Here is a 69,585-nt window from a genome sequence, read left to right as displayed (position 1 = left end):
TGAACTTCACTATGTCGGACATGGAGAAGACTCTGCCACAACTGCTAGGCATGTTGAGGCAAGCTGAGCAGAACATGAAAACAAAAGGGAAGTCCAACCATGTTCTTATGATTGGCAATGGAAACAAAGGGAAGGGCAACAAAGGGAAGGGAGTCAAAGGGAAGGGCAAGGAAGTTGCCAAACCCAAACCTACCCCTAAAGCCTTGAAGCCCACTGGGGGAGTTGCAAAGGAGGGTAGGTGCTTCCACTGTAACAAGACTGGACATTGGAAGAGGAACTGCCCAAAATACCTGGAAGATAAAAAGAATGGAGTAGAGAGCTCCAATTCAGCAGGTATCTTTGTTATTGAAATTAATTTATCTACTTCTTCTACATGGGTATTAGATACCGGATGTGGTTCTCACATTTGTACTAATGTGCAGGGGCTGCAAAGGAGTAGAGGATTGGCTAAAGGTGAAGTCGACCTACGAGTGGGAAATGGAGCAAGAGTTGCCGCATTAGTTGTAGGAGTTTTTAATTTGACTTTACCTTCTGGTTTAATAATACAGTTAGAGAACTGTTTTTATGTACCTGCCATTAGCATGAATATTATTTCTGTTTCTTGTTTGGATAAACTTGGCTTTTCATTTATAATAAAGAACAATTTTTGCTCCATTTATTTAAATGATATCTTTTATGCCACAGCACAAATGAGTAATGGATTATATATTCTTGATCTTGAAATGCCAATATATAACATTGATACAAAAAGGATTAAACCTAATGAGTTAAATCCTACATACCTTTGGCACTGTCGTTTAGGCCATATAAATGAGAAACGCATTTCCAAGCTCCACAAAGATGGGCTCTTGGATTCATTTGATTATGAATCTTTTGAAACATGCAGATCTTGCTTATTGGGAAAAATGACAAAAACCTCATTCACTGGTAAAGGTGAAAGGGCAAGTGATCTCTTGGCTCTCATACATACTGATGTATGTGGACCATTGAACACAGATGCTAGAGGAGGTTTTCAATACTTCATCACATTTACTGATGACTACAGTAGATATGGATATGTGTATCTAATGAAGCATAAATCCGAATCCTTTGAAAAGTTCAAAGAATTTAAAAATGAAGTACAAAACCAACTAGGAAAGAAAATCAAAATCCTTCGATCAGATCGAGGAGGTGAGTATTTAAGCCTAGAGTTTGATGACCATCTAAAAGAGTGTGGGATCTTATCCCAACTCACTCCTCCTGGAACACCACAATGGAATGGTGTGTCTGAGAGAAGAAACCGAACCTTGTTGGACATGGTGCGGTCTATGATGAGTCACGCTGATCTTCCAAACTCCTTTTGGGGACACGCCCTATTAACAGCAGCTTATACACTTAACCGTGTTCCTTCTAAAACGGTTGAAAAGACACCATATGAGATGTGGAGTGGCAAGAAACCACATATGTCTTACTTAAAGATTTGGGGTTGCGAAGTTTATGTAAAACGTCAAATTTCTACTAAACTTGAACCTAAATCTGACAAGTGCTTCTTTGTGGGATATCCAAAAGAGACAAAAGGATATCACTTCTACAATCCTTCTGAGGGCAAAGTGTTTGTCGCTCGAACAGGAGTATTCCTAGAAAAGGACTTTGTTTCCAAAGGAATCAGTGGGAGGAAAGTAGATCTTGAAGAAATTCACGATCCACAAAGTAATGACACACCAATGGAGGAACAAGAGCGGGATGCACAAGATGTTGTGACAGAGAATCCTGCTCATATAACACAAGAACCACGTAGGTCCAACAGGATACGTCAAGAACCTGAAAGATATGGATATCTCATATCGGAACAAGGTGATGTATTACTCATGGATCAAGATGAGCCTGTGACTTACCAAGAGGCCATTACTGGCCCTGAATATGAGAAGTGGCTTGAAGCCATGAAATCTGAAATGGATTCCATGTACACAAATCAAGTTTGGAACTTGGTGGAAGCTCCTGATGGGATTAAACCCATAGGATGCAAGTGGGTCTTCAAGAAGAAGACTGACATGGATGGAAAGGTACAGACCTACAAAGCGCGATTGGTTGCTAAAGGTTTCAAACAAATTCATGGGGTAGACTATGATGAAACATTTTCACCAGTTGCGATGATCAAATCCATTCGGATCTTACTTGCCATCGCTGCATACTATGATTATGAAATCTGGCAGATGGATGTAAAAACTGCCTTCCTTAATGGGAGTCTCCTTGAGGATGTGTATATGACACAACCTGAAGGCTTTTGCATTCCAGGAGAAGCCAAAAAGATATGCAAATTACAGCGATCAATCTACGGATTGAAGCAAGCTTCCAGAAGTTGGAATCTTCGTTTTGATGAAACTGTAAAACAGTACGGATTCATTCAAAATGAAGATGAGCCTTGTGTTTACAAGAAGGTTAGTGGGAGCATAGTCGCATTCCTAGTAATATATGTAGATGACATATTACTAATAGGAAACGACATCCCTACCTTGCAACAAATTAAAACTTGGTTAGGGAATTGCTTTTCTATGAAAGATCTGGGTGAAGCAGCCTATATATTAGGAATAAGAATCTATAGAGATAGATCACAAAAACTGCTTGGCCTAAGCCAGAGTACATACATAGATAAAGTGTTAAGACGCTTTAATATGCATGATTCCAAGAAAGGATTCATTCCTATGCAACAAGGCCTATGTCTTTCAAAGACACAGTCTCCTTCATCTAAGGAAGAAAGGGACCGCATGAGTAAGATCCCTTATGCATCGGCTATAGGATCTATCATGTATGCCATGATATGTACTCGACCAGATGTTTCATATGCCTTAAGCGCAACAAGCCGTTATCAGTCTGATCCTGGTGAGGCTCATTGGGTGGCTGTCAAGAACATCCTTAAATACTTAAGGAGGACTAAAGACTCATTCCTAATATATGGAGGCCAAGAAGAGCTAAATGTAATTGGTTACACTGATGCTAGCTTCCAAACAGATAGGGATGACTTTAGGTCGCAATCAGGCTATGTGTTTTGCATAAATGGTGGCGCTGTGAGCTGGAAGAGTTCAAAGCAAGATACAGTTGCTGATTCTACAACCGAAGCTGAGTACATCGCTGCATCAAATGCAGCAAAGGAAGCTGTTTGGATAAAGAAGTTCATTACTGAACTTGGCATATTCCCTAGCATTGTGAATCCCATTGAATTATTTTGTGACAACAATGGTGCAATCGCACAAGCTAAGGAACCTAGATCTCACCAAAAGTCCAAACACATACTCAGGCGCTATCATCTTATTCGAGAAATAATTGATAGAGGAGATGTGAAAATATGCAGAGTACCAACACTTGACAATGCTGCTGATCCACTTACAAAGCCTCTTGCTCAGCCGAAGCATGAGGGCCACACTAGGGGCATAGGTATTAGGAGTATGCCTGATTGGCTCTAGTGCTAGTGGGAGATTGTTGGTGTAAGCCCTAGAGGCCAATTATTTATAATTGCATGATACTTGTATTGGATAATTTACTTATTAAATAAAGGCTTTTCTTTATTATGTTTATGTGTTAAATAATAATAGAGTCCCTAGAATAGTAAGTTCATTGTATGGAACGTTAAGTATGACTTAATCGTGAGATTCCATTAAATATAAGAACACTATTCTTAAACATATCCATAGTCAAGCTTTATTGTGAAATGGGATAACGTTAAAGCATAAAGACTATTATGTTGGTAGACTGATGATCATATCTCACTGATCATGGATAATGAGTTATCAAGTCTTCACATAGATATAAATGTTAAGGGTAACTTTATATCGGATTGACCCACCATGAGAATACTACATAGAGTGTTATGAAATGTCATAAGTTTTCTCATAGTGATAAAAGGTGTATTCCACCCTTCGACCTGAAACCACTATGTACCCTAGATGCAGGAGTGTAATACCTTGTTGCCATTCAAACGTTATCCGTAACTGGATAATTATAAAGTTGGTTGATGGGTATCTCACGAATCATGCTGAGGGACATGAGTGACCTAGATGGAATTTGTCCCTCCTACATAACGGGAGATATGTCTATGGGCCCAATATTGAACTAGACAAGGATGACATACTATGCCTTGTGTTCAATATAGACATGAGGGCAAAAGGGTAATTGTGCACAAGATATTTATCACGAAAAGGTTAGTCAGATCACGTGACATTCCTGTGACTTGGGTAACAGTGATGTGTTGCTAGATACCGCTCACTGTTTATAATATTACGATTAATATTATTGCCAACGTCATAAGAACCTACAGGGTCACACACATAAGGACAGTTAAGAAGGGAAAAAATAAGTAAGACTTATTGCGGGGGTGCAGTTAGTGACAAACGGTTATTGGGCTTGAGAAGCCCAATTTCGTGTAAACTAAAGACCTCATAAGAAACTCTATAAATAGAGCCTTATGAGGTTCAGAAGTTATTTTTTTAGAAACCCTAACTGAATTTAGAGAAATTCTGAATTTCTCTAAACCCTAAACCGCACAAAATTCCCTCAGCCTTCATCCAAGAACAGCTAGCACTGTGAGATCGAAGGTTCCTGTTCGTGTGGACTAAGTGGAGGTGCTGCAAGTGCGGTGCTTGTGATCAAGAAAGGCGGCCACAAATTTGTTCTTCAATGGTAATATTCTAGACCTGATCATGCTCATTCACAAGAATCCATTGATGGGAAATTTTAATTTTAAAATTCCGCTGCGTTTATAAAATTGTTTATGAAACGATTTCCCAATACTAATTACCATGCTTGGGCGCGATCTATGCGTCGTGCACTTGGTGCGAAGAATAAATTCGATTTTGTTGATGGCACGATTCCGATACCAGATCAATTCGATCCAAGTTTTAAGGCCTGGTCTCGCTGCAACATGATCATTGATTCATGGATCATGAATTCGGTGGAAGAATCCATCGCTCAGAGCATTGTGTATCTTGACAATGCTATTGATGTTTGGAATGAATTGAAGGAGCGTTTTTCGCGTGGTGATTTCATTCGCATCTCTGAGTTACAAGTGGAAATCAACGGCCTCAAGCAAGATTCTAGATCAGTCTCAGAATTCTTTACCGCTCTCAAAGTGCTTTGGGAAGAGCTTGAAGCCTATCTTCCGGTTCCGGTATGTAACTGTCCTCGCAAATGCGTTTGCGTCACTGGTGTAGGTAATGCAAGATCTCAACACGATCTTCTTCGTGCTATTCGATTTCTTACTGGATTGAATGATACTTTTGATTTAGTTCGTTCACAAATTTCACTCATGGATCCTTTGCCTGCAATTAACAAGATCTTTTCTATGGTTATCCAATATGAAAGACAATTTGCTCCTGTTAATATTGGATCTGATTTAGATGATTCCAAAGTGTTAGTTAATGCCTCAGATACTAGACGAAGTCAAGGTCGTGGTAAAGGTTCATATGGCAATGGATATGGCTCCAAGAAGCGTGTGTGTACCTATTGTGGTAAGGATAATCACATTGTGGATAACTACTACAAGAAGCATGGTTTTCCACCTAGCTATGGAAGAAACAATTCTACTAATAATGTGAATACTGAAGATTCTGCTCCAGTTAATAATGAGGACATAGGAAACACAAAGGATAATGAGTCATTTGGTCTTACTAAGGCACAACATGAGAAGCTAGTGAATCTGCTTCAAACTACTGCTATTCCTTCTACTTCAGCACAAGTGAATGGTGCTTCCACCTCTGGTACAGCTGGTAATATCCAATACTCTACAGTTATTTCTTGCCTGACTTACTCTTTAAGTAGTGTAACACATAATGCTTGGATTATTGACTCTGGAGCTAGTGACATATCTGTTCTAGTATAGCCTTATTTGATACTTATCATGCTATTACTCCCATTCAAGTCAAGATGCCTAATGGCACCACTGCATATGCTAAGATAGCTGGTTCAGTGAAGTTGTCAGCAGATTTTTCTGTTCATGATGTGTTGCTTGTGCCTGAATTCTCTTTAAATCTTTTATCTGTGCCTCGTATTACTCTTAATCTCCATTGTTTTGTATTGTTTGATGGAATGTATTGTTGGATACAGGAAAAGAGGTCCTTGAAGATGATTGGTTCGGGTGAACTCATCAATGGATTGTACTACCTCTCCACTAAGACCAAGCCTGAGCCAAATGCAGCCAACATTCCATCAATTCACTTACCAATGCCCCAGTCAAAGACTACTGCAGTCAACATGTCATCCATTCACTCACATCTACCAAATACTCACATTCCTAAACAAGCTTTGTGGCATTTCAGATTAGGCCACCTTTCCAATTCTAGATTACTTCTTATGCAAACTATTTTTCCCTTTGTATCTTTAGATAAAAATTCTGTATGTGACATATGTCACTTTGCTAGACAAAGAAAACCAAGTTATCAATCAAGTTTGAATAAAGCTGCTTATTGTGGTGAATTGTTACATTTTGATATTCGGGGCCCTATTTCTATTCATTCTATTCATGGTCATCGTTTCTTTCTTACTGTTGTGGATAATTTTAGTCGTTTTACTTGGATTGTCCCTTTCAAAACTAAATCTGAAGTTAGTACTCTTGTGATCAATTTTATTCATTATATTGAAAAACAATTCAATGTGTTTGTCAAAACCATAAGAAGTGACAATGGTCCTGAGTTTTTAATTCCTCAATTTTATGCATCTAAAGGTATCTTACACCAAACTAGTTGTGTCTATACCCCTCAGCAAAATGGGAGGGTGGAGAGAAAACATCAACATTTATTGAATGTTGGTAGATCCCTTCTATTTCAATCCAAATTACCAAAAATTTTCTGGTCTTATGCTATTATTCATGCTACATTTATCATCAATAGAGTCTGTACTCCTTTACTTCAAAATAAATTACCATATCATCTTTTATATAACAAATCACCTAACCTTGATCAACTCAAAGTTTTTGGCTCTTTATGCTATGCTTCAACAATTCCTGTGCATAGAACAAAGTTAGACCCTAGAGCAAGAAAATGTATTTTTTTAGGATACAAAACTGGAATGAAGGGTGTTGTTCTATTTGATATGAATAACAGGAGTATCTTTATATCCAGAGATGTTATACACCACGACCATATATTGCCTTACCATACTTCTAAACCCATCACCCCATGGTTCTATCACACTCCCAACATTGACTCTAACCCTGATATGACCTCATTCTCTCCACCTACTGATTCTAACCACACTAATAACCATCATATTTCTGACCCTGCTCCTTCACTAGTTGAAGATGAAGAGCATCACCTTGTACATGACACCCTATCACCATCCACAGAAAATGAACCAACCAACTCTACTATTGACACATCACCATCACATGCTCCTGACAATATACATAACTTGAACCAGCCTCATCTTCCTTCATCTACCCTCAGAAGATCCACTAGACCTACCACTAAACCTGCTCATCTTTCAGACTACCTGTGTAATCTATCAAACAGTTCATCTGCATCATCATCATCAGGTATCCTTTATCCTATATCTGACTTTCATTCTTATTCTAACATATCTGAAACACATGGTAGATATGCAATGTCACTCATTGCACATACTGAGCCCAATAGTTACAAGGAAGCTAGTAAGTTTCAACGTTGGATATAAGCTATGAATGCAGAGATCAATGCATTGAAACAAAACAACACTTGGGTTTATGTTGATCAACCAGCTCATGTTAAACCAATTGGCAGCAAGTGGGTCTATAAAGTGAAACATAGGGTTGATGATTCAATTGAACGATACAAGGCAAGGTTAGTTGCAAAGGGCTATAATCAAATTGAAGGTTTGAATTTTTTTGATACTTTTTCACTTGTGGCAAAGATTACTACAGTCAGGGCTTTAATTGCATTCCTCCAGAAGGTGTTTACTACAGAAGGCTTTAATTGAAGGTTTGAATTTTTTTGATACTTTTTCACCTGTGTCAATAATGCGTTCCTCCATGGTGAGCTACAAGAAGATGTTTACCTGACAGTACCAGAAGGTGTTGTAGCTCCCAAATCCAACCAAGTCTGCAAGCTTCTCAAATCCCTTTATGGTTTAAAACAGGCCAGCAGAAAGTGGTATGAAAGACTCACTGGTTTGCTTGTTCAACAAGGCTACACACAATCTACTTCTGATTATTCATTATTCACTTTAAAGACTGGTCAATCCTTCACAGCCTTGCTTGTTTACGTGGATGATATCATCTTAGCTGGAAATTCAATTTCTGAATTTGACAGAATCAAGCAAATCTTAGACACTGAATTCAAAATTAAGGATTTAGGGAAGCTCAAATACTTTCTAGGCCTTGAAGTAGCACACTCCAAGACAGGTATTACCATTTGTCAACGCAAATATTGTCTTGACCTCCTCAAGGACACTGGTCTCATTGGGTCCAAACATGCTCCAACTCCACTTGATCATTCCACCAAAATTCATCAAGACTCTAGTGCAGCATATGAAGACATTGGTGGATATCGAAGGCTTATTGGAAAACTTTTATACCTTACTACTACACGGCCAAATATATCCTTTGCAACGCAACAATTGAGCCAGTTTCTTTCCACTCCCACCATTACACATTATGACATTGCTTGCAGAGTGGTTAGATACTTGAAAGGCACACCTGGGCGTGGTTTATTCTTCCCTCGTAGCTCTTCGTTGCAAATCTTAGGATTTGCAGATGCAGATGCAGATTGCAGTTGCATGTAGTAATTTCTTAGCACACAGAACTTTAACAAATTATGGTTCATGTTTTCAATCGTGGAACTTGAAGAACAACTTTTAGGGCTCGTTTGGTGCGCAGGATAGAGAGACAGAATATGATAAAATTATCCTATCCTATTTTAATCGCTTGTTTGGTGCATCAGTCGGAAAGGATAAAATAAACCTATTACTTATCCTATCCTATTGAGCCTTTGTAATTTTAATCCTTGTTTTAAGCTAGGATAGCAACAGGATAGCTTAGACTGAGCATTTTCACGCTTGTCCTCTCTTCGAATCCTGGTGATTGCATTTTGCTGAATTGTTTTTGGTTTTATTCACACGCTTGTCCTATATCTATATGATATGCATATGCATATAAATTTTTATTATTTATTAATATATATTAGTATTGATCCACACATGTTTATTAATATTTACTACTAGTATTGATCCACACGTGTTGCTAGACTGCTCACCCATACTATTTTTTTTTTTCACTTAACCCACATACTAATTTTATTTTATTTTTACTAATCTTTTGTATTTTATATTATTATTATTATTATTATTATTATTATTATTATGTTCAAACTTACCAAAAAAAAATATTATTATGTTCAAAATATATCAAGGACATGTTAAAACTATGTCCATTAGAGTCAGAGACAAAAGGTGAAACATAACTTTTGTTTTTTTTACAAAATGAAATAGAAAATTTGGGAGGACAAAAAAATCCTATTTTTATATTTAGGAGCTAAAAATCAAAATTCACTATTTTTTTCAAGTACAAAAAACTTATTCAACCCATTTTTTAATACCAATTAAAATATTAAATTATTTTATTTTATAAAAAATGTGTATACAATAATTTTGTCATTACTTATTTTATTTTTCTAAATGTTTATAAAAATATAATTTTTTTTTTATAAAAATGTATTTTTTTCACAAAGAATAATTTTCTCATTTAAATATAACATGTATCTTATCATGTCAATATCAAGTGTGCACCAAATATAAGATATGATAAAATAATGTTATCCTCTTTTTTATCATGTGTGCACCAAACACATGACAGGATATGTGTTTATCCTGTCATTATCATATCCTATCCTTATCCAGCTTCTTATCATATCTTATCTCTATCTCTATCATATCTTATTGTCTAAAGAATACTAATATTAAGGTGTTGTTAACATGTGCCCTTCCGAAAGTAGAAACATTATCTTAAATTTAGTGTAATTAATTTGTGATCAAGTTTAAAAAGTAAAATAAATGCATTAATTATAATAAAATATTTCTTTTTTTGAATCACTAACATGTGCCCTGATCGCGTGTTTATCAACTTAACTGCAAGTATACAGTTGTGTCGCGTAGTTTTAAAATATTATCGAACCCAAAGGACCAATAATCGACCTACCGTTATCTAGTGTCGCTTTGTAAATCTAATGCTAATGATTAAAGGGTTTTGAATAATTAAAATAAGAGAAGTATATATATTTTTTTTTTAGATTTTTAATATATAAATAAAATATTGCTAGGAACGTGCTATTAGTTGCTTCAGAGGGTTCAATACTTAATTCGTGCTAGACAAATTGTTAGATTTTCGAAACTATATTGATTTAAAATACTAATCTCAGCTCTCGCAAATCTTGACCAGGATTATATAATATAAAGGTGATGCTTAACTCTCGTTGACTCGTTCTCACATTCGCTAATAAAATACTTTTTGAAAAGCAATATAATTTAATTAACTCTAATCCCAACTCTCGTTGCGAATTAGAGTTAATGTTCAGTTTTTACTATCTAGTAGAAATCTCACGCTCTCGCTCTATTGATTTTTACTTTAATTAATTCTCACTCTCGTGACGAATTATAATCAACGTTTAATTAAAAACTGCTTAAGAAAATAAAACAGTCATCAGTTTTCAAGAATTATATTTGATTTAAAAACACTAATCTCAGCTCTCGCAAATCTTGACTAGCGTTATACTTAGATAAAATAAATGCTCTGCTCTCACGCGCTCACTTACCTATATAAGTACCTTTGAAAATCAATATAAAACTCATCAATCCTAAATAGCTCTCGCGGACTTTAGAACTAACGGTCAGTTTTAACTATCCGGCCCTAAACCTCAACTCTCATCAATGTTGGTTTATTGTCTTTAAAACAATCCTCACTCTCGTGACAAATTGTTTGAAAACATATTATTTAAAACTGGTGGTTGAAAACTATTAGCACAAATTAACTACCGAACCCCTATTAGCTACTAACTACACATTCTAGCAATGCTAAATTTAGCTAGACATACCTAAAAATAAAGACATAAAATAACTAAATAAAAATAAAGACATTAAATAAAAACAGAAAAATAAAATAAATAAAATAAACATAAAAATAAAGAAAATAAAATAAAATAAAATAAAGAACAAGAATTAATAAAAGAAATCTTGAGTACGGACACCGACAGCGCAACAGCAGGAAATAAAAATATTAAACTAAGAGAAGAAACCAAGAATAAATCTAAGTCTCAATTCTCTTCCTCAACTGTTACAAGTTGGTGTGTGTTTAAAGTGTAAGAAAGGACACATTTATAGTGTAATACAAGTGACCAAAAAGTTGATTTGGCCGATGTGGGACTAATTGAGGTGTGGCGAACGCCACACGATTTGAACTTTGGTTGGACGGCTGGGATGGAAAAGTGGCGACCGCCACTTAGGGCCAGTTGGCGAGCGCCAACGTGGGCAGGCTGGCGAGCGGCATTGGGCTGGCTTGCGTGTTGTGTTGGTGGGCTGCACATGTGTGGCCCAATTGGCTGCACATGTGTGGCCTTTTTCGCCCATTTTTGCTCATTTTCAGTCCATTTTCGCTCCTTTCTTCAATTCGTATACTTTTTATCTATTTATTTAAAATACGAGAAATAAGTAACTATTTATATAGTAAAACTTCGAAATCAAAATAAAAACATATAAAATATAATAATAAATTAACTAAATAAATAACATCTTTTTAGGTGTATCATGCCCTTATGACATATTTTAGCTTTTCCCTATTATTAACTCTAAGAATTTAGTAAGAATAAGATGGGCTTATAATTAGTGACGTGAAGTAGCATTCATGTTAAGTATCATATGTGTTATGAATCATGGAATCGAAGGGATAAAGATCATAGATGTCGGCAAGATAGAGTGCATAAGAGTATTCATGAGGAAGATACTCATAGAAATTCATATTGAATGAATATAGATTGATAAAAGAATGAGTAAAATGTACAATGGAGTAGCTTATTTATAGGACTATTTGGAGTAACTAACTCCCTAACTAACTTTCTAACCACCTAACCAACTTAGTAACCTATCAACTAACTCTTATTGATTAACTAAGGATCTATATTCTTAACAGCCTCCCTCAAACTCAACATTGGAAAATTTGCCAATTTGAGTTTGAATTACAATTATTCTCAAAGTTTGTTGTGTGAAAAATAAGATCTAAAATTACATTGCTGCAAACATCATGAAGATGTCCAAGTCCTTAAGATCACAAGCCACCAACTAGTTCAATAAACTTCAAATCCAAAACGCAGGTCCTTTTGCAAAACTCACACAAGGCTTCAACAAAATGGCTATATCACAAATGTTTGTTTGAATCCACTTCAGCAAGACAAGGTTTTGTAAGAATCTCTGTCATTAGTATATTACCACCAATGCTGCAAACATATATTCCCACAAACAAGCTTCATGATCACAACATTATGTTCTGATAATTCAGCAAGTGCTTCCTCATAAAGCTGATCTCCAATGAAGGTGCTTTGTTTGAATTTGCACCAAACCTTCACAAAGCATGATAGGAACATACCAAGAAACCATAAGCCTCAAAAATCAAACCTTCACAACTAGCCACACATCATGTTCTAGATTCTGCAGCAAGGACCTTCCAAATTTTGCAACAAGTGAACTTAGAAACAAAAGCCAAAGATCCATTGATAATTGCACACTGAAGTTTGACCTATTACAATTGATAATCCAAGCAAGTCCATTGAACTGAACTCCCTCCTTCAAACTCAACATTGGAAAATTTACCAATTTGAGTTTGAATTACAAAATCACCAAATTTTGGTGTCCACCAAAAGATGAATCAAATACTATTGAAAGCAACTGTTGAGAGATAATGCAGCCAACTATTAAGCAACTGTTGCAATGGACCAAGAATCCAAAGAACTCCAACATATGAGTTTCCATAGAGCATAATAGTAATGCAGGAAACCCAAAAAGGAACCACACCAAACAGAAACAATGAGCTCCTCTAAGATGAAACTTGGATTCATTGCTAAATAGTGCCTCAAATATTTCTTCAAATCCAAGCAACTTCCAAATACCAAAGCACAATGAGATGAGTGTAGTTCACATAATTCAATTCAAAATTGTGAACGGTCAGAATCAAAGCCAAGATGCAAAGGACAAGTTACCATTCCAATCTCCAAGTGCAATCTTCTAAAAACTCTAAGAACAAAGCAACTGAAACAAGAAGCAAAATGATACCATCCGAAAACTGAAAGAACGTTGCCTCCAGGATCAAAAACAAAGTGCGATGATTTGAAAGAATGATAACGCAACGATAACATCATTGCAAGGAAAAATACATTCGACGTAAACAGAGAAGATGGAAACAAATTTGTTCCGCCGGGATCAAAAACTATGATGCATAGGTCACGATGATAAGAAAAGAAAGTGATGTTCTCCGACGAACGCAGTAGCAAATCAGAAAACAACTCACCTTTCTTGCTGGTCTGATCGTGATCTTGTGAGAATCGAACGTTGCCGCCGTGGTGACACTTGACCTTGATCGGAGAAGAGAAAACTTGAACACTTGATTGATTCTGTGGTTTCTGGCTGATTGCAGAAAGTACAAACTCGGTTGCAAAATTCTTTGATTGCTTGTGTTCTTCTGAAGCGGTGATCGCGAAATCGACATTGTTGCAGCAAGAATCACCAAGAAAACAAGTAATAGCTCCAATCTTGATGGAGAAGCCATCAAAATATGATGCAATCGAAGGAATAGAAACTGGAATGATTGGACTTGCGAAGCTGCCAAAAAGGATCGAATCTTGCGAAGTTGAAAATTCCAAATCTTGAGTAGAAGTGCTGAGAATCGCAACATCGACGGATTCATCTTCTTCACAACTTTCAGAATCGTAAGCGGAAGCGTAATCTTCATCTTCATCCCTCGGGTATCGCTCTGATACCATGTTATGAATCATGGAATCGAAGGGATAAAGATCATAGATGTCGGCAAGATAGAGTGCATAAGAGTATTCATGAGGAAGATACTCATAGAAATTCATATTGAATGAATATAGATTGATAAAAGAATGAGTAAAATGTACAATGGAGTAGCTTATTTATAGGACTATTTGGAGTAACTAACTCCCTAACTAACTTTCTAACCACCTAACCAACTTAGTAACCTATCAACTAACTCTTACTGATTAACTAAGGATCTATATTCTTAACAATATGTCCGTCAAAAAATACAAAAATGTTAAGTATCATATAATGTCCTATGTTACAATTTCGATAATCGATTTCATTATTCAGTCAATTTTTAAAGTATATTTTGGGTTTGTGTCAGGCCTAATTCAGGGACTTTACTAAATTAAATATTCAGGGAGGAGTATGTTTGAAAGAAGGAATATAATCGAAAAAACAACGAATTATAGTAAGTTTCATTTGGCCAATTTGAGAGTGTTCCAAGGCTCAAATACCAGTTTGAACAACTTTGTCAGAAAAAAAGAAGTTGGAAGTTGGAACAACATAAATTATTAGCAAAGAAAATTGATTGAACAATTAAAAAATGATGGGTCCCATTTTATCACGAGGCTTGAGTTCCTTGAGCCCCTTACTACAATACACAATTGCATCCTCCTCGAAATGAAAGATTGTTTCTTTATTCTATATATTTTGTCATTGATAAAGAAATGACAAAATCAGTTGCAAAATATAGAAGGAAGCTTTGATATATATTATCTGATATCAGAGTGAATTTGTTAGAATCATTTTGTCGCCGCTTTGTATCTTTTTGCTAAATCACGGTAGCTCACTCTAATTTTAACAAGGAGAATGTTAACATGCGCACCAAAAGTATATGTTAAGGAAGCAAAAATAGAAAGTATTAAATGTTAAAACATTAAATTTTAATTTTTCAAGCATTAAATTTTTGTATCATTAAAAGTTAAATTTCTATATTAAGATACATTAACATGTGTCCTATATGCACATGTTAACAACACCCTTTTAACAAATTCACTATGATAGTATCAAACATTCCTCACGATAGCTCCTATTCGCATTTGCTTACTCCAGAAGGAATATAATCTAATGTATGAGACCGTGATTTAGCAACAAAATAAAAAAGGGTCATGTTAACATGTGCATAAAAGGCACATGTTAAGGTTCTAAATATAGAAAATTACATTTATTGTTAAAAAAAAAATTAATGCTTAAGAAGTTAAATGCACATATTTCAAAATATTATTTCTACTTTTGCTTCCTTAACATGTGCCTTTGGTGCACATGTTAACATTTTCCAATAAAAAAACATTGTAGCTGAAAAAACCTTTTGCAAAACAACATTTTGAAGTTTGATTGTTTGTTAATCCCAATTGATAACAAAGATTCTCTCCAAATTGAAAAGCTCTATTTACAAGCTACTACAACCTTATAGAGTTATGGTACATATCCTACTCTCATTTTTCTCTATATAATCTACATAAACAGAATACATTTAGCTAAGGTGATGGACTTTCATCATCTGAAGAGTTACTACAATCTTTCCTCCCATATAATCCAGGAAGAGGTTGCGGAAGCATTGGATTAACCGGAATAGGAAATTTATGACCTGAACTAACCGCAGTCCGCTCGTTTACCATACCAACTTCTTTGCAGACCCTGTCAAGAACGGCTACAAAATCTCTTACAACTAAGAAGATTCTGAATGGATGAGCTTCTTCCTTTGCTAAGTTTCCGTGAAAATATTCAGTAATCTCCTTCACAAGGGTCATAGTAACACTTTCTTGAGCTTGAATTTTCAGAATTTCCTCCTCAGCCATTCTAATGAATTTGTTCATTGATTCTGTAAATTTCAGGCTGCTTTCATCAGACCCCAGCTTTTCGATTAACTGCACAATTCCAGCTATATCTGTAGTTCCTTTGGAAAGTTTAAAGAGATCGCCGCTGAGAGCTTCGGAATCCATAGTAGCAGCCCTCTTTACATTTGATAGCTCTGAACTCAGATTGGACACAACTTGTAGGCCTAGTCTCCTACACTGAACATCCTCGGTTAAAGTAGAGCTTGTAATTTGATAAGTACCAGAGTGACGAGCGCCTTCAGTTCTAATAATTTCCTGTACGACAAAATGAAGTAGAGTGGTTTTCCCATCCGCACCTTTTACATCAGCCAATTTTAGAAGTGTATCGAGCTTGAAGGCCTCTGCATCACCACGATTTGTTCCCACATTCATGCGGTTCCCAGTTTTAAGTACAGCCTCTAGAAGCTTCAAGAACATTCTACAATTCCGCAGTTCTTCACAGGCAGCCTGCAAAAGCACCAATTTCATACATGAGATTGGAAAATACTAGATTCTGCTTATCCTCGAATAAATGAATAAATCATGGACAGTTTAAGTGACTACCTCTAGAGTTTGAAATGATTTTCTAAGATACTCTACTTCAGATTGAAAATTGACCATGTAAAGCATTGCTTCGATCCTTTTAAATGCAAAAGGTATATCAAGCACTGCCTTCAAAAATTTCTCAGCATGATCAAGCTTAGTTGGTGAGTCATCTTTATGTTCCTTCAATTTACACTCTTCTTCCTTGCTTGGTGCCATTTTTAACAAGCTTTCAAGTAGTTCTGCGCCAAGTGTATCACTACTACCTGAGAAAAAGTAAATTTAGTTTCAATATCAGTATCCAAGGTAAAATATTTGAAGGTGGATGCTTGAATTACAGCTAATACTTAATCACCATCCCTTATGATTGTACTATGAACAAGGACTACAACTTAACTAGGTGCCTAATCAATAACTACTTATCCGATACAAAAACTACAGAAAATGAAAGCCAAAACCTAATGCAGGAATGAGAATATACCTTCTAAAAGTGCTTCACACACTTCTTCTATTGTGACATTAAGAGCCTTGAGCAAGATTGCAATATTTTGAGACTTTTTCGGATCTAGTACTCTTCCATCCTGATTTGGCAGGGGAAGAACAGACCATGGAGCAGCATCCTTGGGTTTTTGGTTTGATGTGTTCACTACAAACAATGTCTCAATCATTTCCTCATTCAATCTGCATCCAACCCAATTCATTTTTCTTAGTTCAAGAACACCAATTGCAGCATATAGTCATATACACAAGAATTTTCAACTACTCAGCTATCTACGTGATTGTTTAAGCTTATGGAAACAACTTATGACATGTTATAAGTGTTTAATTAAACTATTTATCCAAATAGCGGCCTAAGTGTCCCTCACAAGTCACAACTTAAAACCACATTCGTGAAGCATTCAAGACAAACATTTATATCAAAACTAGTATGAAAAACAAACACTGACATGAAATCTTATATCTAATTTGAAGCAAATACCAAATTATCTAAGATACACCTACAAGGCTAATAAAAGTGACCAACATAAAGATAGGCATAACTATTAATTAATGAGAATCGGGAATCGGGAATCTTACTTAAACGACATGGAATTCATCTGATCCCACACCGTTTCACGGTCAGAGTTTGTTCTCACTTTGTCCCAATGCAATGGCTTCAATTTAGGTTTCGAATTCTCTTCAATTTCCCTTAAACACTCATTGCTTGTTTGGTTTTGCAACACAAAAGGCCTCGAAGGAGGTAGTAACTCAGGTGGCATCAAACTAGATCGAGGCTGATCAACAATTGCCGAGGTTGCTGACATTTCCCAATGCCTCCTCTGCCGCGGCCGCGGCAGAGGAGGAGGAGGAGGTGGTGGTGAAGCAATTGGCTTCGCAGGATGCGGAATCTCCCAATGCTTCCTCTGTGGCGCAGGCACGGCATAAGAAAATGTTCCCCATCGGTTTGAATTGCAGCTAAACCCTCCTCTCTCGGTTTCCGGCGATGAAAGTAGGGCGGGTGACAGAGGCAATGACGACAGACCATGTAACTTTGACCCGTCCGAAACACTTGACATTCTCGGAGATTGATCAAAAGCTTGATGATGCATCATTTTCTCAGGTGAAGAAGGAAGAGAAAAAACTGAAGATGAAGCATTAGATTGCCTTTGTGGTTGTTCTGATAAAGAAGCATTCTCATTGTTCTCCATAAATCTCTCTTGTAATGACAATGATGATGATTTTGAATGTGCATTTGTTGATATAGAAGAAGCCTTTTCTTTTTCTTTATCTTTCTCTTCATCAAAATCTCTCTCTGGTGTTGAACGTGATGAAGAAGAACTGAATTGCACGTGTTGGTTGTGAATTACTGATGAGGTAGTGGTAACGGTGTTGTGTGATGGTGTGGTTTCAGGTGATTTTTGTCGTGTTCTCCGGGGACTGGAACTCGCCGGCGGTGACAGACTGACGGAAAGAGAATTCTCCGGCGAACCGAAAGAAGCAGAAGAGCATGAAATTGAGCTTGATTCGCCGCTTCTTACGGCGGCAATGGTGGAGAACACTCGCCGGGAAGATGAACCGGTTCCTCCGGAGCTTTCTAGGCCGCCAAGAGAGGAGCCTCTCGGCGAGTAAAATTCCTCATCTTCTTCATCTGAGTCGCTCTCGTCACTCTTCGGCGGTGGTAGTGGAGGTGCGGGAAGCCGCACTAACGGCGGAAGAGGACGGAGCTCCGGCGATTCAAGTTTCCGAGACACCGAACTTCCACCGCGAGGAGCTTCATCGATTCGGCGCGAGTTAACAACTGTTCCGAGGTAGAGAAAATCGGAAGCATTTCCGGCAACATCGCCGGCGGTTTCGACATTGCGCGGGAAAAGCTCAAGGCTACTGTCAGATCTTAGGGTTTTGTTGTCGATGGAAGTCCGACGGTTATGGAAACGTCGGCGGAAGTAAAGGAAAGCTGAGACGGTAACAACGACAGCAGCAATGGCAGTAGCGGAGAGTGCTATAGGGAGGAGTTTGTTAGATGAGGAAGCTGGTTGGGGGGTGTGAGGAAGTATTAGGGCAGAGATGTTTGCTGGAAATGTAGCAAAAGTGAGTGGGGATGGTGGTGGCGGTGAAAGAGGGTAGTTTGGGAAAAATGGTGATTCGTTTGGGTTTGGGTTTTGGTTTGGGTTTTGGTCTTGATTTGGGTTGTTGTAGTCAGTGGGAATGGTAGTGGAAAATGGGTGTTTGGTGTTTGAGGTTGAAGGTGGAGAATGAAGTGGTTGTGGTTGTTGTGATTTTGGTGGTTGAGATGGAGGGAGAGAGTTTAATGGAACAAAGGGTTCATGAAGGATTCTTCTATTGTTGTTGTGAAAGAGAAAATGTTGAGATGCTTGTGGGGAGAAGAAGAATAAGAAGATAAACAAAAAGGATAAGAACAAGGTTTTCATTTTTGTTAGTGTTGTTTGAAGTGAATGAATGAATGAGGGTTTAACTTTGAAGAGAGAAGAAAATGGGAGAAGTAGTAATGGAAGAAGAGGTGAAGAAGAGGTGAAAGTGTATTACAGTGTTAGTACAGTGTTAGGGAGTACTACTTTACTTGTTAGTGTTGAAAAATGTTGAAAAGGTAGTAACCATGTGTGTGAAAAGGTTGAATTTATGATGATGGTGGTTTGAATAAGGGGAGTAGATTTTGGGGAGTGTGTGTTCTTGCATCCAGCTAAGATTCTACTTGCTTGTTCTCTTTCAGAGTCTTGTGTGTAAGCTCCTAGTACTGTTTTTGTATGTGTATGCCACTTACTCACTTTACTCCGATCATTGTCTCTTCTTTTTCTTGTTTTTATTAAAAAAAAAAAACTCTTTTTTCTTTTTTAAAATATATTTAACATTCTCTTTCCTTTGGTTACCAGCAAAAACAAAGATTTACACCAACTTCAATTCAGGTTCATATATTGGTTTGCGTCATTTTATTTCTTCTCATTTTATTTTAATAGAACCAAACGGGTCAGAAGATTTCATAAGGTATATTCAATATAAAATATTGTCTCACAATGTTTTAATTGGGAAAGAAATGGCCGTTTCAAGTTTTTGAGCCATTGCGAATAGTGAAATATTTAACGACCAAATTTCAAAATCAATCAAATTCGTCTATTAAAATGTGGTTGTTGACGTGGAAGGATGTGAGCAGTTAACTTCACACATAAGCACCGTTAACATTTCAAGTTGACGGAGAGACTGATTTGATATTATTTTCGCAAATTCATGATGTTTTAGCTATTTTGAAAAATTCAGGACGAATTTGATTGATCGGTGAAAATTCAATGACTAACTTATTTACTCGCTAAAAAATAAGGGACTAGACAAGACAACTTCAACTTATTCTTGAAACCGGATAAATTGAGTGTCAAGAGACCAGACAAATACTAAATTTATTGTCTCTTACTAAATCACAACATAACTTTTTTCATTTATATAAAGTGTCTAAAATACTAAAATAATATTTTATACACTAATACCTTAAATATTTTGTTTGATTATTCTATACATCTATCCGATACTTATATCTTGGCTTAATTACTAAATTGGTCCCTTAAAGACATTTTTGGTTTCAAATTGATCCCTTAAAGAAAAAAATGCCCAAATTGGTCCCTTAAAGACTTTGCCGTTAAACATTTTGGTCCTTTCCGTCCAGAAACTGTTAATTTGTACATGTGGCAAACTGAGTGCTTACATGGCTGCTTACATGGTTGCTTACATGGATGTTTACTAGGTAAATCATTTAAGTTAAAAAAAAAACTTAAAGTTAAAATTTAAAATAAAAAAAAAAAGTATACAAACAAAACAAAAGGAAAACGATTTGAACGAAGGAACGAAGGAACTCATCTCAGAAGCATTGCAAAGACGACGAGACGACGAATGCGAACGACGGCGAATCGAACGGAAAAAAAGAATCGAAGGTGAATCGAAGGAGACACTGCACAACCAGGTTAGAAATCGATCTTTTTTATGTTTAATTATGTGTTTATGTGTTTGCAGTAAAATTATTTAGGGTTTTGTGTTTGTTTCTTTTCTGTTTTAGATTTCGAATTGTTTAAGATTCTTATTGGAATTTTGTTGTCTTTTGTTGTCTTCTTCTTGTTGCTAGTTTATTTATGGTTTTAGTGTTTGTTTATGATTTAGGGTTCTGTGTTTGTTGTCTTATGTTTTGGAATTTTGTTGTCTTCTTGTTGTTGTGGTCCGTCTGTTTATTTTGAGTGTTATTTTATTAGGTGTGGTGTGTATTATTCATGGGTGATAGATTGGAGGTGGTGGTACACCATGGGGGTTGGTTTGAAGAGTTTGATCATAATGGGTATGTTGGAGCAGATGTAACTTGGTTTGTTGATGAAGATTATTTTTCATATTTTGAGTTTGTTGGAGAGATTAAGAAGAAATTGAAATACCCAAGTATAGACACAATGTGGTTTTATGACCCACAAGATGTAAATGAGTTGGTTTTGTTGGAGGATGATATGGATGCAAATAGAATGAAAAATATAGCACGAATGGATGGAAGAATCCAGCTATATCTTGTGCATCCAATGGCTGAGCCTGAGTTTATTGAAGCGATTGAATATGGGCCTATTGAGGGGGTAAATGAAAATGGGTCTGCTGAGGGAGTAATGGAAATGGGTCTGCTGAGGGAGTAAATGAAAATGGTCCAACTAATGACTTAAATGATAATGGGCCAAGTGAGGGAGTCAATGAAACTGGCCCAACTAGCCCTACTGAGGGAGATAAGGTTGGCCCTACTGAGGGAGAACAAGTGACTGATAAAGGGAAATGTGTGAGAATTGATGATGATGTTATTGATGATTGGATAAATGAAGTTGAGTATGAGGAAGACAGTGAAGATAGTGCCCTGGGAATACACTTTGATGATTCAGAAGAAGATTGTTTGCTTGAAGATAACTTTGAGACTGTTGTGGATGAAAATGTTGTTGATGAACCTATGACCAAGGGAAAGGGAAAGAAAGGTAAGAAAGTGAGGCAAGAGTGTAATGTTAGCAAACCAACAAGCAAGAAGGGAAGACCAAAAAAGAAGAATAATAACTCCAATATATATAATACGTCTGTTGTTCAAGGTGCACAACAAACTGCACAAGGTGATGAGTTATTTGAACAAGAAGATGTTGGGAATATTGACAAAAGTAAATATAAAGCATTTGTTGGAGGATTGAGTGATATTGAGGATTATAATAGTGATGTGCTAGATACTGGAACTGACAGTGACATTGAGAATGAAGTTGAGGGTAGTGAGGATGAAGATGAGCATGACACAGAAAGGCCTAGTAATTACAAATTGCCGAGATTATAAGTGGGAGTCTGGAATGTACTTTGCTTGTAAAGAAGAGTTTCAAGAAGCAATAAGATGTTATGCAATCCAGTCTCAAAGAGCTATTAAATATAAGAAGAATGACAAGAAGAGGATAAGGCTGATTTGTAAAAGTGGTTGTGTATGGTCTGCTTACTGTTCACATATTCCAGGGCAAGAAACTTGGCAATTGATGTTTGTTAAAGATGAGCATAAGTGTAATAGGGAACCTAAGGTCAAAATGCTTAGTGCCAAATGGTTGGGAAAAAGATTACATAAGAAGGTTAAAGAGAATCCCAATTTGAAATTGATTGATATTATGGAGAAAACACAACAAAAATGGAATTTAAAGATATCTAAGAGCAAAGCATCTAAAGCCAGGGGTATTGCTTTTGATTTAGTAGATGGGTCATTTAGAGAACAATACACTAGGTTTTATGATTACTCCCATGAATTACTAAGATCAAACCGTGGTTCAACAGTTATAGTCACTACTACACCATTTCAAGGTGATGAGGCTGACTTGGAACATCCTGAAAGGCCTTTGTGTCCACATTTCCAAAGGGCTTACATTTGTTTCAAGGGATGTAAGGAAAGTTTTTTAATTTGTAGGCCGATAATTTGTTTAGATGGGGCATTTCTTAAAGGATATTATGGTGGTCAAATACTAGCTGCAATTGGAAGAGACCCTAATGATCAAATGCTACCCATTGCAATTGATGTGGTTGAGGGTGAAACAAAAAAGACTTGGAAATGGTTTTTGGAGCTGTTAACCATATGACTTAGGAGGCACAAGAGCTTGTTCTTTAATCACTTTCATAAGTGACCAACAAAAGGTAATTACATAAACACTTTTGTATTTACTGTATTGATGTTATTTACTATAATGTTCCTATTTAAAACAATTGAATTGCTTTCTTGTTGTAGGGACTACTTCCAGCAATGGATGAGTTACTTCCAGGTGTTGCCCACAGATTTTGTGTCAGACACTTGTACAATAATTTCAAAAAGAAATTTCCTGGAAAGAAATTAAAGGAATTGATGTGGAAGGCTGCAAATGCAACTTATGTTAATGCATGGCATAGGGAGATGCAAGAGATCAAGACTATAAATATTGAGGCATTCAATCATTTAATCAAAATACCACCAAGACATTTGAGCAAATCATATTTCACACCTGAGGCAAAATGTGACACATTGGTCAACAACATGTCTAAAGCTTTCAACTCAGTGATTGTTGGTGCAAGAGCCAAGCCTATAGTGACAATGCTTGAAGAAATTAGAGTGTATATGATGGAGAGATGGGAAACCAAGAGACAAAAAATTGGGAGATATGTTGAAAGCATTCTACCAAACATAAAAAAGAAGCTTGAAAGAGAGACATCATTCAGCAACAATTGGATGGTCAGGTATAATTGTTAATGACTTATTTTCTCATATAATGAATATTACCTAGGTCTATATATTGATGACTTATAGTTTACTAGGTCTAATTGTTGATGACTTATAGTTTACTAGGTATAATTGTTGAGGACTTATATTTTACTTATCATTTTTTGGTTAGGCCTGCTGGTTATGAATTGTTTGAAGTTAGACACATTTCAGCTAGTGGTGACCAATTTTCTGTTAGTCTTGGAACAAGGGAATGCTCTTGCAGAAAATGGATGTTGACAGGCTTACCTTGTAGACATGCAATAGCTTGTATGAGAGAAATGGAAATTGATCCAGGTCAATATGTACCTGACTACTTCAGAAAAGAAACATATGAAGCTTGCTATCAACCAATGATCTACCCAACAAATGGTCAAAATGTATGGGTAAGAACTCGGTTTACCGACCTTCAACCACCACCAATAAAAAGGCAACCTGGCAGACCTAAAAAAAAGAGGAACAAGGAAGCTGATGAATTGAAAAAGGATGATGGAAATATGAAGAGAGCTTTTCATGGAATTGTTTGTGGTAATTGTAAAAGACTTGGTCACAACAAACAAACTTGCAAACAACCACCACCACCACAAGCACCACCTGCTACAACACAACCTAGTACATCATAAGCACCTTCTGCTACAACACAACCTGCTGCTTCTGCTTTTGCACAACCTCCTGCTTTTGCAAGACAACCTACTGCTGCTGCTTCTGCTTCTGCAACAAGACAACCTGCTTCTGCTTCTGCTTCTGCAAGACAACCTGCTGCTGCTGCTTCTGCAAGACAACCTGCCTCAACACAAGCTTCTGCATCAGCCCAAGGCAAGACTGCTTCAAAAAAAGGAAGAACCAACAAGACAAGCCTGCAGCTCCTTCTTCAACAAAAAGAAAGAAGAATGAACAAGCCAGGCCTGCAGCAACCCAGCCACAAGTCACAACCAACAACAGACAGAAATTTCCTTTTAAGAGAAGAGACCAAACTTCAACACAACCAACATGGAGAATTTGAAGTTTATGATGTTTTGTGTCTGTTATATTTTGTTAGCTGATATGATGTAATTGAGAACCTAGTATATATGGTCTCGATCTTTTGTTTATATGCCCTCAATCTTAGTATATATTTAGTCAGCTGATATGATGTAATTGAGAACCTAGTATATATGGTCTCGATCTTTTGTTTAATGGCTATCATGTATCTGAGAACCTTATTATATATGGTCTCAATCTTTTGTATGATGGTTATCATGTATCTGAGAACCTTAGTATATATGGTCTCAATCTTTTGATTAATTGTTATGATGTATTTGAGAAACCAAGTTAATGTAATTGAAAGTCTTTGGTCTCAATATTTTGCTCTCAATCTTTGGTCTCAAAATTTTGCGCACATTTGGTTATAGTCCCAAATTTGTTCATTTAAAGCAAAAGTAGTAACCATGCCAAATTAAATTGTGCATAAAGCAAAACAAATCCATATATAACATCAATTAACTAAACACAACAATTTTTCATCGAATCAATAACATTGAAATATTAGGAGGCATATAACTCCATTAATTGTTATGACATAAACTACCTCAAATACATAAACCTCATTACATTATGCATAAATTACTTCATAAATTACACAAACTTCATTCATTACATAATGACATAAACTACCTCAAATACATAGATGGGTTGGAAATGAATCTACCACTATACAAGATAATGGTCACTAAGACCAAGATAATTCCAAAACATAAACACCCAAAACCAGTTGAAATCTTTAGCCATTTTTGAGTTATGACGAATTCATTTTTGAGCACATAAACTTCATTCTTCAACTTTCCATTTTTCTTCTTTTGCCTTGCAATCTTTAAATCACGTTCATCAACAATATCATCATCAAACCACTTAAAGAAGCTGCAACCTGCATCACCATCATGTCTCCAATTTCTACATCCCCAAAACTTTTTCTCAAAATTACGACTTGAAATGTCTTTAACAGTTCGTAATATAGCAACTTCATCACATTTGCAGTGTTGTGGTTGTCTCCTAATGACCGAACTTATAGATCCAGTGTTCCCAATTAAACTTCTTCCACTTGTTTCAACCTTCCTGCGCTGTGCAAACGAGCTATCACTGGTGCTTGTCATTTTTTGTGCCACAAGACAAGTTTCGATGAGAGAAGAAGAAGAAGAAGAAGAAGAAGAAGAAGAAGAAGAAGAAGAAGAAGAAGAAGAAGAAGAAGAAGAAGAAGAAGAAGAAGAAGAAGATTGGAATGTAGAAGAAGAAGAGAATGGATGAAGATGAAGATGAAGAACCCTAATTTTTTTTAATTAAAATCAACAAGGAAAGTTAAATACACAATCACCTATTTTTTTGCTTAGTCATTGTATGCCACGTAAGCACTCAGTTTGCCACCTGTACAAATTAACAGTTTTTGGACGGAAAGAACCAAAATGTTTAACGGCAAAATCTTTAAGGGACCAATTTGGGTCTTTTTTTTCTTTAAGGGACCAATTTGAAACCAAAAATGTCTTTAAGAAACCAATTTAGTAATTAAGCCTTATATCTTTTACTAATCAAACCGAACATAATTAGTAATGCTGCTTTGATTATGTGGACAACAAGAGTTACGAGATTAGTATGGGACCATTTGTCAAAAAAATAAATAAAAAATAAAATAAAATTAGTATGGACCAAAGTAAAGTCCCCAACCAGTATGGGACCAAAGTAAAGTCCCCAAAAAGTTTTAAAAATTTCTAGATCATAAAATTTTATCTTTCTTTCTCCATTTTTTCTTCCCTTTTTTCCTCCATTGAAAGATGAAAATCACATAATTTATTTATATTTTTTAAAATGTGATGAAGATCTCTAAATTTTTTTCCACCATAGTTTAACGTGGTTCAGAGTCAATTCAGGCATAAGTAGCTTCAGCTTCATCTCAATCGTAATTCAAGCATAAGTAGTTTCAGCTTCATCAATTTTCTAAAGTTTTTTTTTTTCCTCTTTTGAAAAATACAATTTCGTTGTTGCTTTAATGATGCACATTAATTACAAATCTTTCACTTTCTAAAAAGAATAAATGAGTGCTTTTTAGTTTGACAAATGACGAAAGAAGAAATTCTAAACCTATGCTACTAAATGCCTTAAAGTCCGGAGAAAGATGTTCATCAATGGAAAAATTAAGGATTAGGATAAACATAAGGTTGAAAAAAATGCATAGACTCTTTTTAACAAAAACTAGTTTAACTTACCCGTGCGATTGCACGGGTTAATGTTCAATGGAAAATATAAATTATTAAAATTTTATTATTTTGTGATTTTTTAATTATTTATAAAATTATTTTTTTTTATTTAATGTAATTTATTTAAATATAAAAAATAATACTTTTTTAATGATTTTAAAAGGGAAGCAGGGTGGAGAGTGATCTTTCACTCCCATGTTATTTTTTTTGCCAGTCGCAACTCTAACTTTTTTTATTATTTAATCATTTAAAATAATTATTGTGTTAAATTTCCATAAAAATATTTAAAAAACATTTGGGGAAAAAGACAAATTAATTTCCTTGATTTTACGAAGTTAAATTTATGTTCCTGAACTATCATCTCAACTATTATTTACATAGGATAAAATTATATAATCATGTAAAATTCTATCAAAAGTTCGTGTAAATTAAATATTCATTCCCCGTATGTTGTAAAATAATCGTGTGAAATATTCATTCTCCGTAAATTGTCAGAAATTAGAATAAAGGTCGAAATAGGAAGAACATCGAAATTGTAAATATGATTTAATATTAATTTTATAATAATTATCTGATTAGTTAAGTCTGTGTTTGTCAAAAATAATAATAATGATTATCTGATAAATTATAGGACAAAATGATCTTGTTTCCAATTTTTTTTTTTGTAGAGTCTTGTTTCCAGACTTTAATAGTAATTAATCATATTAATAATTAATTGGGATTGGTTTAATTAAATATATTTCAAAAATTAGTGGATTAATAATTAAAACTTTCCATATTTAATGTTTCAGTTGAATCAAGACATGAATATAGACATTGTTCATATAAAATAATCTGGTCAATAAATTATTTGATTTATTCTATATTTGATTTTTTTTATGAAATTTACAATAATGTGCATGAATATCTATTTTTTGGTGGAGCACAATAATGTAAATTAACCGACAATAAATAATTAAAAAAATTCTAAATTGGAAATAACGATTTTTGCCAAATAAAGTAGATGAAGTCTGTAACAACCCCAAATCGGATTAGCATCAATAAGGAATAATGATTGGAGTATTTCCACTGAATAGAAATAAGAAAGTGTGAATTAAGTGGATGAATGGTAAAGTAGTAATAAAGGGTTGATATGTATGTCAATTTATTGGCATTTGGCAAAGAAAGGACCACACTAAAATAACTTAAGAAAGAATTAGAAGCAATTTCCACAAATGTTCCCTTCACTCCTCATTATCACAACTAGGGGTGATCGTATCCGAACCAATCCAAAAGTAAAACCGCAAATCGAACCAAACCAAACCGAAAATCGCAAAAACCGCATTTGGTTTGGATGTATTTGGATGGCTTTCTTACTGAACCGCAAACCGCAAAACCGCAAACCGCAAAAACCGCAAAAACCGCGGATAACCGCAAAAACCGCATTAAGTTACTATTATATATTTATATTCCAATATCGTAAAAGAAAATATATTTATATTCCAATATACATGCCCAATTACCAAGTCAGTCGACCAAATTATTCGAACTTCAAGTTGTTTTTATTTTTTGTACTGAAATTTTATTTTGGTGTTGTAATGTTATTTTAAATAAACAAATTTTATCGGTACCGTGATGTTATTTTGAAAATTCAATTTTTTTATATATTTAAAATTGTAAGTTACTATAATGTTATTTTGGATAAATAATTTTTGTTGGTACTACAATGTTATTTTGGAACTTCAATTTTTTATTTTTTTTTTATGCTTAAAATTGTTCGGTACAATCGTTATGTTTTAAACCGCACCAACCGAACCGATCCAAACCGCATTGGTTTGGTTTGGTTTGGTTTGGATGACTTTTTAAAAATCAACCGAACCAAACCGAACCGCATGCATTTTTATCTCGCGGTTAGGATGACTTTTATGCTCAAAACCGAACCAAACCGCACCGCGATCACCCCTAATCACAACACGTGAGACAGCAACAACACAAGAGTAAAGGGACCTACTTCTTTGTAAAAGGAGACCAAGACCACTCATTTTCCTCACCTTCACTTCCTGTAAACAACACAGAAGCTCAAACATCCCATTTCTCTCCTTCCCTCTAATAGCTCAACATGAGCTGTACTAGACGTGGCATAGATTAGCATGAGTTGTTTTATCTAATACACAACTAAAGGAGTAGTAACAAAAGATGCAATATTTACTCCATATACATAGGAATTTAATTGTTTCAATCTTATGCAGTAGCTGCTCCATATACATAGGAATTTGTTACTTCATTCCTATCACTAGGAGCCTCATCACAGTCTATATAAAGACTTGTTGTAAATTGTAAACATTCAATTCAATTAATGCAATTACCATTGATTCCTTTACTTTATATGGTATCAGTCGCTTACTGCTTAACAGCATAAAGATCCAATTTTTTTTCCACCATGTCTACTTCATCTACTGATACAACCAATCACCTCATTGCTGATAACAACAAAATTGTTGTTACTCTCAATACACAACACTCTATTAAGCTTACTGCCAACAATTATCCTGCTTAGCAAGTCCTCATGAATGCCTTGCTTGTTGGTCATGACCTTATTGGTTTTGTTGATGGAACAAAACCTTGTCCTGCAGAAACTCACGGTGATTATTCTCACTGGAAACGCCAGGATCAATTCATCATCCATGCCATCATTTCCTCAGTTGATCAAAGTGTGGTCACATTACTTGGAAATGTCAAGAATTCCAAGCAAGCTTGGGACATTCTCAACAAAACTTTTGCAAGCAAGACCAGGTCCAGGATCATTCATCTTAAAGAAAAGTTGTCTCGATCCAATAAGGGCTCAAAGTCAGTCTCTGAGTATCTCCATGCCATTAAGGCAGTGGCTGATGAACTTGCTATCATCAATTCTCCGATTGATGATGATGATTTAGTCATTCACACAATGAATGGCTTAGGACCTGAGTACAAGGAAGTAGCAACATCAATTCGCACCAGAGAAAAGTCGATCTCATTTGAGGAGTTGCATGATCTCCTCACTGACTTTGAAAGTTACCTTCATAGGGATGAAGCCACTGAACATTCCTCTCCTGTCATCACTGCAAATGCTGCTCAAAAAGGAAAGATGATTTATCCAAAAAGAGGTCAACACTCAGGAGACAATAACAACAGTTTCTCAAATCAAAGGCCAGTCTATCCTAACTCTTACAAAAAAGTCAGATGCCAATTTTGTGAAAAACCTGGACATACAGCAAAGGTATGTTATGGACTGCATGGATATCCTCCAAGAAATAAGCCTGCACCAGCTGCACATCATGTCAGGAACAGATCCTCCAATATTGGTAATTCTTGGATCATGGATTCAGGGGCAACTCATCATCTGACTCATGATCTTGAGAATCTGCACCTCACCAGTCCTTATCAAGGCTCAGATCAGATTGTTGTAGGAGATGGTAATGCTTTACCTATCACTCACACTGGAAAAACAATTTTTAAAACACCCTCTTGCACATTACACCTTCCACAAGTTTTTCATGTTCCTTCTATCACTCAAAACTTATTATCTGTTTCTTCATTATGCAAAACTAATCCTATATCTGTTGAATTTTTTTCTGATTGTTTTTTGGTTAAGGATCTGAAGACCAAGGTACCACTTCTCAGAGGACAGCATAAGAATGGTCTATATTGCCTACCATCATCACCACCATCCCATACAGCACTTCATTCCACTTCTCAACCATCCCCTCCTTGGCATCATATCCTCGGTCACCCTTCTAAAAGAATCCAAAGACATCTGACATCTAATTTTCAAATAAAGCAGAGTCCAACCTTTCCTTGCATCTCGTGTGAAAGCTCAAAGAGTCACAAGCTGCCTTTCTCTGAGTCCAGTCTAAAAAGCTATAAACCACTTGAACTTATCTACACTGATGTATGGGGGCCTGCACCCATTAGGTCCTTAGATAATTTTTCTTATTATTTAGTTTTTGTAGATCATTTTTCCAAGTATGTTTGGTTGTATCTATTAAAAAATAAATCAGATGTCTCATTTATCTTTCCAAAATTCAAAAGTGTAGTAGAAAAGTTCTTTAATTTACCTATTGTTTCCTTATACTCTGATAATGGCGGTGAATTTCTCAAATTAAAGTCTTTTCTATCTCAACACGGAATATCACATTTCACAACACCACCTCACACACCGGAATTAAATGCCACAGCTGAACGAAGGCATAGACACATTGTTGAAACAGGTCGCACTCTACTACATCATGCCAACTTACCACATAAATTTTGGTCATTTGCCTTTACTACTGCGGCATATTTAATTAATAGGTTACCAACACCCGTTCTTCATATGCAGTCACCTTATGAAGTGCTACACAAAACGAAACCAAACATTCTGCACTTACACTCATTTGGTTGTCTTTGTTTTCCCTGGTTAAAACCTTACACTAAAAACAAACTTCAACCAAGATCCAAACCATGCATTTTCATTGGTTACTCCGCTTCTCAATATGCATATCATTGTCTTGATCCTATAACAGAAAAAATATATACCTCACGACATGTCTCCTTTTTTGATCATCAATTTCCCTACCAAACCATCATCTCTAAACCAGACCCAGCTGATACACCTAATCCAATTATTTCCATGCCTCCTTACCAAATTATACCTCTAAAAACCACATCACATTCATCACCACAACAACAAACAACTATTGTCCCAGCCACGCCTCAATCCCAAACTTTACATAAAGAAACTACATCAAACTCATCACTACATCAACAAGTAACTAATGACCAAACCATAGACCACTCTACTGTTGTTCCTGAGACAGAGGTACTCTTCACTCCTTCACCAGGTAACACATCTAATCATTCAAACTCTCGACCTCATATTTCTATTCAACCTCCTATTGCACCAATTAAAAAACCAACCAGGGACATGATTGTAACCAGATCCAAGCACAACATATTCAAACCGAAACGCCTATTTGCAGCTTCTAAACATCCATTACTTGAAAACCTTGAACCATCCAGTGTGAGGGAAGCTATGAAGTATGCTCATTGGAGGCAAGCCATCTCTGCCGAGCTAGATGCACTAATTGGCAATGGTACTTGGACATTAGTACCACCTACAAATGGTCAAAATGTTGTAGGTTGCAAATGGATTTTTAGAATCAAAAGGAACCCAGATGGATCAATATCTCGCTATAAAGCGCGCCTTGTTGCGAAAGGGTTTACTCAGTGCCAAGGTATTGATTTTAAGGAGACATTTGCCCCCGTAGTTCGTCCTCAAACCATCAAAGTTGTCTTAACCCTTGCCTTGAGTCATTCATGGCAAATGCACCAACTTGATGTCAATAATGCGTTCTTACAAGGATCACTCACAGAACAAGTGTTCATGGCTCAACCTCCAGGATTTAAAAATGCTCAATTTCCCAATCATGTGTGTAAATTGAACAAAGCGATCTATGGACTGCGTCAAGCTCCACGTGCATGGCACGATTCCTTGAAATCTTTCATCAACTCTTATGGTTTTTTTACAAGCAAAAGTGATCCGTCATTGTTTATATTTACATCTGGCAGTATTAAAATATATTTTCTGGTGTATGTAGATGATCTCCTCCTTACTGGAAATGATACTCAATTCATGATTACATTCATTGAAGCCTTATCACAAAGGTTCTCTCTCAAAAATATGGGTTATCCTCACTATTTTCTAGGTGTTGAATTGATTCCTGTAAAAAATGGTCTCTACCTTTCTCAACACAAATACATCAGGGACACACTTGAGAAATTTGATATGGAGGGGGCGAAACCATCACCAACACCATTATCTTCCACAGCCAATCTACAACTTCATGATGGACATGCACCAACAGATGCAACACATTTTCGGAGGATCATTGGAGCATTACAATATCTCAATCTTACTAGGCCTGATCTATCATTTGCAATCAATAAATTATCTCAATTTATGCATAAGCCAACTACACTTCACCTTCAACACTTGAAGCGTTTGCTAAGGTACCTGAAAAATACCATTAACTTTGGTATTATGCTGCAAAAATCATCCACAACAAATTTGTTGGCTTACACAGATGCAGATTGGGGAGGTAATGCAGATGATAGAACTTCTACATCAGCATACATAATCTTCTTCGGCGGTAATCCTGTATCGTGGCTGTCCAAGAAACAAAAAACAGTGGCAAGGTCCTCAACTGAAGCCGAATACAGAGCTGTAGCAACATCGACTGCTGAAATAATGTGGCTCACTAACCTTCTTGGTGAATTAGGAATTTCAACACTTGCTCCCCCAAAACTTCTCTGTGACAACATTGCTGCCACATATCTATGTTCCAATCCTGTCTTACACTCACGGATGAAACATATATCATTAGATTATCATGTCAGGGAACAGGTACAAGCCGGCAAACTTCAAGTTTCTCATGTATCTACTAAGGACCAGCTAGCAGACATCCTGACAAAACCTTTAGCTACTGCCAAGTTTGAGGATCTTAGAGACAAGATTAAAGTTACTAATGGCAACTTAATCTTGAGGGGGCGTAATAGCTCAACATGAGCTGTACTAGACGTGGCATAGATTAGCATGAGTTGTTTTATCTAATACACAACTAAAGGAGTAGTAACAAAAGATGCAATATTTACTCCATATACATAGGAATTTAATTGTTTCAATCTTATGCAGTAGCTGCTCCATATACATAGGAATTTGTTACTTCATTCCTATCACTAGGAGCCTCATCACAGTCTATATAAAGACTTGTTGTAAATTGTAAACATTCAATTCAATTAATGCAATTACCATTGATTCCTTTACTTTATACCCTCACGCCATTCCCTATCACCACACCATTCTCCCAAACTCATCCAAATCTATGGTCATTCTCACATGCAATTAGTCCTTTAGATTCACCGGCTCATTCTTAACAAGGAAAGGAACTTTAATTTCTCTTCTCTCTCATGTCTCGTCACACTCTCTCTTTGATATGAAGGGAAGTTAAGTTTCTAATAACATCAAGTTGAATTGGTAGTGCATGTGTCTTGCTGAGGTTGTAAATTGATTAATCAAGCTAGAACCTAAGCTTTAGGGTTTGAAGCTCAATTTGATGCATAAGCTGTCAGAAGGATCCAAAAAACCAGCTGAGGTGAGTTTCTTGGTTTAAGTTTGAATTTTTGGAGGATGGAATGAGATTAGAATTTGAGATTTAAGAAATTATTATGGAAAAGTGATTTAGCAACCTTAATGAACTGTTGTTGTTGTTGTATTGTGGGCTAGTGTTGTTGTTAAAACTGATTGGTATGATTAGAATGGTTATGGCTGAATTCTATGGAATTTTAGTTAAAAATTCGTATGACAGTTCAGGTACTAATAGAGTCATAGTTGTTGCTGTGTAGCCCAGACTTATGTAATTGTTGGATTTTCGGATTCTACACTTGATTCCCTTCAGTTTGGGTGTAAACTTGATATGTTTTGGATTAGAAATGGATTCGGAAAACGCGTTTAAAGTTTGGATATTGATGCTGGAAACTGCTTACGGGTTTTAGCATGGATTTTGCAGAATAAGCTAGAATGTAAGTTTAAGTTGGGTGAGTAATTTCAGAACTGAATATGTATGCTTAATTGGCTGAGTAAGAGTTTGATTTGAAGTTTAAATGCAACAATTAGAAGTTGAAAGTCAGTAGCAGTTTTATGCAGAAAATTTGTTGCGAGTTTGCATATGCGAGTGGCACCATCAAATGGTTCTAAGCGGACGAGATGGCTCGGTATTGCTTGCAATTTCAGGTGGGTTCCCTTAGAGCCTTAAACTCTAGTTAGTTTTAGCTCCATTAGTTTCCCCAAAATTTATGCATGACAACATTAGTTTAGATATAATAATAGTATCCCCAAATTATGAATTGTGCATGATCACATAAGTTTAGGATCAATTAGTGTATGAGAGGAGCTTAATCCCAAAGCTTCTCTCCATTTTAATCATGTAATATATGTTGCATTATTCATGGCTAGCGAGAAAAGGGATTTGTGGTGAGAAGTTTTGTAAAAATGGTGAAAAACATGATAACAGAGTACTGAACTGATAATCTCGCTAAGCGAAGTACTTCTCGCTAAGCAAGGATATCAGCTCAGAATTCAGCAGAATTTGAAAACAGGAACTGTATTACTCTTTTGATTCCCCAATCTTTCTAGATGGTTTTCTGTGAATAATGCAGGTATAATCCTTAATTAAAATGTTAATTACACATTAAGTTATGATAATCAGGAAATCAGGACAAGTTAGTTACCCAGGGAGGGAATTCATGGGCAGGATAACAATCGGGATAGTTAAGTTATGTTAAGGAAGTCAGTCAATCATGGTGGTTACTTATGTACCACGTTATGGGATTCGAGGAATCCAATCATGTTACGATTGTGAGCTTCATGCTGTGTCGATGCGTATAATCATCGACGACGGATATGTCAGGCCTCTGAGATCGGCTCACCTCAGAGTGTCTTAGTTATGTTAAAATGAACAAGATAATTAATCTGTGTTACACCTTTATATTATTATGTTTATGAAATCATGTTATGAAATTATGTTAGAGACTGACAATCAGGATCAAGGAACTTTTAGTTCATCAGTTGCCCCCGGTGTAAACACCAATAGTAACTGGGTAGTAGGAATCCACTGAGACGAAGTGACTGTTCTCATCCCCCACTTATTTGATTTCAGATAAGCAGATTGTTCGAGGATCGTGGCCTCGAAGCATGAAGATTCGGATACGTGGTTTATATTATGGAGCTGACATTATGTTAATATTATGTTTGTATAAGATTCAGTTTATTTATGTTCAAATGTTAGCTCAATCATGTATTCATTCATTGGATTTTTGTAATCCTATTCATGTATTTGGTCTTTATGTAATGAAAATTAATGTTTCCCGATTCAATTATGTTCACTCTTGTCGGTATTCTAGATAAATCGATATAGGGTGTTATAAAGTCCAACTTTAGAATTTGATTTATAATGATAATCGTCATATTGCCATATAATTGACTTTATAAAAATTAATATAGTACATGAATTAATGCTAATTGAAAAGGTTGTGAGAAAATGACATCTCAACAAATGCTTATAGAGAACATCCGCATCATTTTGAGGAGGAATAAAAATTATATAAGAAGTGATGATTAGTGTTTTTTCTCGTGAGATCTTGAAATTGAACCCCAAACTATAAATATTGGCTAAATTACAAAATACAATCATTAAACCTAAAACTACAAATCGTTCTATATAATAGACATAATTAAATTATTGAAATCTAGCATCGAATTTCTTGTTGCATGAAAAATTATGCTTGTAATTGTTCCATCTAAAATAACGACTATGTCCTTAGGATCATGGTTCAATATGGATTTAACGCATAAAAAATCACCTGAATCACATGAAAAAAAAAATTAGATCATGAGAAAAAAATATGAAAGAAAATACAGAAGAATAAAAGAAAGAATGAATGATGGGAGAAAGTTGGAAAAAATGTATCAGAAGAGTTGCTTATATTTATACTGAAATCTGGAATACAATATTAATTAACATTCCTTAATTTGTCATTTTGGTTCCTACCATGATATAATTAGTAACAGAGTATTAAAACAATTAAATAGAAAACGTGTAATAATTAAGGCAATTGTGAGAATGGTGGTAGTGATTGATTAATAATATAAGATCAAATTAATTAAGAAGATAAGATCGAAATCAAAATCAACCAAAATTGGATATGTAAACCTTAAGGAGTTTTAACCAAACGATACATAAGCAAATGTCGTCTTAGAAGATGCCATGTAAGATTAGAAAAAAATTGGTTGATCAAGAGAATGCCATATATGAAAGTTTCCATGAGAAAAAACTCCTAAACATATAAATAACTAGTATAACTTACCCGTGCTATCGCCCGGGTTAATGTTCTATGAAAAATATAGATCATTTTTTTTCACACATGAAAAATATGGATTATTAAAATTTTAATATTGTGATTTTTTTAATTATTTGTAAAATTAATTTTATATGTAATGTAATAGTTTATTTAAATATGATAAAAGATCCAAATTTTAGAGATTTTAAGGAGAAATGACATAATGAAGAGTGATACTCCACTCCCCGTTCCAAACTCACATGTTCATATATTTGTTCTTTTATTTTCATAAAAAAAGGTCATTATGCAAAAACTAATCTAACGGTTAATATACTTGTTCTTAATCGTCATCTCTCTCCTTTAGACATTTGTTTTCTTCAGGAGTATTTTATCTCATGTCCCGTGTGAAAAAATTTCACATTTGAGAAGCAAAATGAGCCGATTTTAATATTATTTATTTAAAAGTAATGAACAGTGGAATTGTTTGTCATAAATATTTTTTTAATTGAATTTGAAGACCATAAAAATTATTATATCCAGCTGACAATTATACCTAATTAGTATATGCAGTTGGCAATCTTCCTTTCATAAAAAAAAATTTAAAAACAATTGCTTTGGTACAAAAATATTTTTTTTTTGATGAAATTGGTACAAAAATAATTATTAGAGTAAATTTATGATTTTCGGTCAACAAAAATAATGACTATATAATTGCTTGCTATATATAGCACTTCAAAAACAATTCCTTTTGTAATAATGCAAAAAAAAAAAAATATATAAAGCATTTAATTCATTTATGGCCAAAAATATGAGAGAAAAATGCATTTGGGAACGCCATGTGTACAGAATCCTTCTATCAAACCCTCCCAAATAATAATAATAATAATAATAATAATAATAATAGATAGATAGATAATAGATAATGGAGAATGATTTGAATTTATTTTTTGGTAACAAATGATTTGAAATTTTGAATTCACATTAATTGAGAGATCGTGTATTAATGATTTTGAATTACTACTTGATTTGATTTAGTTGAAATCATTTGATTGATTTGTGGAATTGAATTTTTTTTTAATGTTTATTTATTTTACGGCGAAAGCAACCTGTATGCATGTATTAATAATAATAATAATATGTTAACATTATTTCTCTAAAAAATATATATTTGAAGTTTATATTGACGGTTGTAATTTTTTTTATTTTATTTTGTGTCTTTCAAGTGTGTTTAATAATATGAAATGAGTTTTTTTTTTCTAAAAAAAAAATGGATTGGTAAAAAAAATAAATAATAAGAATTCATAATGATTGTAAAGAGAATTGGTAATGTTGTTAAAAAAAATTAAAACGTATTCGATTGTTTCATTTTGAATGATTATTTGTAAATTAGCAATTAATTTTGATTCAGAAAAACACTAAAGAAAAAAATATTCCTTATATGAGTACCGCACATAAATTCTATTGAAGATGCTCTCTAAATTGCCATATAGAAAAGATGTTCTCAATTGTTGCCACATAGATTATGATGAATGAGAGGATGCCACATTGGATTAATAAAAATTAAAATTCATAAGAAAGTGACACGCAGATTTGTTTCTTTGAGAAAAAACTCTTAAACATATAAATAATAGATAGATTCACAAAAATAAAGATCTCCTTTTTTTAAAAAAAAGAAGTATAAAATAAAAATTGCAATAGAAAAATATACAATAATGATGAACTTAATACTATTGAAAAAATACATCATTTGATTAATTTGTTAATAGATTCATCAAGTAAATACATCATTGATATTCCAACTTGTATCCAAGACATCATTGATATTGATAAAGTGCTATAAGCAAGATTTTATAAAAAAATAAAACAACAGTTGTTAAAACAGACTCCGAGCTCTCAATTCAATCCATTTTGTGAGAATGTGATGCATTTCGTCTTGCCTCTCAATTATTTCCCTGTCACGAAAATAAATAGGATTAATAAATAAAAAGATGACCAAAAGAAAATAATCTAAAAGGTAAAACAAACAATATATTAAAAATATAAGAAATATCGAACAAAGAAGAAAAAATAAAGAAATTTAAAAAGGTGACAATATACAGAAAAAATAGTGATTATCGAGAGAGATGAATAAGAGATAATGAAGATTGAAAAATTGTGAGTTTTAGAGTTCAGACAAATGTTATATATATAGTAAAAAAAATGGACATATGAGTAATTTTGTCTTTAATATGAAATTAAATTCATTAAAGTCAAATATATTGATTCCATTTTTAATTTTAAAAATATATTAGTAAATTAGTAAATAAGACATATTCCATTATATTATAAATAAATTAAATAAATTAATGCACATGAATATAACACACATATTCCAATTTTTTTAAATAATAATAAAATATTAATTATATTATGTGACTCTATATAATTATAAAATTATGAAAATATATAATATTTTTTTTTTACCGTAATATAATATATATATATATATATATATATATATATATATATATATATATATATATATATATATATATATATATATATATATATATGTGTGTGTGTGTGTGTGTGTGTGTGTGTGTGTGTGTGTGTGACCTTAGTATTTTGATACACGACCATTTAGAAAAATTTTTGTGAGAGAATAATTTGTAGACCATAAAGATTTAATATTTTTTTAATTGAATTTGAAGACCATAAAAATTATTATATCCAGCTGACAATTATACCTAATTATTATATGCAGTTGGCAATCTTCCTTTCATAAAAAAAAATTTAAAAACAATTGCTTTGGTACAAAAATAATTTTTTTTTTGACGAAATTGGTACAAAAATAATTATTAGAGTAAATTTATGATTTTCGGTCAACAAAAATAATGACTATATAATTGCTTGCTATATATAGCACTTCAAAAACAATATTTATTTAAATGGATTGTCCAACCAAGAATCAGAAAGTAAAATGTTAACATGATTTTGATTCAGAAAAACACTAAAGATTCTAAGTAAAATTATTTCCTTTTAAAATTATTTTTAATAGGTGCATTAAATTCGATTTATAAACAATAATTGAAAAATGATTGAATTTCCAAATTAGCCAAAGATTCTAAGTAAAATGATATCATCATGTATTAGAGAAATTGTTAAGGCCTTCATAGTTAGCCACATAGGAATTGGAGAAATATTAGAATGTCACATAAGACATGGATCAAGGAAATGGTGTCACATAGAAATAAGACCATGAGAGAGAAACTCCTAAATATATAAATAATAGATAGATTTGTCTTTTTTGAAAGAATTCATAAGAAAGAACTCTTAAGCATTTGCCACATAGGAAATGTCCAACCATAAGAGTGCCATCTATTACATAGATTAAGGAGAGGTTGCCACTTAGGAGAAAGATCATGAAAGAGAAACTTATAAACATATAAATAATAGATAAAATAAATAGGTATTCGTATTAATATATGATTAAAAATATAGATCTAAGTAGAAATTATAATCGTCAAAAAAAGTAGAAATTATAAATAATTAAATAAATAAAAAAGTCATCTGTATTAATGCATACAAAGAAATATACATTCCCGTAGAAATTACAATAAAACATAAGCTCTCGTATTGATGTATGAGTTGAAAATATGAAATATACGTTACCGTAAAATATTAATATTTCTTAAATAAAAATATGAAATATATAGTTTATATTAAACATTCACCCGTTTACATGTAAAATGTTCATCCTCGTATATACAGAGACCACGTTATCATAATATTTGTGGAGTTTCAAAACTCTAAATAAATACATACTCCCGTCCCCGTGCCGAAAATGTTATCATAATATTTCAATTTAATTTTGAATAAGCTTTCGAAGAAAATCAAGAATGTTATAAAATTGGAATAAATTTAATGATATTAATGTGTGATAAGTCAAATAGACAAAAAAAAGTCAAAATATGGAAACAATTTGAATAAGAAGTAATTTTCCAAAATGTTTTTTACTAAATATAGAAAAAAATTTGTCAATTATTTATTAGATTAAACACTAAAATTTCGTGAATAATTAAAGATATTATTTTTTTTAAAAAAAAAACAGCAACAAAAATAAAATATTATTTTGTGAATTTTTTTACCAAATAAAAAATAATTAACTATATTGTTTTTATTAATAAAATCGAATTTTGAAAAACCTTTTGAAGGAAGTCAATGACATTATAAAATTGGAATGAATTTTACTTGATTCAAAATATAATAATTTCAATGCTACTAATATGGAATAAACTGATAGACAAAATAATTTTTATTATTAAAATCGAATTTTGAAAAACCTTTTGAAGGAACTCAAGTCAATGACATTATAAAATTGGAATGAATTTTATTTGATTCAAAATGGAATAATCTCAATGCTACTAATGTGGAATAAAGTGATAGACAAAATAATAAAATTATGGAAACAATTTGAATAACAAATTCTTAACAAATTCTCCCTCATGTCAATCTATAACAACACAGTAATATAGATTGACATGTTAGTCAAATTTGTATCAAAAGGCATTGTTTGTTTTATTAAAAGGAAAGGAGGAGGCGTATAACATGAGAAACCTTGTGGGTGTGTCATTGTATTAAACACCAAAAATCCGCTGACTGATATAATCAATTGAAACAAAAAATTATTTATTATTCTTGTCATGTTTTACTTATTTATTTTGCTTGCAAATTATCTGAAACTAAACTATTTCTTCATTTTTATTATAAATCTAAGTTGTTTCTAATGTGATATATGCACATCTAATAAACAATCAATTCTAGAGGTGATCGTATCCGAACCAATCCAAACCAAAAACCACAAAAACCGCATTTGGTTTGGATGACTTTTTTACTCATAACCGAACCAAACCGGGCCGCGAACACCCCTAATCAATTCTATGTAAATAGAATATTCACAAAAATAAAGATCTCCTTTTTTTTAAAAAAAAAAAGAAGTATAAAATAAAAATTGCAATAGAAAAATATACAATAATGATGAACTTAATACTATTGGAAAAATACATCATTTGATTAATTTGTTGATAGATTCATCAAGTAAATACATCATTGATATTCCAACTTGTATTCAACACATCATTGATATTGATAAAGTGCTATAAGCAAGATTTTCTAAAAAAAAACAAAACTACAGTTGTTAAAATAGACTCCGAGCTCTCAATTCAATCCATTTTGTGAGAATGTGATGCATTTCATCTTGCCTCTCAATTATTTCTCTGTCACGAAAAATAAATAGGATTAATAAATAAAAAGATGACCAAAAGAAAATAATCTAAAAGGTAAACCAAACAATATACTAAAAATATAAGAAATATTGAACAAAGAAGAAAAAATAAAGAAATTTAAAAAGGTGACAATATACAGAAAAAATAGTGATTATCGAGAGAGATGAATAAGAGATAATGAAGATTGAAAAATTGTGAGTTTTAGTGTTCAGACAAATGTTATATATATAGTAAAAAAAAATGGACAAATGAGTAATTTTGTCTTTAATATGACATTAAAGTCAAATATATTGATTCCATTTTTAATTTTAAAAATATATTAGTAAATTAGTAATTAGTAAATTAGTAAATTAGTAAATAAGACATATTCCATTATATTATAAATAAATTAAATAAATAATATTCCTTTTGAAATTATTTTTAATAGGTGCATTAAATACGATTTATAAACAATAATTGAGAAATGATTGAATTTCCAAATTAGCCAAAGATTCTAAGTAAAATGATATCATCATGTATTAGAGAAATTGCAAAGGCCTTCATAGTTAGCCACATAGGAATCGGAGAAATATTAGAATGCCATATAAGACATGGATCAATGAAATGATGCCACATAGGAATAAGACTATGAGAGAGAAACTCATAAACATATAAATAATAGATTACAGTAGCAAATAGTTGATAAGTTAACTTATGGTGAATAAGCTTACGGTTTATAGTTTATGATGCTAATTACTTATAGCTTATAGAGAATAAGCAGCTGATTTTTTATAAGCAAAGATAGTATCATAAAGAGTACATGGTGTATTCGACTTACAATTCGAGAAACACACATCAGATGCATTGAAAGCAACAATTGTTAAGTTCATGTTCCTCCAATGTGCTTCTCTTATAGATTATAAATATGTAACATGAATGTCCAATTTCCTTTATATTTATCCTGATGAAAATTCAACTCCTAAGGGCTCCAATTGTTACCTTATCTTTTTCTTCACTTTTTTTTTTACCAATCTCCCAAGTATTAACAATTACACAACTAGTACTTCACTTCTCATTGTTGCTAAGATTCTGTAGCAATTAATTAATCACTCTTAAAAATCCGGAACCGGATTATTGTTTGTAAAGATGCTTTACACTATTTCTAAAACTCAACAAGAAGTAGAGAACGAATAATTGTAAAATTCCGAATTAAAACAGTTGCAGAATCATATTGTCTTTGCAGAAAATCATTTCTTCCCTGAAGATGCCAGTTGAGTATGGTATTGCTAACATCATTATTGTGGCTTTGATGGAGTTGGAGATGACGGCGGCTTCAAATCTGGGTACTGCAAAGAAAGAAAAATTGGATCAGAATATAAAGAAAACAAAAGATAAAAATAAATAGCAAGCAACTCATTACTTTCTTTTCATATCCGACAAGGTTTTCTGTAATTGAAATCATAATATCTGAATAACAATGTTCTTTCTAACCATCATTCCATGCTCACAAATGAATAACAGTGGTTATCGCTTTACATTGAACTGTTCTATTTGACTTTGAATTGTTCCATTGTGAAATTATTGTGCCTATAACAATGAGTGATATATCAATGTTCTTTCTAACTTCATTTTAAATAAGTAACTCCAGTACAGTCAGAGGGCCAGCGCCGTGCTTGGGATCCCAAAGAGCAAGCAAAGGCGCACCTAGAGAATTACCTCCTAAGATCTTTATAATTCCTGAAAGGATGCTATTCAGTTAACTTTTAGAAGCCACGAGCAACTTCAGCAATATGATTTTTCTAGGTTATTAAAAGTCAACATTAACTAATTGGTGTTTTCTGCTTACACCATTGAACATGTACTGCTAGACATATGAAGGGCCACAATGAAAAGGAGGCGAAAGCAAAAGACAAAGAGAGGTTTGAGAATAACATACATTGGGATAGGGAGAAGAGGAAACCACCGAACTGATTTTCACTTCCGGATTCGACTCTACAGACCTTTTCATATGACAATTTTCTGTCTCTTGGTTTCCAGCTGCAGGGATATCAGAGGATGATGCACTCTCGTTATTACTATCATCATTTTGCTGAATGGCCCCATTACCGTTTGTACTGAGCTGTTGTGGCGCTTTACTCTTTTTCCTTCGGATTATATGCACAGAAGGAGGCAAAAGGGTATCCTGTATAGCCTGCAACAACGACCTAACATATCAACTCTATTCTACTTCAACAAATTTTCGCAACCAGATACGCACATTCCTAAGTTGGCATCAATTTGATGTGTGGTGTGGGAAATGAATTTCCAACATCTGATAACTGAATCCTCAGTTTAAGAAATATAGTTTAATTTTAAGTAATGCTAACTTATATTCAATTTATACGGTTTGCCAAGGTTAAAAAATAGTTTAATTTTAATACATAGTCAGTGTAAAATTTTGTACACTGTCAAACAATCACAACTATTGTATAAATAATGTTTAATATATTATAAATAAATTCAAATGTCTTGTCCCCGGTTGGTGGGGTCATTGCAATATGCAGAGGCTGGTGAAATTTTTGCCACTAGACTACTTGACCAAAAAAAATAAAAATAAAGAAGTCAAATGTCTTTGATGATTTGACGATAACAATTGATTGATAGTGTAAAAAATATTTACATTGACAATACATACCAATTAAATCCTAAGAAATATACGAATAGAATACAGAAGGATGTTCAATGCATTCTGGTAAAAAACACAAGCATAAGAGAAGACAAAGGCCATACCATCCATCCTTGCTGGCCTCTAACTCCACCTTTGATTGCATAAGCTTCTTTGAAACCATTCTTGAATAATAATTCAGCAACTTTCATGGAATTACCGTCAAAACTACCTTACAATCAAAAGAGTAACAAGTGAGAAATTTTTGTCACTTGTACAGTATATGGTTAAAGAAAACGAAAACATTTGTCAACAATGTAACTCCTATAATCTTAGTCAGAGTCATATTATAACAAGATTATGAGTCTGTTTCGACTGACTTATTTGAGCTTATCTACTGACATAAGCACTCGCGAAACTGTTTCGAACAACTTATGGAAAGAGTTTATGACAAGTTCAAAAGCTGTTTTCAGCTTATTTTCATACGCTCTCCAAGATAGCTCGTGAAAACAGCTTACAACCTATAAGAATACAGTTAACTCAAGTGTATCTTATGTTATAGAAATAATTTATCCTATAGGCTGCAAACTAAGTTGTTTATCCAAACAGCACCTTATTTCTCAATCAATTCCATTCCATTTTTCCACTCAAATTACACATGACTTATAATTCAATTTCATCAAGATATACATTTCTATAAATTCCTACAAAACAAGTTTCATTCTTTACCTGTCCAAAACACAGACAACAGTATTTGAAGCATCCTTAAATCTCTCCAAAACTTTCTTAACAAACCCATCTTCATTTCCCTCAACAAACTCAACCTGCACAACTTCCTTCTTCAACATCTTCAAATTAGGAGACCCAAGAAACTTCACATTCTTCCTATCCCTTATATCCAACAGCTGAGAATCAGCATCATCACGAAGTTTCCTGAAAGCATCAATGGCTGAAACAAACTTATATTTCCTGAAATACTCTTCTGCTAAAGGAATACCAACAAGGTAAATGAAGCTACAAGCAGCAACAAAAAATGGGTATCTGTTGAAAAAATCATCAATGGAAACAAGAATTGTTTCTAAGTTGATTCTTCCTGCATCTGATTCAGCTAAAATTGGTGCTGAAGTGGATTCAACAGCAAGGGATTGAAATGGAGTGAAGAAATCAATTATAGCAAGTGAAAAACATGATTTTTTGAAGTGGTTTTGAAGTGGGATAGGAGAATGAGAAATTGGGGTTATTTTGGTGGTGGATGAAGAAGATGGGATTGAAGAGTGGTGTGGATTGTGGTTTGAGAGAAGAGAGAAAGGTTTGGTGGTGAAGAGTTTTTGGGTTTTGGGGTGGGTTTTGGTGAAGAGTGGATAAGAGAGGAGAAGAGAAAGGGAATCCATGAAGGAGTGGCAAATGTACATGCCAAGGTCCTATGAAGAAGGATAAAGAGATTAAACATTATTATATGCATCATATATTCTTCATAGGTATCAAATTTTTTAATTTTTATACCATTTTTTTACTGCGTATATTTTTGAGAAAATTATTTGATGGAAAAAAATATAAAATGCATACTTCAATCATATTTTGCTATATCAAGTTGTAATTTGTTCACTAAAATAAAATATATCTATTATTTTTTTTCTAATGTAGTAATTCCAATAGATGATGGTGTAAGGCATCTAACAATCTTAGGTCATCTTAGGTTATTTGAGTCCGCAGTAAAATTCTAGAAAATTGAATTTGAGTTCTTTTCAGAGAAGAGTCATGTTGTCAATTCTTCCAATACTCATTGTCATATTATTTTATTGGCTATTTAATTTTTCTTTTTATAATAATCTTGTTTCCTAAAACATGTAATAGTCTCATAAGTCCTAGCTCAACCGACAAAAAATACAAAAATTGTTAGGTCGGACGTCGTGACCCGGGTTTGAACCCGAGATCTCACAATTATGTGTATTTAATTTCGGTGGATTACCACTTCATCAAAAAAAATAAAACATGTAAAAATATCTAACTGATGATATATGATTGGACAGCTGTGTCAAACTATTTTACACTTTGAATATATAGTAATTAAATTCTTTGCATAATTGGGGTCTCTTTCTACCTCAGATAGTGTGGGTATCTCTCTCTCTATGGGAATTTGAATTCTCTTCATAGTATATCACATTGTAGAAAACCAATCTCTTCCTCTATATTAGTCAAAAAAAAAAAAAACTCTTCCTCTATATTCAATCTCATTAGTAAGTATAGTAATAATTAATTAATCATCATTGATATAATTTGTAAGACATGTAAAAATATGTGGGTAGAAATGAGAAGTACAGTGGCTATCTGACAATAGTATGTTCCTTTCGTAAGACCAACCAAAAAAACACTCTTATGAGTCTTACAGAACATTTCCAATGAAAGATCCAGATATTTTCTACATTTACATGAACTAAGCTTATGTCCTGTACAAGATGTAAGGATTCTATACAACTAAAAATCGGATTTTGAAACTCATGCACATCAGTGTTTTTTTTCCAAATTGTTAAGTACATCTTCCATGCATGCTTTGTAAACTTCCATGCCTGGAACGTGTTTTGCAATGTCGAAGCCAACATTCATCCATTTCTTCCCCATTTCAATCTGACCCAACCTAACTGGTACTGCTGCTCGGTTCCATGCAGTCATAGCAAGCCACTTTCCTTCTTCGATTGGATATTCACCTTCCTTCAAACCAACCATTATCCTATAGGCTTGCTTGTACATGCTATATACAAGATCATCATCTTTATCACCCTTGTGAATGCTAGCAATGGCTATAAGCTTGCGAACAACAAGAGCAACATTTTGATAATCAGGAACTGGCGATGAAAGGAAAGATGAGAGACATTCATTTAGAGCAAAGGTGGCTACTTCGTGATTAGATTGTGGTCCCTGTGAGGCATGTAGACCTATCTGAAGAAGGTACTGAGGCTTACAAGCCTTTGAACTGGCAAAACTTTTCACTGTGAAAAGTTGTGATCCTAAGTCATTTAGCCTTCCTTGGACATCATAAGCACAGAAAGTGTATATGAAGAAAAGCTCAGGTGCAATTGTATTGATTTGGCCATCGTTAACAGAGTTCCCAGATGAAATTGACTTTAGCATCTGCATCCACATAAGATGGGAGCAAGATACTATTCAACAAAATTCACATTAAAATACTATAAATTAACAACAAATTACTTTTTATGGTAAAATAAAACTAATTTTATCCATCAAGTCAGGTTAACCCATTTCAAAAAGACTAATGCATCAGGTACCATGTAATGAAGAAAAGAACATTTCCATACCTGTCCCGCTCTATCTAGTAAAGTTACAGCTTGTTTGACTTCAGTTTCTGGCATAGCAGTCTTCCTCTGAAATTCTGAAGCTATCATTGATGACACAGAAAGCACTAATGATTTACAAACCATGACATTGTTCTCATCATTAGACCCTTTAACTAGATCATAAAAATTTGATGCAAGTCTTAAGAACTCAGCAGACAATTCATAGTTCTTATCTTGTCCTGTTTTTGTACCGAAATTCCATGAAGTCACAGCAAACCAATTTCGCTCACGTCTTCCAACCTCCTCTTTTCCAAAGAAGCAGTCAGGACCAAGCTCAGATGCTCGTGTATGGGCGTGTTTTAAGGTTTTAAGAACTTTCTGTTCATTACCCGATTCTTGTGATAGGACAGTGACCAAGGTGCGCATAACTGTAACTTCTGCTGTTGGCATGGACTTTCCTGAAGCATATAAATTTAGCATAGTTGATAGAGAGGCAACAGCAACAGGCCGAGCACTACAGGCAACAGCTTCATGGGCTGAAAGTGAGAGAAAATCTGGTTGAAAGTCAAGGCAGGTAGTCATCGCTTCAATTTGAGCAATAGCACCTTGGTTGTCATTCTTTTGGAGATAAATTTTGTACTGAATTAAAACAAATGAATATAAATTCTCATGTCATTCAAATTATCAACATGGCCGTAATGAGAAGCAAATGGGCTTAGTTATAAATCATAAACAACTTAAAACAGTGAATAGGAAATCAATGTAAAGTGTCTTTGTAAGATATAACTTTAATCTATCTATAAGCAATGTGGACTTGTCTGCTGTTTTAGGCCAAATATGTGTGTTTATAGTTATACATGTGTGTGACATAGATACCGCAGAAGTTAGAACCAATACACAAAGAGAGATAGAGAAGACAGTACCTTAAGAAAAGCACAGACAACGTTGGGCTCAAGCTGCAAAGATGGAAAAACAAAGATAATACTTCTTATTCTTATTTGAGTAAAAGTTATTGCAACAAATTCAAATTTCTAGTTTTCAACAATACCTTCTCAGCCTCATCGATGTATTCTTTGGCGCGATCCAGCTGTAACAGACCAAGGTGGCAGAGACACAAAACTCTAAAGCCCTTGGCTCTAAGTATTCTATTCTCTGTGTCATGTGGAATATATAGCATGGATTTTTCAAAGAGTTCTGCACTGGTCCCATAATCTTTTGACTGGAAATTGTCAGCACCACTGAAAATTGGGTAAAAATATTGAGATTGGTGATTTGACTTATTTCACTTGGAAGGAAATGCAAATATTCAAAGGTATAATCATATGAAATGCAAATATTCATCAAGTAAATTGTAAACTCTTTCAACATATTTCTGCTTCAGTGCTCTAGTGGATGTCATTTCTAGATGTGATTAAAAAAGAGATATACCGACAGCAGCTGATAAAGACAAGAGCAACACAAAACTTAGTCTCCTAGGCAGCTTTAGTTGTACAGAATCTATACAAAAGCCACAAAAGGATCGACCTAGGTGACTTAAAATGTACAAAGAGAATGAATGTGATAGAAATCAGCTGATATATAAGAAAGAAATAGGGAAAATCCCCTTTAATTACATAATGATATCGCAGAACTTCGAGGGTCTGCACCTCCCTAATGCCAAAATGGCCCCTTTCCAGTCAAATTCCAAGATACCCTCTTTCTTAATCACCCCTTCAAATTCCAAGATACCCTCTTTCTATATGGTAATTATTTTCTATAAAAACTACCTATTCTGATCTAATTGCAGTTCCATATGACAGTTATTTTCTATAGAAACTGTCAACTAATAATAAAAACTGTCTAATAATAATAACTAACAAGGCCCATTATTATGTTATCCTAATTAAGTCCCATATCTAACAAAATGTAGATGGCAGTTACTGCTTTATTAGATAAACACTACAGCTGCAGTAATATTGTAGTAGTAATGTATTTCACGCTAAAACTGGATAGACATACTTATGGAAAAACTCTCACCTGATTCTACAATTTTTGCTGTATTTTGAAGGTTAACTTTTTGCAGTTGGGCTAGGATTCGCTGAGAAAGTTGCAAAGAGTAATTTATTATTTAATTACTAGTTAGTTACTACTAGAATATGATTTGAAATTTTGAATTGTATCTTTCTTTTTTACTTGACATTAGTTGTGGACTGATAATTGTTTAATCAAACAGAAAAGGCAATGGAGAGACTCTTCTCGTCAAATTGTATTCAACACAAATATTCTTACATCACATCTAATAAACAAAGAAATGAACAGCGATTTGCTTATATAGAATATCCTCTTAGAGCAGTTCAACTTCAACCAAGAAAGCTTTTCCATATAACTTGGCAATTTCATAACTTCAAAAAAAATTGCACATTCAATCACACACAAAACATTAATTAAGATAACAAATCCAGAGTTATATTTTCTAAGTTAAACTGTTTATGACACACCCCACAGTGTCATCATGCAAAGGGCACAAACCACATTCAAATTTATACAGCTATGCAGCTAGCAGAAGAAACAGATTAGGAATAAACCAAAGAGTAATACTATTATCATACCAATTCCACAGAACAGCATGCATTGCAGTTCTATCCTTAGCAGATTCCTTTTCTACAAAAAGAGCCACCACCCTTTCATCTGACACAAGCTCAGCAACCACTTTAGCCCTCACTTTACCCCCTTCTCCTCCGCCACCGAGCACCCTACTCGCCACCCTTACCGCAGCACCAGCACTAACATGACACCTCCCTAATAGCCCTAAAAACACTCCTTTTGCTGTCTCCGCACCCGCGGTCCCAGCCGCGCTAAAATAGGCATCCACGGCAGACACCCAAACACCTTCCGGAATCCCTCTATCAATCACCATTCCCCTCAATTCCTTCTCCGCTTCGCCGTGCCTCCCTAACCCTAACCAAGCCTTCATCGCCAAAACCGAGAGACTTGGATGATCATCACCACCTTCAGCAGAATCTCTCAAAACCTTCACACACTTAATCACACTCTCAAATTCCTCCTTCTGCAAATGAATCGCGGCAATGAACCTCAAAACCTTCCACCTCAACCCTCTAATTTCCACTTTCTCTTCCCGTGTTCTCGCTGCACCGAATCCCTTCTCACAATTCTCCAACGCCTCATTCATCAACTTCAGTGCCTCACTCAAATCGCGATTCGCTGCGTCGCCATTGTTTTTCGACAGCGAGCATTTCCCGAACGCCATGAATTGCTTCGCGAGCTCCATGTAATCCTCGCATGAACCAGAGAGCATGCTCTTGCTTCGGTTCAGCAGCGTAACCGCGAGATTAGGGTCCCGAACCTCCCAAGCAGTTCTGGACCGAGCAAGGTTCAGATCCAGCAACAGTTTTCGCTCTCCGGCATCGGTTATCGACGCTATGTCAAGTTTTGAGACCAGATCGGTGGCTCGCTCGAAGCATTTAGCGGCGAGATCGAATTTCCGGAGGTTGTGCCATAACATACCAGTCTTATAATAGAACGACGCCGACTTAATCGCCGGAGAAGGAATTCCGGTAACATCAATGGCAATGGAGAGAAGGTCGGCTGTCAGGTGTCGGAGTTCCGCCTGATTTTCGGCGGCCACGGTGGATGAAGAAGAGCGGATAGTGGCGGTGTTAGAGATATCGACACATACGTTCCAGAGACGATAGCTGAGTTTCCAAATCTGGAATTTCAGTGAGTTGGAAAACGGAGCGAGTTGACTCAATTGCGTCAAGCATTGACGGAGATTAGCGGTGAGTGCCTCCGGTGGAGGTTTGTTGATGGAGTGGGTTTCGATTTGCTTGACAATTGACTCGATTTGCGAGAGAAGGTGGTGATCGTCTCTGTCTCCGTGGAGAGCAAGGATCTCCGGTGAGGAAATCTCTGCAATTCTCATAATTCTGGCGGGAACTTTGAATATTTGCTTTTTCTTTTTCAACTTTTGGTCGTTCTCTTTCTTTTATGGCTTTTTTTATATTTCTCATCTTTTTGGTCTCATTAGCAATAAGATATACTAGTACCCGGACCCGTGCCAAACACAGGTAAAAAATATATTTACAAAAGAGTTAAGAGAAATTTTTCATCTCTATAAATATTTTAAATTTTATTTTTAGTCCCTGTATTATTTTTAGCATATTTTAGTCCTTTAAATATTTTTTGTCACAATATTTGATTCTTGTTTTTAAGTCAACTCATATGCACTCTTTATATTTCTAAAAGGGTCCGTTTGGTTTACAGGATAAGTGACAGGATAGGATAACTGTATCATATCCTGTTTCAGTCCAGTGTTTGGTGACACAACATGATATGATAAGTTAATCCTGTAGCTTATCCTATCATGTCTCTCTAGTTAAAATTTTTATCCTGAATTTGAGCTGGATTACCAGCAGGATAGGATAAAATATTTTTTTTACTGATTTATTCTATAAAATATATTTTAAAATAAAAAAATGAAAATTAATAAAATATAAATAATAAAATAATTTGATAGTAAATTAATAATAAAATAATTAATTTTTAAATATACATGTGATTTTCTCACAAGGGTAATTTTGTAATTTACATAATCTAAAAATATCAAAATTATACTAAAATTACAATATTTTAAAGTAAACTAATTATTAAAAAATCATAAAATATGGATATTAATTTAAATTTTATAAGAAATTAAATATAATTATTTTGCAATGGTATTTTTATTATTTACGTATGAGATATATCATATATTTATTTAGCTTATCTAACATGTATATATCATTGGGTTATTTATTTGATCACGATTCATATAAAAAATTAAACTTTATTATTTCTCATGTTTTTTATTTAAAACTATATAAATTTATTTGATTACTTATTTATATTTTTCATTTAAAAAATTCAAAGTATTACAAAATAATTTTAAAAAAATAACAATTGATTTACAAGGGTAATTTTGTCATTTAAATATTTTATATATCTTATCAAATTATTATGAGCAAGTATGTATTAAAAACATGATATAATAGTTATCATGTTTGTTATCCTGTGTGCACCAAACACAAGATAGGATAACTGTTATCCCGCTGATATCATATCCTATCCTTATCTTGTTTTATATCCTATCCTATCACTATCCTATCCTGCGCACCAAACGGACCCAAAGAGTTTTGGCTTAAATGCAATTTTGGCCCCCCAAGTGTCACAATTGCTTGATTTTGGCCCCCCACGTTTCAATTGCTTGATTTTAACCCCTAAGTTTCACAATTGCTTGATTTTGGCCCCCCATGTTTCAATTGCTTAATTTTAACCCCCTAAGTTTCACAATTGCTTGATTTTAGCCCTTCTGTAACGACCCAAATTTACTATTCACTATTTAAGTGTTTAATTATTTGGTGACGTGGTTTTTAAGTAAGATAGTAACTTTAAGTTATTTATCGAGAGTTTTAGTTAACGCGCGAGTTAGTGAGAGTTAACGCGAGTTGGGCCAAGTTAGTGGACTTGAGGCCCAATGGGCCTTGGACTTATGGAAGGGGGCGCTATTTAAGCCCATTAGAGAGAGAAAGTCTCATTTTTTTCTTTGTTCTTGAGAAAGATAGAGAGAAGGAAGAGAAGAGGAGAGCTAGGGCAAGCTTGAGCAAGAGAGATCAAGAGCAATCGTTGAGCTTTCGTCGGATCTAAGGTAAGAGAGTAGATTTCATATTCGTGGGTGATACGAGGAAGGGGAGAATGTCGATTTCTCCTCACCCGAACTTCCTCCACCCCATTTTCGTTTTAGTTTTGGATGGATTTTCTTAAAGGAAATCGATTATTATGTTCATAACATGTTTGATATACTCTTGGTATGATGTATGAACGAATTTAACAAGTAAAAACATAAATTGTAGATGTTTGATCTAAGAACTTTGTGTTTTGGTGAGTTTTGGGTAAAATACATAAATCTCTTACTTTATGGCATGTGTTGAAGTAGATCTGTGAATCAATATGTTATTTTATGTTTATGTATGTGTAGTAGACATGAAAACAAACATATTTGGGTTTTATAACATGTAAAATGGGGTTTTTGGGCCAAATAAGTGAGTTTTGGACCATTTTTCGTATGAACATGAAGAACATCAGATCTATCACGCCCAGCGTGACCTTTCACGCCCCCAGCGTGACTGTCCCTCAGCACTCACGCGCAGCGTGATCCCCATCACGCCCAGCGTAATCCTTTTGGAAATGTTGCTGGTCGTCTCGGGTAGCATGATTTCTTATCACGCGCAGCGTGATCATTTCCACGCGCGGCGTAGCCTTGTGTCACGCGCAGCGTGAACCCTTCACGCCCCCAGCGTAGTTCATTTTTTTACAGCGTTGACTTTTGTTGACTTTTGATAGTTTTGACCCTAGAACCTATTTTACCCAGTTTTTCGCGTAGATTCCGATTCCGGAGGTTGTTTTATGAGATAATGCATGTTTAATACAATTGACTTATATTTTGGTATTGTGTTAAAATGCGAAATAAATACATTGTATGTGATAATCGATGTATGTTGATGGCATGAATTAATTGTGTTTGTATGCAATTGTTAAATGGTTGTTGATGATGTTTGTTTAAATATCAAAGAAGTATATTAAGGTGTAAATCAACTTAATAAAGAAGTATATCGAATTATGTTATTCGATAAAGACGTATATTAAGGTATAGTGTTATCTTAATAAAGAAGAAATGTTGGATAGTGTTCCACATTATAAATGAAGAGCTTAATGCTATTAATTGTGAGTGAATTCGTGAAATACATACATGCATTCATGAATATATGTGATATTGGATATTCCAATAAAGAAGGATATCGGATTATATTTATCCGATAAAGAAGGATATTAGAGGTGAGATACTCTAATAAAGAAGATGGTACCACATGCATTAGAAATGTCTAGGATGACATAGCATGAAGTTGAGGCATTAGATTGCATTAAGATATGTGTACATTATTTGATATTTGATATGTGACACATATGTTTGCATTTATGTGATAATTGTTAAGTGACGCATATTTTGCTAAGTGTGCTTATTTATATTCGTTGAAGTGATGTTTGATTATAATGATCTAGAATTTATGATTGAATGATAGATGATGATGTATGTGTATAATGTATGATTATGCATGTTTTATGAAGAAGTGTTTAAGTATCATTTACTTACACTTGTATATTTTGAGTATGTTGTCTAACTCTCTTTTATGTGTTATGTGCTGGACCGTTGGGGGTCCAGATTCACAGGTTTTGTGGTTATCGATATCGAGTCGTCGGTGAAGCTTTGCTCTGATTGTGACACGGGAAAGGGTTGTATTTAGTATATAGAGTCTTCATGACTATTTGTATTTACTTTGGAAAATGTATCTTTATAAAGAAGATTTATTTTGTATAAAGCGAGTTTTACTAATTAATTAACTTAGTATTATTTTCGTAAAGAGGAGTGTAATATCTCGAACCAACAATTTATCAATCAATTGATTTAAGTCTAGAACTTTATTTTATCCGCTGCGTCGTTTTTGAGAAAAGAAATTTTTAAGCCATAATAAAGGCATTAATGGGTTTGGGTGTTACAATTGGTATCAGAGCCCCGTTGTCTTCGGACTGTGTGGGTTATGTGTCGATCAGAGCAGGTCTGTGCAGTCAGACCAAGTGAGTATTGTGTGTCAGTCGTGTTTGTCTAACAATTTTGTTGTGTTTGTTTTGTGAAATCACTCATGTTGTTCATTTAGGAACTATGAGTGGTGTGAATTGGATTAATCGATCCATTCTTTTGTTGAGTAATGGTGTGAGTGCTATACTTCTATGTTTATAATAGTTGTATATGCTTAGAGTTTTAACCTTTGTGTAGTTTAAACTTGGTTGGTTGATGCTTATTTGCTAATTGTTGACGATCCGGCATGATATAAAACTGCATGTGACGATCCGGCATGATATAAAACTGCATGTGATGATCCAGCATGATATAAAACTGCTTGTGGTGATGACGATTTGAAATAATTTTAAAAACTAATATTATTTCTTGAAGATTTTGGTGAAAATATAAAATTACTTTCTTTTAAGTGAAAACTAAAATTTTTCATGAAAGTGAGAAGAGTAGGATGTTAGTGAATCCTCGTGTGTGTTTGTTATATGTTTTGTTTATAACATGTGCTAGATGATTACTAGGAACTTGAATTGCTATGCGTTTTATGAGTAAAAACATGAAGATCTCATAATTCTATGTTGTGATTGTTGATGCATGATTTTAATTGTACTTTCAAGTCTATAATTATGTTATATACTTGATGTTGTGAGTTTTGTGGATCGGTGAGTCGAGAAAACGAGAATTTTAGTGAGCGTAAATTCAAAGTTGTAGCAGAGCACCCAAATTCTGGATGTGCTCGCTAGGCGAGGAATGAACCTCACTGAGTCTCGCTAAGTCTCACTAAATCCCGAAGAAGTTTCTGCCTTGTCTCGCTAGGAGCTCGCTAGCTTTTGCTAAGCGGGGGAGCCAAACAAGAATTTTATTTTTGTTGATGTCTTGTCCTAAGTTGATTAGATGTGAGATTCTCGTCTTCTTGTGTTTGTTAGGACTAGAATAAATGTGAATATGAATTATTGCTATGCAATATTCATTTTTCTTGTGTTGTTTTGATTTCCTAACTTTGAGAGGTGAAGGAAGTATAGGTTACTTGGATGCTTGCATGATTTTGTGTAAGTGTTTATGTATCGTTGGTTGGATTTTGTCCCTTGTATGCGACATGCGTGTAAACGATGTCGATACTAGTTTCTTCTTAGGAAGAATATGTTTAGAGACGATAGAACCGTTAGATGTGAGCACCGAGAATTCTAGTGGAAGAGTGTAGGTGGGTTTGAGATAAGTGGGGGAGAAGGTTATATCCCTCTGAGATGTTTCGAACGTGAGAAGATGAGATGAGTAGAGATGTTCTTGAAGCGGAATATTCAGGAATTGGTGACGTTGTTCGAAGTGGAGTGAATGGGAGCAACAAGTTGTGAGAAACTACTAGAAGAGAAGTTGTCAGACCAAGTGTTTCGCCGTAGGGGCGTTAGTGAGATTGGTTAAGTGAGATGAAGAGTATTCGGAACGGTTGGAGATCGTGTGTTGCACTAAAAGTATGAAGGCATCATTTTTGTGGACCAAGGTTGAAGTACCTGTTTGATCGGAAGGAGTCGAATGTGAGGAAGAAGAAGTGATTAGGATTCTTGAGAGGTGATGATTTTGAAGTAAGTTGTCATCCAAGTGGATCGGATGTTGTAGCGGATTCTTGAGTAAGAAGTTTTACGTGAGTCGTGCATATGGTAGTAGGTTGAATTGGTTGAACAATTCGGAGTTCTGAGTCTAGTGTGCGAAGTGATTTCTAGAAAGTATGACGTTGGGTATATTTGAAATGATTAGTCATTTCTTGAGAAAATTGGAGAAGCTTGGAAAATAGATGTGAAGATTAGTGAGCCCTTGGTGTTGGTTGGTCGAGAGAAAGAAGTGAATTCTCAAATAGGACTAGAATGGAATTAAGAGGCATTATGATAGGATGAGTATGATTGTTGAATCATTGGAAGTAAGGATTGTATGAATAATCGAGTTTATTCGAAGATGGAAGTAGGATAACGATTAAAAGGATTTTGTGAGAGGCTTGTCAAAGAAAGAGTGATTGGATTTGGATAATGACCGGACAATTGGTGTCACATGTTGAACGAGAACGTAGAGTCTTGGAGGTTGAGATGAAGCTAAGTGAGTAGTAACGTCTTAGAATGATTGGAAATAAGAAAGTTAGCCGTTGGAGAACGTGCTGAGAATGAGTAATATGAGGTCATGTTGGAAGTGACTTGTGTTAGGTGAGAGTTTGCGAAAAGGATTACCGCACATGTGAGTAGATGTTGTGTTTGAGCACATATAGTGAGGAGTTGAAGGCGATGCATAAGGTAAGTGTCAGAGAGCATTTGGTAGTACCCAAGAGATAAGAGTGAGTAAGTATTTACTAGGAAATTTGGATTTATGGAATAGGAAGGTCAGTGGAGACTAGTGTTGTTAGATGCATCGTGGATGTTGATGTAGTATGGTCGTAATCGGTGACAATGAAGTAAAGGATTTTAAATTGTTTCATCATGGATGATTGAACGGTAGTGACTTGGTGTATAACTTAAAATGCATTTTTGGACGAGAATTTTGGAAATTTTCTAGAGATGTCATATTGGGAGTAGACAAGGAGTCATTAGTAAGAGTACTAAGACAAAAATTAATTAGAATTTGATGGATGGAATTAGATTGTATGGCGAATCTTTGGAGCTTGTGGATTAAATTCAAGAGTTTGATTTTGGTATCGAACGTACTAAGGAAGAGTTTAAAGGTAGTTATCCATAGAGAGATGATGATTGGTAGAGGTTGGAGGTGAATAAGAAGTCGATGAGTGAATAAATGGAGAAGAGTATGCTTGTTGCAATGCTAGATGATGGGGAACATGGTTAGATGGATTGTGGGCTAATTGAAGATGTCGTTTTGGAATCAACGAGATAGAAGTTATGGTTGTTTGGAGAACCAATTTTAGGCGGTAGCCTAATTTTGAAGTAGCGAATTGCTAAGGGATTAAAGAGAAGTGATATTGGAAAGTGTCTGCGTTAAGGAATGCAAACGTTGGTTAAGAGATGACTTGGGAACGGAGTAGTCGTATCGGGATTCGACTCAATGAATGGAGATATGTGAGAAAAGGAATTTGACGGTTAGAAACGATAATTTCTAGGATGTGTCGATGAAGATTTGAGAATGTGAGTCAATGGATGTTTCATGCGAAGTGGATGCTTTAGCGGTTTGATAAGAATGGTTTATACTGATATCATGATTGTTGACTATCTATCGACAAATTGAGGAACTGGCCGTCCTTGATCTGTTGTTGATAAATAGACAAAAATTGTGTTGGATGGGATAAACTAATTTTGTTAAACTCAGTAATGTGTAACGTTTTGAGCGTTTTGTTGGAGAGTCGGATAAAGGAGTTATCCGGAGTTGTTTTAGTCGTGTAATTTTCGAGGGCGAAAATCTTTTAAGTAGGGGAGAGTTGTAACGACCCAAATTTACTATTCACTATTTAAGTGTTTAATTATTTGGTGACATAGTTTTTAAGTAAGATAGTAACTTTAAGTTATTTATCGAGAGTTTTAGTTAACGCGCGAGTTAGTGAGAGTTAACGCGAGTTGGGCCAAGTTAGTGGACTTGAGGCCCAATGGGCCTTGGACTTATGGAAGGGGGCGCTATTTAAGCCCATTAGAGAGAGAAAGTCTCATTTTTTTCTTTGTTCTTGAGAAAGATAGAGAGAAGGAAGAGAAGAGGAGAGCTAGGGCAAGCTTGAGCAAGAGAGATCAAGAGCAATCGTTGAGCTTTCGTCGGATCTAAGGTAAGAGAGTAGATTTCATATTCGTGGGTGATACGAGGAAGGGGAGAATGTCGATTTCTCCTCACCCGAACTTCCTCCACCCCATTTTCGTTTTAGTTTTGGATGGATTTTCTTAAAGAAAATCGATTATTATGTTCATAACATGTTTGATATACTCTTGGTATGATGTATGAACGAATTTAACAAGTATAAACATAAATTGTAGATGTTTGATCTAAGAACTTTGTGTTTTGGTGAGTTTTGGGTAAAATACATAAATCTCTTACTTTATGGCATGTGTTGAAGTAGATCTGTGAATCAATATGTTATTTTATGTTTATGTATGTGTAGTAGACATGAAAACAAACATATTTGGGTTTTATAACATGTAAAATGGGGTTTTTGGGCCAAATAAGTGAGTTTTGGACCATTTTTCGTATGAACATGAAGAACATCAGATCTATCACGCCCAGCGTGACCTTTCACGCCCCCAGCGTGACTGTCCCTCAGCACTCACGCGCAGCGTGATCCCCATCACGCCCAGCGTAATCCTTTTGGAAATGTTGCTGGTCGTCTCGGGTAGCATGATTTCTTATCACGCGCAGCGTGATCATTTCCACGCGCGGCGTAGCCTTGTGTCACGCGCAGCGTGAACCCTTCACGCCCCCAGCGTAGTTCTTTTTTTACAGCGTTGACTTTTGTTGACTTTTGATAGTTTTGACCCTAGAACCTATTTTACCCAGTTTTTCGCGTAGATTCCGATTCCGGAGGTTGTTTTATGAGATAATGCATGTTTAATACAATTGACTTATATTTTGGTATTGTGTTAAAATGCGAAATAAATACATTGTATGTGATAATCGATGTATGTTGATGGCATGAATTAATTATGTTTGTATGCAATTGTTAAATGGTTGTTGATGATGTTTGTTTAAATATCAAAGAAGTATATTAAGGTGTAAATCAACTTAATAAAGAAGTATATCGAATTATGTTATTCGATAAAGACGTATATTAAGGTATAGTGTTATCTTAATAAAGAAGAAATGTTGGATAGTGTTCCACATTATAAATGAAGAGCTTAATGCTATTAATTGTGAGTGAATTCGTGAAATACATACATGCATTCATGAATATATGTGATATTGGATATTCCAATAAAGAAGGATATCGGATTATATTTATCCGATAAAGAAGGATATTAGAGGTGAGATACTCTAATAAAGAAGATGGTACCACATGCATTAGAAATGTCTAGGATGACATAGCATGAAGTTGAGGCATTAGATTGCATTAGGATATGTGTACATTATTTGATATTTGATATGTGCACACATATGTTTGCATTTATGTGATAATTGTTAAGTGACGCATATTTTGCTAAGTGTGCTTATTTATATTCGTTGAAGTGATGTTTGATTATAATGATCTAGAATTTATGATTGAATGATAGATGATGATGTATGTGTATAATGTATGATTATGCATGTTTTATGAAGAAGTGTTTAAGTATCATTTACTTACACTTGTATATTTTGAGTATGTTGTCTAACTCTCTTTTATGTGTTATGTGCTGGACCGTTGGGGGTCCAGATTCACAGGTTTTGTGGTTATCGATATCGAGTCGTCGGTGAAGCTTTGCTCTGATTGTGACACGGGAAAGGGTTGTATTTAGTATATAGAGTCTTCATGACTATTTGTATTTACTTTGGAAAATGTATCTTTATAAAGAAGATTTATTTTGTATAAAGCGAGTTTTACTAATTAATTAACTTAGTATTATTTTCGTAAAGAGGAGTGTAATATCTCGAACCAACAATTTATCAATCAATTGATTTAAGTCTAGAACTTTATTTTATCCGCTGCGTCGTTTTTGAGAAAAGAAATTTTTAAGCCATAATAAAGGCATTAATGGGTTTGGGTGTTACACCTTCAAATTTCAATTGCTAGATTTTGGCCCCCCAAGTTTAACCCCTTTTGTATTTGCTAGCCCCCCGTTGAATATTTTGATTAAAAATTAGTTATGTAGCATTTTAAAATTAAATAAGTATTTAAAAATAAATAAATAAATTACAAATTGTTTTTTAAAACTAAATTAGAAAATATTTTTCTTATTATATGTAGTTTGTAAAATAACTTTGTTATATAAAAAAGTAAAAAAAACGTTTTATGAACTATTTTTTAAAAACTTTGTAAACTTTTTTTAAGAAAAAAAAAATTATTAAACCTTTTATTAAAAAAACAATTTTTAATACATTTTTATAAAAGCAAATATTATTATTTTTTAATTTTTTTAATTAAAACATATTTTTAATTTTTTTTAAAATGTCACATAAGCAATTTTTAGTCAAAAAAGTCAACGGGGGGCTAGTAAATGCAAAATAGGGTAAACTTGGGGGGCCAAAATTGAGCAATTGAAACTTGGAGGGCTAAAATCAAGCAATTGTGAAACTTAGAGGGTTAAAATCAAGCAATTGAAATATGAGGGGCCAAAATCAAGCAATTGTGAAACTTGGGGGGCCAAAACTGCATTTATACCAAGAGTTTTTTTATTCATATTTATGTTTATATTGTTATAAGAATCGAAATTTTGAATTTTTTTCACAGTCATATTTATTAAATATATAGAAATCTATCTTGCAAAATTTTAATTGTTTTTAACATGTGATGAGTTAAATATCAATTTTTAAGTTTGTGACGCTTAATTCGTCAAAAAAAAAATTGGCATTTAAAAATTCATCTTTTGTTAAAAATTTTATCGAAATTCGCCTATTGAAGTTTAGAATTTTTAACAAAAGATGAGTTGACTTAAAAGCAGAGACTAAAAGTTATTACGAAAAATATTTGAGGACCAAAATTTGTTAAAAAAAAATTATAAAGAGTAAAAACGAAATTTGAGATATTTATAAAAATAAAAAAATTATTTAACTCTTTATAAAAAATTTGAGATAAATAGTGGAATTATCATGAACCTTTAAAGTCAAATTTTCATGTTTTTATTTATGACCACTAAGTAAATTTTCATAAACGATCATTTTAACGTTCGTCAAGTGGAATCATTTTGTCCACATAAGGTGGAGGATATGAGAATTTCAAGTTTAACACATGCTAGAGTTATTCGCATCATGTGGCAAAGAAGCGAGAACTTAAAAACTTAATTAGTTGAGTCTAAAATTAATCCTTTACCTTTTGTCAAAAAAAATATAATCAATTTTTGGCTATATTGCACTTTTGGCCCAAGTTTTGCAAAGTTGCAATTTTGGCCCTCTATGTTTCAAAATAGCACTTTTGGTCCCCTATGTTTACCCCATTTTGCAAAAGGTCAATTTTGACCAACTCAATGCTGATGTGGTAAGTCACTTAAGTGACTCAGCTGCCACATCATTTTTTTTTGTCATTTATAAATATTTTTTTTTAAAAAAAAGAAAGCAAAGGAACTATAGTATAGTAGAACGACTGTAAAAACTATGCACATAAACTTGATCTTTTAAGGCCTGTGACATTGAAAATGGTCCTTCGCTATTAAACAAAATCATTTTGATGTCACTGTAAATTTTGAAGGAAAAAAAAAGAAGGTTGAAGCTGTAAATTTTTGCAATTAAATAGAAGTTAATCAGAGACTTTGATCATAATTTCTTAGGGTGTGTGTGGTTGTGATAAGAAAATGAGAAGAGAGAAATATGTGAGAGAGAGTGTGAGAAGAGAGAAATAGATGAGAAATATAGTAGATTTGATGTGTTGATTGGTTTAACAGAAAAAAGAAAAGAAATAGAAGAGAGAGAAGTGTGTTTAATTTTTTAAAAGACCAAAATATCCTTACATTTTAATTGAGTTTATGTGTAATGCAGGATTTTTACCATAATTAGAAATAAATGTATTACTGAAATTATATCACATTTATTGCTCCGTGAAAATTAAGCAAATATTTTTTAAATTCAAAATGTGAGAAAATGGGCATTAAAACTCATAATTGTATTAAATGTCAAATGAACCACAGAGAAAAATGCATAAGAGGCAAGTATTTCATAAGAGAGAGAAAGAGAAATTCTTCTGGCTTATTTCATACTAGTATCCGGACCCGTGCCAAGCACGGGTAAAATGAGACTACAAAAATAACATTTTAATATTAAAATTTTCAAAATTCTCAAATAAAAAGAATGGCAATTTATAAACATAAAAAAAAGATCCCGTATTAGTAAAAAAATAAAACAAATGATATTGTATTAATATATGAATATAAATATAAATCCCGTGTAAATCTCAATGTAAAAATATAGACTCGTGTGTAAACTTTTAAAAAAAAAACCAAACAAACAAAAAAAAGTTAAATTCGATAGTAAAATAAATATGAAACAAAAATACCTTAAAGAAATTATCATAATATATCTTATATTAGTTAATTTTCACATCAATACTTCTTCAACCGCCATGTGCATATATATCCCCAAATAATACATGTGCAAAATTCTGACATAAATAGGAAAATAGATCATATATAAATAACAAAATAAAAATAACACAGACCACGTAAAAATACAAAAAAAATAGGTCTATGTATTAATATATGAGTAAAAGTATAAAATCTCGTATAAATGTCTTAAAATAAAAGTATATAACCACGATAAAAAATATAACAAATAAAATAGATAAAAAAAGGAAAATTAATAAAAAAATATGAGAATGTCTTAAAATCCCGTATAAATGTCTTAAAATAATTGTACTATTTTCCTCGTTTTTTTTTAACAATTCTCTTCCTCCTCTTTATTATTGGTCTTCTCTTTTCTTTTTCTTTTTTTGGTACAAATTATTGGTCTTCTCTAAATAAATAAAAAATTAATACAGAAAATAATCTTAACCTAATGAAATAAATTTAATCCACTCTAAGAAAAGAATATCATTGATCCCGTCAAGTTCTATCGCAACCAACTTTGTCTTAATTCATTCCTTTCATAGTCTTTCTATACATCTGCAAATAAAATATAATAAATGGTTAAATCCAATATAAAACATTGTTTTGGATATTTCTACGGTACAATAAATATAATAAAATTAATGTTTGCAATAAAAAGAATCTTCCTTAACGATGTGAATTTTCAGTACAACTATTAATAGAATGTTGCATCGCCTATTTCATTATAGAATGTTTTTAATAACGTTCAATTTTGCATATTATTAGTATTAATGGTACAACTATAAATCATCAATTGTCTATGTAGAATTTGAATTTTTGGTTTCTCATGTGAATTATGTGAATTAATTGTCAAGGCCATATGAGAAGAGAAACCTTTTGAACATGCCATGTGTACAAAATTCTTTGAAAAAAAAGGACTGAAATCACGTAAAAACGTGTTTGTAAATTTTTTTTTCCATGAAACTTATTTCAAGTAAAACACAAAAATTCATATTTTAAATTATTCTAATTTACTTTTCTTAATAAGTATGAATTTTTTTATTTATTAATAATATAAGACGGAGGAAAATTTCAATATTACTATGAATTCTTTTTCTCAAATTTAACTTTCCGTTTATCCACTACTCTTTTTTTTTACTGATTATATATAGTACTTTCTTACTAAATCTCTTTTTTAAATACTTTTTCTTTCGTCATTGTAGTATTTTCTTACCAAATTTTTTTTTTAATCAATCCTTACCAAATATTTTGAGAAAGGATTAATACTCAAATTATAGCATTTAAAGCATTTAATTATATTAAAAAATATTATATTTTTTCTCTCAAATATATTTGGCTTATTAGTAATTTTTTGTAAAAAATTGTAAAAAAAGAAGATATATTATTAGTAAAGATCAATAAATTGCAGCGTTTTACATTGAATGAGATTGATATTGCTTACGTGAATTTATTGTCAAAATCATATGAGAAGAGGATCATTATCGAAATGCCATGTGTACAAAAGTCTCTGAAAAACAGCTATCAAATAATATATCAATAGATTCCAATAGCAATTGACATTGCAATTAGAAATAAATGATCATTGCTTATTGTGAAATTTGAATCAGAATGTATAATGACACAATAAATTATCATTGCTCTTTTTCCTTTTATTTTTTTGAAGCAGAATAATGATAGAAAGATCAACTTTATTATTAATTTGATTATGATAATAATGTCAAAACAATGCTAGAAGAGGATTGATATGAGTGTGTCATGTCTACATTAAACCCTAAAAAGTCCAAATAATATATATATATTTCAACAATAAAAAATGTCTTTCATGTAAACATTTCAAAAATCTAATTAATTCAAATATAATTACAACAAAATCGATAGTTTATGAATCTTGAAACTGACAATAAAATCTTGAAAACATCAAAGAGGAACCTTGAATCATCTGGAAAAAAGAAAAAAACTTGGATTAGAAAAATCACATTCAAATTTTGAAAGAAATTAACAACTAAAATTAACTAATTAACGAAAAAGAAAAGAATAAAGGATGGATTAATGAACAAATACCGTAGAGTTATCAATAGAGAAGAGAATGATCAAAGTTCACACTTCACACACCAATGTCACAGACTTGGAACAATTTGCTTTTGTCGGTAGCTACACATAATAAAATTAGAATCTACATATTTCATTAGAGAATTGGCACCATTATATTAGAACCAACAGACAAAAAAGTTAGAATGAGAAAAATTATGAAATTATATAAAGTTTATAAGCAGAAGAAAATACATACGAATTATACATACGAATGATGCAAGGAATGGTAGCACTATATATTTATAGCAAAATAATGTTGATACAAACTTAGAGAAAAAACACAATCAATTAAAGGAAATCATTAATCATTAATAAATAATAATTTACGTTAATGCTAATATTTCATTTTACATCAATATTTCAATGTATTAAGGAATAAAATACGGAGTATTTCATTGTATTAAGGAATGAATGCATTTAAATGTTACGGAAGGTAACCTATTTCAAATCGAAAACATTAATGAAAAATCATTGAGAAATTGATGAATGCATTTAAATGAGGGAAGTAAATCAATCCGGTCAAATTTCTTTCAAAATCGGATTTGACTTGAGGAAATGAATGTCAACAACAATTGAAAAATAATATTTAAATTATTTAATTAATTTATTTAAGTAAAAAGAGAATCAATGAAAATGAAACAACGAAAAAGAAAAAAAAATCAAATTCAAATTATACATATATGAAAAATAATAGTACATGATACTGAAAATTGAAGAACATAAAATGGTACGGTCTTAGTTATGGAAACATACTGCATATATATATATATATATATACTATATTGTGTGGCTACCGACAACTATTAAAGAAATTGATAGATGTATCACTAAAATTTTGGAACTTATTTTATCAAAATATAAATAAATCATAGCCTATATTATTAATTTTAAATTTAAATTTTAAATACGGTAACCATTTGAATTATTATGCATTTTCTGGTCAAAGTCAATCAATATACTTCCATAATAATTTAATGGAGCTGGTTGATATATGAGGAAGTAATATGAAGAATAAATATTTGACAAATATCAATAAATGCTAAATGAATCACATAAGCAAAATTGGGTGTATGAATCATAATACACCCAATTTTGCTATTAGTATGATTATAATACAATCAAGAATATGATTCATTTATATGAATATTATGATATCTGCAATCATAATACACCCAATTGCAGTATGATTATAATACAATCCAGAATATTCCATAATTTTTTTGAAGGAGATATATCATAAATTCCAGAAATAAATTCCAGAAATCGAGTTATATTTTGGAGGCATTTTCTTAAACATTCGAGTAAATAAATAACAATAACAATTAGTAAAATAACTAAAGAGGAATAACTAAAAGTAAAGATTTGGAAAATTGTGAGTTGTAGTGTTTAGACAAAATCATGTATAGAGAAAAAAAATTGACATGAATAATTTTGTGTTATTAAAACCAATTATGACACAATTATCACTACAATTAAAAAAAAACCATATAATATTTAATATTGTAATAATAGCATTAAATGTCAAATGCATGAGGAGAGGAGAGAGAAAGGCAAATAAGTCTGACTTTTTACATATTATAGATTATAGATTATAGATTATAGATTATAGATAATGATTAAATAAGATATGATAATTCCAATAATGTAAGGTATATGAAAAAAGTTGAGTAATATTAAACGATAGTTCAACAATAATTTTGGATAAATATTCATACAAAGAAAATTATGTTATATTACGGAAGACTTCCTTATAGACCACATTTGAAGTCTTAGTCGTATCTTCACCGTCGTCATCGATGATCAATATTTTTAATTCTCTTCTAGAAGTAACTCTTGAAATTGCAACATACAACTGACCATGTGAAAATACTGGCGACGGAAGATATATCCCAACATGCTTTAAAGATTGTCTCTGATTCTTATTAATAATCATCGCAAAAGAAATCATTATAGGAAATTGTCTCCGTTGAAATTTAAAATGAATTCTCATGTCAGATGGTGTCAGAGAAAATCTAGGTATGAAAACCTGATCACCAATATTACTTCCTGAAATAAATTTTCCTTCAAGAGCACGTTTTCCCAATCTCGTAATAATAAGTCTTGTTCCATTGCATAATCCTAATTTTTTATTCAAATTCCTTAATAGCATAAATGGAACTCCAACTTTAAGTCTCAACTTGTGATTTGGAAGTCCCGACGTAGAAATCGTGTTCAAAAATTCAGGAGTATGAACATCATCCACTGTTTGACCGTCTACGTTTTGTGTGAGTGGAGTATCATAACTCAAATATGTTTTTTCTTCATCATGAATTAAATCCAACATATAATCATTTATTGTGTCGACTATTGAATTTTTAGGAGCTAGTATAGCTCTATTTTAGAAATACGTTATATCGTTCATGTTTTGTAAAAGTTTGGGATAGGTGCTTTCAACGATAGAAGCAAGAGGATCACCTGAATTTGGAATCAATAAATCTGATGGAATGTCAAGTTCTAAATCATCGTCGTTGTTGTTGGGTTTTTGTATGGTTGGCTACATTTTGCAAAAACATATTTGAGCCAAGTGTTGAGACATATATGCTGACCCCAAGTGTTGTGACAAATGTTGGTACACTTTGGAACAACACCTGTCTGTGTATCTGTGCGCGCCAGCTAGCGGTTTTAATTTCTACTCAATCTTTTGAAGATCTGATTGAAGAATTATTTCAAGGTTTCTTACAGAGGAAGGCGCACGTGTTTAATGTGTTTCAGGAGGTAGCTAAACCCTAGTTATATTTTCCAAAGGAATTATATTTTTGGAAAATATATTTTTGCGTTTCAAAAATATAACTATTATTTTCAGAAATATATCACTGCTGCCGCAATTCTAGAAGCCCTAATTTTGTCTTGAAGCCCAAGTCGTTCTACTACTATAAATACAAAGGCAAGCATATGGTTTCAAGCATCTAAAATCGTGTCTTACAAAGCGTGTGTTTTTAGGGATTTTAGAGTGTTAATTGTGAGCCTTTCTTGTGTCTCATTGATGCAAGCTTAGGACCTGAGTGTTATTGAGTTGTAAGTGTGAACTTCTCCTAAGCTTTGAAGTACGGAGATTGTTCTAGTGTGTTGTGTGATTTGCTCGCAAGCTTTTAAGCAAGAGTGAATCCTAGTTTCATAGGAGTGTGTCTCCACCTGTTGTAATCGTTGAAGTTTATAACAACGCTGTCTGTGTTGTTAAGGTGGGAATTGGGACGGGGTCTGATATCTAGGAGTTCCTAGGTAGAAGTGTCATTGGGTAGTGATTAAGTGAGAAGTTGTAAACGGGTGAGTTTAGCTTCGAAGTAATACTGCTGATAGTGGACTTCATTCCTGGATTGGTATCCCCCAGAGTAGGCTTTAGGCTGAACTGGGTTAACAACTCTTGTGTGTTATTTACTTTATTGTTTTTATTGTTTTATGTTAAGTACTCTGTTTATAGACAAGTGTTGGCGCACCGGTAACAACATCTGTCTACAACAGACAAGTGTTGATACACCTTGATCAACACCTGTCCACTGTTTGCCAGGAATTTCAATTGGTATCAGAGCAGGCACCCTGTTCTGAATTTTAGGGTGAGCTCTAGGGAAACTGTTTCTGGCAAGGATGGACAAAGAAGGAGGGTTTGTTACCAGACCACCTCTTCTGGTTGGTGCTTCAAACTATGACTATTGGAAGTCCCGCATGATGGCCTTCCTAAAACAAATCGATAGCAAAACATGGAAGGCAGTTCTGAGAGGGTGGACTCCACCTGTGAAGATGGACAA

General features: G+C 33.6%; 4 protein-coding genes and 1 long non-coding RNA gene across 6 annotated transcripts; 2 read left to right on the top strand and 3 right to left on the bottom strand.

Moving 5' to 3' along the window:
* Positions 1 to 15,329: 15,329 nt before the first annotated feature.
* On the bottom strand, positions 15,330 to 19,648 carry LOC123889433 (formin-like protein 1). The gene is made up of 4 exons (XM_045938772.1): positions 17,460 to 19,648; positions 16,864 to 17,063; positions 16,404 to 16,648; positions 15,330 to 16,307 (listed from the first exon to the last, which is right to left on the bottom strand). Exons 1-4 carry the CDS (start codon positions 19,289 to 19,291, stop codon positions 15,501 to 15,503), a joined length of 3,084 nt encoding a protein of 1,027 aa, XP_045794728.1. The 5' UTR covers positions 19,292 to 19,648; the 3' UTR covers positions 15,330 to 15,500.
* Positions 19,649 to 22,210: 2,562 nt separating this feature from the next.
* On the top strand, positions 22,211 to 22,975 carry LOC123892307. The gene has a single exon (XM_045942100.1). It carries the CDS (start codon positions 22,211 to 22,213, stop codon positions 22,973 to 22,975), a length of 765 nt encoding a protein of 254 aa, XP_045798056.1.
* A 10,702-nt stretch (positions 22,976 to 33,677) lies between these two features.
* Positions 33,678 to 35,772, top strand: LOC123889432. Its single transcript, XR_006802542.1, has 2 exons — positions 33,678 to 34,635; positions 35,561 to 35,772. It is a non-coding gene; the product is annotated as an uncharacterized LOC123889432 (long non-coding RNA).
* A 7,088-nt stretch (positions 35,773 to 42,860) lies between these two features.
* On the bottom strand, positions 42,861 to 46,078 carry LOC123889431 (rhodanese-like domain-containing protein 4A, chloroplastic). Of its 2 annotated transcripts, XM_045938771.1 has the most exons (5): positions 45,357 to 46,067; positions 44,753 to 44,855; positions 43,920 to 44,174; positions 43,280 to 43,329; positions 42,861 to 43,234 (listed from the first exon to the last, which is right to left on the bottom strand). In XM_045938771.1, coding segments are annotated over exons 1-5 (1,092 nt in total). In that variant the 5' UTR covers positions 46,040 to 46,067; the 3' UTR covers positions 42,861 to 43,233. The 2 variants fall into 2 exon arrangements, with proteins under 2 accessions (XP_045794727.1, XP_045794726.1); XM_045938770.1 differs by having other exon boundaries at positions 42,861 to 43,329; positions 45,357 to 46,078.
* An 824-nt stretch (positions 46,079 to 46,902) lies between these two features.
* On the bottom strand, positions 46,903 to 51,854 carry LOC123889430 (TPR repeat-containing protein ZIP4). Its single transcript, XM_045938769.1, has 5 exons — positions 50,509 to 51,854; positions 48,969 to 49,158; positions 48,844 to 48,876; positions 47,942 to 48,559; positions 46,903 to 47,756 (listed from the first exon to the last, which is right to left on the bottom strand). Exons 1-5 carry the CDS (start codon positions 51,837 to 51,839, stop codon positions 47,133 to 47,135), a joined length of 2,796 nt encoding a protein of 931 aa, XP_045794725.1. The 5' UTR covers positions 51,840 to 51,854; the 3' UTR covers positions 46,903 to 47,132.
* Positions 51,855 to 69,585: the final 17,731 nt, after the last annotated feature.

The sequence above is a fragment of the Trifolium pratense genome, linkage group LG6, assembly GCF_020283565.1.
Source record: "Trifolium pratense cultivar HEN17-A07 linkage group LG6, ARS_RC_1.1, whole genome shotgun sequence".
In the NCBI taxonomy this organism is placed as follows: Eukaryota; Viridiplantae; Streptophyta; class Magnoliopsida; order Fabales; family Fabaceae; genus Trifolium; species Trifolium pratense.
Note: the sequence above shows the minus strand (reverse complement) of the source record. Positions and strands in the feature narration are given on the sequence as shown.

What these genes read in the sequence shown, in the direction of transcription:
- LOC123889430 (XM_045938769.1), bottom strand. Translation starts at nt 51,839, where the DNA reads ATGAGAATTGCAGAGATTTCCTCACCGGAGATCCTTGCTCTCCACGGA. An exon ending in ACATCGATGAGGCTGAGAAG is followed by an intron (nt 48,877 to 48,968) that starts GTATTGTTGAAA and finishes CCATCTTTGCAG; the next exon opens with CTTGAGCCCAACGTTGTCTG. An exon ending in TACTAGATAGAGCGGGACAG is followed by an intron (nt 47,757 to 47,941) that starts GTATGGAAATGT and finishes ATGTGGATGCAG; the next exon opens with ATGCTAAAGTCAATTTCATC.
- LOC123889433 (XM_045938772.1), bottom strand. Translation starts at nt 19,291, where the DNA reads ATGAAAACCTTGTTCTTATCCTTTTTGTTTATCTTCTTATTCTTCTTC. An exon ending in ATGAATTCCATGTCGTTTAA is followed by an intron (nt 17,064 to 17,459) that starts GTAAGATTCCCG and finishes GGTTGGATGCAG; the next exon opens with ATTGAATGAGGAAATGATTG. An exon ending in AATCATTTCAAACTCTAGAG is followed by an intron (nt 16,308 to 16,403) that starts GTAGTCACTTAA and finishes GTGCTTTTGCAG; the next exon opens with GCTGCCTGTGAAGAACTGCG.
- LOC123889431 (XM_045938770.1), bottom strand. Translation starts at nt 46,039, where the DNA reads ATGTACATTTGCCACTCCTTCATGGATTCCCTTTCTCTTCTCCTCTCT. An exon ending in GTTGTCTGTGTTTTGGACAG is followed by an intron (nt 44,856 to 45,356) that starts GTAAAGAATGAA and finishes ATTGTAAGGTAG; the next exon opens with TTTTGACGGTAATTCCATGA. An exon ending in CCTCTTCTCCCTATCCCAAT is followed by an intron (nt 43,330 to 43,919) that starts GTATGTTATTCT and finishes CTTTCTTTGCAG; the next exon opens with TACCCAGATTTGAAGCCGCC.
- LOC123892307 (XM_045942100.1), top strand. Translation starts at nt 22,211, where the DNA reads ATGTACTTTGCTTGTAAAGAAGAGTTTCAAGAAGCAATAAGATGTTAT.